A 72,089-nucleotide genomic window follows, 5' to 3' on the forward strand; every position below is an offset into this window, starting at 1 on the left:
TTGTATGAAGAAAAGTCAAAATTGTTTCTGTTTCTGGGAAGAAGATAATTTTTTCTACTTCTCAAAAATTACTTCTGCTTCTTTTCAAAAATACTTTTATCCTAAAATAAAAGCTTTGCTAAACACCTCAAGTTAGAAAAAAAAAATATTTTTGTCCTCTTGAGGAGCTAAACATGCTATTAGGTAGTGATCATCAAGATACTTCTACTTGACTCGTGTGTCTTGTAATCCCCTCATGCAGACACCCCAAAATGTTTGATTTTCACACAATTTTGGACGTGTGAAAGTCATTAAAATTTTATCTTATTTATTTAATGTGAACCCCACTTTCTTCATCCGTAGTCAAGTCATAGCCACCATCACTCTTCCGCCACCCTCACAACCAAGTCACAACCTCATTATCATCCTCATGCCACCACCCCAACAAGGACAAGACCAAATACACTATTCAGCAAATCACAATTCTAAAACCATACAAAAACTCCATCAATTATAAATAATCAAAATAAAAAATCTTGTGGCAAACAAGAAAAGGAATTGAATCCATATCTAATAATTGAAAATTACAAAATCAATCTATATAATATTTCTAAATATTTTGCAAACTCTAACGCAAGAATAGTATTCTACTATAAATTTATTATAGTTAAGTAAAATTAAAAAATTAAATCATATTATTATGAAGCCGCAACAAGAGTGGTGGAAGAGAGGAGCATCGGTTGTGGTGGTGGAGGAGAAACAACAATAGAGAAGAAGATGTATAAAAGAGAGGACGAGGACAAGTAGAAGAAGGTGAGGCAGATTTAGGGGGACAAAAGGGGAATTTGGGGGGGGGGGGGGGGGGGGGGGGAGGTTAGAGAGAAAAAAAGAGGGAAACTGTGAGGGAATTTTGTGCGACTAAGAAAAGGAAGGGAGGGGGGGGAGGGCGGAGTGTGCCATGTTAGTGAATTTCTTATGTATCCGCCTTAAAAGCCAGAGCTCGAAGCTGAAGAATCAATAATATATGATGCAATTTTACAGAAAACTTATAATTCTTTTTGGGTATAACTATATTCTAAATATATACAGGCTGAGACGAGAAGAAAGTTCGCGATGCTTTTTCGGCTAAGCAAAACATTATATACACTATATTTATAGCCAAAGTAGAGCTGAAAAAAAATCTGGCCAAATCCGAGAATACACTATAATTATCATTTGAAAATCCGGCGATTTTAGAATGAGGCTTCTATGCTTCGCGTTACTAGAGACGAACTAAAATCCACCCAGATCTAAGTATATAATGTATTTACTCTGTATACTTAGGGAAAACTCTGTCCGATTTTCTGTAAAATGTTTACGAGACTTACTTGGGGAATTTGCTCATAAATGTTGGTCGCGATCCGAAATTGAGCCGTGACACATGCTTGTCGTCACTAGAAACAAACAAAAATCATGTCAGATCTAAGAATACATTGTACTTACTTTATATTTACATTCGAAAATTCAGCAAGATATGAAAGATCCTTCCATGTAGCCAAACATTGGATAGTGATGCAGTGGCAGAGCCACCTTACTGGAAGGGCTTTTCGCGAAAAAAATATATTGTATAGGTAGGTAAAAAGATAAATTATATATGTATATATACTATCTATTGATTCCACTTAATTTTTTGATAGATTTATTTTTATATATTTTGACACCTCTTAACCAAAATTCTGGCTTCGCCACTATAGTGATGGTCGTTCGCCGGTGAGGATGAAGCTTTGCAGGATTAAGGGAGCAGGATCACGGCAGTATTTTAGACCTCCAATGCTGGTCGACGGAGCAGCGGACAGTGGACAGCCGAGATTGAAGCTTTTTGGACGCACGTAATGAAAAATGGCGCTTGTAATTTGGGTTTGGGTCAGAGAGACGTTATAGTTGAGATGGGCTTTGAAAGTGGGTATTAGCTATAAATTTAAAATGTAGCTATGTATTATAATTATTTTAAATTGTATTTATTTATTTTAAATATAGCGTATAAATTATTTAGGGGCGTAAATTTTCCTTGATATTAATGGATGACAATGTTCGTGTGCTTTCCATTTCCGAAGTCACTCCTTGTCCTTTAGAAGATCTACGACATTTGTACAGTTTGATATTGCGCTATGTTATTTTTACTAACACATCTTTCAACATAAAATTGCCTAAGTTTTCTTCTTCTTCTTCTTCTTTTTTTTTTTTTTTTTCAAATTTGAAAATCTAATGACAAATATTCTTCAATGTCATATATTACTAGATCATATATTCCAGGGGAGAAAAATAGAAAATATTGGGATTCAATCAATTGCATTCCTACCCCCACTAGCTTTAATTAGCTAAATAATTGCGTTTCTAAAGCTTTCGACTAGACCAGTGAAAGTCTTCTCTAATGAAAGAGGAAAAGTGAACTAAGAAAAATGTTAAAATGAGTGCATCAAAACTGTAATGGTCGGATCGATTATTTTGCTTTTTATATACCCGTTTTCCTAATTAAGACCTTTTTTTTTAACTATTTTAAGACTTGCGAGAATGGTTGGTTTAGGTTTGGAAATTCAGGTTGAAATCGGAACACTTAGTTCCTTAATAGTGCATATGATGGTCAAGTTTTACTTGAGTCAACGTTTTGAGTAAACGATGTCGGAACCAAGATTTGATGATTCCAATAGGTTCGTATGATGATTTTGGACTTGGACGTGTGTTCGGATCGAGTTTCGAGTGATCCGGAAGTATTTCGACGCTTAATGTTTAAAGTTAGTTAATTGAAGGTTTTCTAGTTCTTTAAATTTGGTTTAGAGTAGACTTTGATGTTATCGAGGTCCCTTTGAAATTCCGAATTTGGGAATAGTTTTGTATGGTGATTTATGATTTGTATGCAAAATTTGGTGTCATTCTGAGTAGTCTAAGTATGGTTCGGCGCGTTCAGAGCTAGTTGAGAAGTTTGAAGTTCATAAGTTGATTCAATGTGGTTTTGGGGTGCGATTCTTAGTTTCGATGTTGTTTTATGTGTTTCGAGGTTTCGAGCAGGTTCGTATTATGGTTATGGACTTGTTAGTGCATTTGGACGGGATCTAGGGGCTCGGGTACATTTCGGACCGCATAGAGCTAAGTCCAAATTTGTTGGTGTGCTGGTTCTGGTTTCTTTCTTAGCGAACGCGGAAGGATCCTCGCTTTCACGACGAAGGATTTGGGGACTGGGTGCTTTTTCTCTTCGCGTTCGCGAAGCTTCAGGACCTGTGGCATTCGCGTTCGCGGTGTAGTCGCGTTCGCGTAGAAGGGGTTATAAGGCCACGGATATGTGGGTCATTGCTCTTCACATTCGCGAAGGGCGGGGCGCGTTCGTGATGCTTGGGCTGGTCTAGCATTCGCGATCACAAGGACCTGACGAGCACAAAACATAACACGAAATTGATCCTCGCTAGCCAAAGATAGTATAGTTTAATTATCGTCTATACAAGGATTGGATTTAAACAATGCTCTAGTAATTTCTAGTTTAGCTGCTATTCAGAATGATCAAAACTTGATTTGGATTGATTACGAACTACGATTAACTACTAAAGTAAAGCAATTGACAATTGACTGCAAAGAACTAGAGATTAATAGAGTTGGTTTCTTATCAATGTGAGGAATGAGGGTTTGACAGGATATGTGCAAGTTAGCTATTTGGTATTTAACTCTAATTTAATTCACTCTAATGTTCTAATGATTCTCACGAATTCACTCGATGATTAGTTCAAATGTGTAGTCAAGAATCCTCTCTCGATTAAATCTTAACTCTAAGAGGTGAACTAATATAAGCATTGTGAAAGCATGCAAGCATGCGTTAATGGATTAGTCTTTAGGAAAACGTCTCTCGAATATTCTCCTAACTTGATTTAATCAACAATTCAACAAACTCTTTCGATTACTTAAGAGAATCACTGAATTAAACTAAACAAAATAATGCAAAGATAGTCACCAACATATTCTTCTTTCGGTTAAATAAACCGATAAATAAAGTTGCAATAATTCAAAGCTCCATAAATGAATTCAAGCAAAGAACTAGAGTTAAAATCCACAAATATCAATCAAAACTCCGTCAAACCCTAAGAAAAACTACTCCATAATCGTGGAGGAAGTCATCACAAATATAATTAAAGAATAAGAAATCATCAATCTAGCATTACAATCCAAACTACCGTATTGAATTGATAAAAATATGATGAAATCATGTGTCTTGTAGCCTCCTTCCAAGGTGTAAAAATCCTCTAAAAATCGTATTTTTGGTATATTTATACCATGTAGGAGCGGGCCTGGACAAAACTATCCTTTCCAAGCCGAAGTAGAAGAAATACTCTGTAAATTTTGCAAATGCGCGGTGCGCATGTGGAGAAGTTCAGATAGTTGATTTTTATACTCTGCAGGAATTTTGCACTAGCGTCCCGCAACGTATGGCGCGACGCGGTAGTGCAATTTTCCTAGAGTAATTTTTGTTTTTTCACTTTTTAACATCCACACTTGGTTCTCGACCCCTGAACGTGATCCCGTCTTAATTTTTTGGGCTTTTACTCAAATTTCAAAGGTCTAACTTATTCAAATTAGCTCCAGTTTATCTTAATAGATCGGAATCATTTTCTGCAAAGGCATAAAACACATAATAAGCGTAAATCACCATTATTTAAGCTCAACCACAAGTAAAATGCAGTGATTAGAGTGCAAACTATGACTAAAATACGAGTTTCTAGCCTACCATCAGGACCATGTCGCTTTCGCAAAGAAGACTTTCAGGGTCTGGGCAGGCTTTGCCTTCGCGATCGCGAGGCCTTTTTCGCGAACGCAAAGAAGGGGTAGCTGGGCAAAGACTTTATTAAAGTCGGGATTTTGGCTATTTTGCCTATTTCTCTCATTTGTTGGACGATACCCAACTATGGAAGGTAAGTAGTTTCTATACAATGTAAGTTAAATACATAGATTATGGGTAGATTTTAATATGAAAAATGTAAAAATTTTAGGAGTTTGTCGAAAAAACCTAGATTTTGATAAAAATGATTTGCGCTTACAGTCAATATTCGATATATTTCTACTTACTTTTACGATTTGTGCCAAGTTATATCACGTATTCTTAGAACTACGTATAAATTCAAATCTATCCGCTTTTCGGGTAAACACATACCCCGACACGGATTTGATGACTGATTCCATAACTTGAACACACGACTTATAGATCACACGAAGATAACATTACTATTATTTCAAGATTCCCTTTGACATGTGCATTCAGATTGATACACCTCGCAACCCTCGTCCCATATTAACAGTCACTTTAGCTCAAAAAGAATATCTCAAAATAATTGTCAACTTAGAAAATCAAGACTAAATTTAGTAATTGTTTCCAACTATATCCTTAATATTAAAGAAGCAATAATTATTTTTTAATATTGCTTAATTCTACAAAAAAGTATTTAATAAGAGTAACCTATTAAAGTATACCTTATATTTAATATTTTTAAAATAAATATAAAAAGAGTTAAAGTGACAATTAAAATAGAATGGCGAGAGCACATTTAATTTTAAAGGGGCGGCTATTTCAGTATAATTAAAGGGACAGAAAAGGTCCAAAAATACCCTCGAACTATCGGAAATAGCTCAATTATACCCTATGTTTACTTTTGGTACCAAAAATACCCTCGTCGTCACTCTTTGGGACCATAAATGCCTCACAACTAACAGATGGTCACATGTATATCCTACGTGTAATAAAATACGTGACAACTCACTAACCCATATAATTTACCCATTAACCTAGATGGTAACCCGCGACCCAGTCGTCTAATTAAAGGGGCAAAACGATTTTACGCTTCATTTCTCACTTACCCTTCTAAAGGTGTCTTAGAGAGGTGATTTCAGAGGTTTCAGAGGAGGATTTCAAAGGAATAACAAGACAAATTGAAGATTATTTACTATTATCTGAAGCTATTTAGGTAAGGCTTCATCTTAGTTAAGCTTTTCAACAATTATTAGCTGGTTTAGGTCATGGGTTATTTGTGACTAGGGTTTATGATTTTGGGGTAATCTCAAATTTTTATTTTACGTAATAGTGACGTACTGTTATTTGGATGAAAAATACTACTATGTTTTTGTTTAAGGTGTCATTTTCGAGCATAGTGATAAGTTATGATTTTGTGAAAATTTTTAAGTGACAACAATTTTAGTCATTGAAAGTGACAACAATTTCTTATTTTTAAGACTACATGTGTCCCTTTCTTCTATAGTTTATGCCGTAATTTATTATATGGTCCTTTTATCTTTTTGTTTACCTTTAGAGTAGATCTCCTGAATATTTAAGTTTTAATTATAGATAATTTATTGAATGAGCCCTCTTTGTCTATTTCTGTTTTTTCCCAGAGATTCAATATGAACGATTTGGTTGTTGAAGTAGGTACTGATTGTGAATCAGAAAGTGATAAAAGTTCAGGTTATCAATTAGATTCTAGTGAATATGTCTTTGAGGAGTTAGAGTTAATTAGGATGCGAAAGGAAAAAGAAGTCAATGATAAGCTTACTCGCTACAAGGAGCTTGATAACTCTATGACATTTAAGGACTTGGAAGAAGTTAAGAAAGTCATAAACTTGTATGCTATTGCCAATCAAAAATCTCTTAAGGTGAAAAATAGTGATAAAACAAGAGTTAAGTATAGATGTATATTAGCCTGCCCGTTTGTGTGTCTCATATCAGAAGATAAGGGAGGTCCAGGATTTAAGATAAAAATATTAAAGTGAAAACATACATGTGGTGAAATATTTGATAACCCTAGAGCTACCACAAAAACTCTAGCTCATTATTTCAAGATTAAGGTACAGAATAACCCCAAGTACAAGATAAAGGATATGACACAAAATTTAAAAGATCAAGTTCTATTGAATGCAAATAAGTCAAATCTAAAAAGGGCCAAGAGAATGGCCCTTCAAATAATGCAAGGCAACTTTTTAGATGACTATAATAGACTAGAAGCATATGCAAATGAGATTAGGGAGAGCAATCTTGGTAGTGATGTAGTTATCAATTTATCAAAGGACGGGATGACTAAAGGTAAAAGAAGGTTTTTGAGAATGTATATTTATTTTAATGCATTAAAGTTGGGGTGGAAAGGAGGGTTGAGACCCTTCATTGGATTGGATGGGACTTTCTTGAAGGGTTAATGCAAAGGACAACTATTGGTGGCTATGGCACAAGATTGTATGAATCATTTTTATCCATTGGCTTGGGTTATAGTTGATAGGGAAACTAGTAGGACATGGACATGGTTTCTGGATCTGTTTCAACATTCATTGAATCTGAAGAATTGTGAGAGTATTACCTTTATGTCTGACATGAAAAAGGTAAAAGTTATCTTAGTGTTTGTTTGAATTTTTATAGTTAAATTTATAATTATTATATAGTTGATCCTTACTAAATGTACATGTGCATGGACTTTTAGATGCTGTGAGAAATGTCCTCCCTTTAGCAAACTACATGTGTTATTTTATTTATATATTCAGAGACTTCTATTTGACTGGTAACTAACCCTTCAAACTTTTACAGATTTTGTGTTAGGCATATTGAATCCAATCGGAGTAAGAGATTCAGGGTAGGAGAGATGAAGAAATTTCTCTGGCGGGCTATTTGGAGCAGTTATGAGGAAGAGTTTATGGACCAGTTAAAATAACTTGGCCCTTTGTGTGCTGATGCTGCTAAGAATTTGCTTAGGTATCTACCACAAAATTAGTGCAGAGCATATTTTGATACAGTATGCAAAAATCAGATGGTGGACAATAATTTTACTGAATCCTTCAACTCTTGGATCTTAGAAGCAAGAGGCAAGCCTATCCTGAAGAGGCTTGAGAATATTAGAATCAAGATCATGAAGAGGTTGAGAGAGAAAGAAGAAGAGGTTAGAACATGGACTACTGAGTTTAGTCCTTATTGCATGAAGTTGTTTACCGCTTATCTGAAGATACCTAATAATTCATGTACTGTGAATTTCAGTGGTGACATTGGGTATGAAGTTTCTGAGGATGATGATAAACATTCAGTGAATCTAGTAATGAAGAAATGCACCTGTAGGACTTGGCAGTTAAGTGGCATCCCATGTCCCCATGCTATCAAGGCAACGGAATACAAAAAATTGGATCCAATAACTGAAATTAATTGACGGTACAGCAAAGAAGCTTACCTTATGACATATAAGGCCAAGTTGATGCTTGTTAGAGGTGAAAAGTTCTGGAAAGTGTTACCAGAACATGCTATGGAACCACATGCACTTGTGAAAACAGTTGAAAGGCCAAAGGTTAAAAGAAATAGAGAGAAAGATGAAGCTTGTAAGAGGCAAGGAGAATGGGCTCAATCAAGGAAGGGAACTAGAATGACATGCAGCAGTTGCAGATCATTGGACCATAATTCAAGGACATGCAAGGTAACTACTATATCATATAGTTTCACTTATATGATTTTAGCTGTGTAACTAATATTTTTGCATGTTAATTATAGGTTGATGATAGTGGAAAAGGCAAGAAACAAACTAAGAGGAAAAAGGCCAATATTGAAGAAGTCATTGAATTTGAAGTTGAAGAACCTAAAGTAGCTGAAGATGTTGGTTGTTCAGCTCCTCAACCAACACAAGATGGTGAATTTGTGTTCATTCGCACGCCTAGAGTTCAGAGACAACAATCAGAACCCTTTGGACCTGTTAGAGAGCCTTAAAGTGACCCATGTTTTATGCCTAAAATTATTTTTGAGGCCCAAACAAGACTGCACATAAGGCAATCTCCACAAAATCCATCTGGGACAAGGGTGATCTATTTTAGAGGAGAGGTCTTTGTGAACCCACAGATCTTCCATACTCACCCCCTAGGCTGAGTTGAAAAGGTAAAGAAGCAGTCACTAGCAATCAATTGGAAGTGGCAAGGCAGAAGAGAGGGAAGTTGAAGTCTAAGAAATCAAATGGAAACTCTCAAATCTAAGACATATTTAATGCGTGCAGTTTTGGTCCACTGTTACTTTGAAATTAGTCTACTCTTAATGCAGTTTTGCTGTATTTTTTGGTTCAATTTTGTTGTTGTTTTGGCTCTTTATTAGTCCAGTTTTGTTGCAGATTTTGGGCTAATTTTGCTGCTATTTTGATCATTTCTTGACAAGTTCCTGTATTATTTTGATATGGTTTTACTGCTAGTTTCGTCCACCTTTTTCTTCATTATTAATATTCTTTAGTCTATTTTTGCGGCTACATTTTTATCCAACAGTAACAACAAATAATGGAGAACTATATAATTATTACATTTATAAATGGACAACTTGCAATAACAATAAATTATGGGAATTACACCGCTTTTAACTTGTCATAATTGTCATAATAATACAACAGACAACTACGAATAGTTAAAATAATTCTTGCAAAAGTGAGTAGGAATCTTAGGACTATAATTATAAATGCAACTAAAGAAGGTGTTTTGCCATGTTGGACTTTTATATCAGCTTATTTTATATTATTAAACAAGTCCAAAAGGCTCATGTGGCCATCTGTTATTTGTGAGGTATTTATGGTCCCAAAAGTGACGGCAAGGGTAATTTTGATACAAAAAGCAAAGGGAGGGTATAATTGAGCTATTTCCCATAATTCGAAGGCATTTTTGGACTTTTTCCGTTAAAGGGACGGCTATTTCAGTATAATTCACAAAAAAGACAAAGGTGCTTTGGTGGGGTCTTAAGTGGGATCTCTTGTCTTTAACAAAACCACGGGCCTTAGTGGGAAGTATTAGTAGTATCTCTCATTTTATAAAAACCAGCCACACAGAGGTACACAACTAGAGAAAGCAATCCGCGGATAACGCACCAATGGATAAATTGAACGTAGAAAGCATAAGAAAAGCTACAATGGAGAAGTTGAAGGAGATAAAACCAGAAAATATGGTGGAAAATGTAAAGGAGATTGTCAAAAAATCAAAACCAATTCTTGCAAATTTTGTAATGACATCGTTTGACTGGTTATTGGAAAGAATTCCTCAGCATCCAGTGATATCCACTACAAAGGAGAAGACGAGTAATTGGGTGCAAAAATCCCCACCATCTTTTACCAATATTTCTTGCTCATTTGGTTGTTCTATTGGTGTTGTAAAGGAAAAGGGAAGACGATGAAAGAGGGGCGGCTGCTTTGGGCAGTGAGGCCATTGACTTAGGCCCCTAAATTTTGAAGGCCCCAAATTTATTTTAAATTCTTATTATTATTGTTACGATTATATATTATATAATTTATATAAATAATTAGAATAAAAAAAGTGTGAAAGTATATTTTTTGTTACTTGATTAAGGTTATTTTATATAATAAATTTATAAATTATGATAATTTTCTTCCCTCATTAATTAGTATATTTGACAAGAGTCGGTTGCTCTAGTGGTGAGCACCCTCTACTTCCAACCAAGAGGTTGTGAGTTCGAATCACCCAAGAGCAAGGTGGGAAGTTCTTGGAGGGAGGAAGCCGAGGGTCTATCGAAAACAGTCTCTCTACTCCAGTGTAGGGGTAAGGTCTGCGTATAAACTACTCTCCCGAGATCTCACTAGTGGGATTATACTGGAATTAAGAGCCTCCGAATATGATTTCGTTTTAGGCCCCGAGATCCGTTGAGCCGCCCCTGAATGAAAGCTCCTGGCAAGAAAAATGCAAGGATATCAAGGAGTTCTTTTGAGAGCAACCATAAAATTTTATTTCCACGATCTTCGTTCTAAGAAATCTTAATAATCCAGTTGGTTGACTTCCTTAATTTTTATTTTGTTGGTGAGAGTTTGATTTCGTAATCTTAAATCTTATATGTATTCTCAGTCTCCGTTGGGGTAGTCTTAAGAATTTATATGGTTGGTTATCAGGATTTTCACCTTGTTGGTGAAGGTTGATGGAATCAACCTAAATCTTATTTTCATAATCTCTATTTTGGATAATCTTAGTAATATAGCTGGTTCGTTGCTTGAATTTTCACTTTTAGTTGTTGATGAGAGTTTGATTTTTCATCTTGCAATCCCCTCTATAATTTCCCTTACCGTCCGATGTTTAATTTTAAAAAAAAGAAATTGCATTCCAAAAAAGCTTAATTATGATATCTTTATTCAGTATATGTTTTGTCAAGTAAATTTGATTTTTTTATCGCAGTAGGCTTCAATATTTTCTGAATTATTGGGATATGGTTCATGTGTTATGGTTTCTTATAATGTTATGTAAATTGCGAAAAAATTAGTGATTTTGCCATTTTAAAAAAAGGTATTTGTTGACTCTCGTGGTATTTTATACATTCATTCTTCATTATTAAGTCACCCTGAAAGTCTTATATTATGACCGAAGAAAAAACAAAGATGTCGCCGGAGAAATCAGAGAATATTTTTTAAAAAAAATTCTTTTGAAAAAAGTACTTTCACAGAGAATTAAACCGTTTATGTTTGGATTATCACTCCGAAAATATTTAATTTTTTTAATATAAGTTAAATATATTAAAAATTATTTAAACAAATATAAAATTATTCATTCCTAAAATCACTATATATTAGAAAGTTATCCTAAAAATAATAAGAAATATTTATATATTAATATTTTAAGTATTATATTTAACGATTATTTTAGTATATATTATTTTTTGTAGTTATTTTTGGTAAGAAAAAAAAATAAAGCTGCTTATGCTTTTTGTTATGCTTTTGAAAAAAAATTACTTTTTTTCTCGAAAACTGATTCGGTTTCTTTTCAAATAACGTTTGTTTTACTCATTAAAATTTGGCCAAACAACTTAGAAAAAAAAATTACTTTTAAAAACAAATAAATTTGAAAGCTATCGAACATGTTATTAGTGGTTCAAGGTTGTTTCATTAAAGTTGGGTGGAAGATGGGCCCATTAACAAGTCATGAGAAAGAAAATCATGTTACGGACCCGATAGATTTGATTCATTTTCGGTATTTATCTCAAAAATTTAATTAAATATGTACGAAATATAATTTAAAATTCAGTAATTAAAAAAAATTAGATTTTCTCTTGGAAAACTAATTCTTGTAATAGGAAACCTAAATTGTTTAAAATTTAATATTTGTTAATTTATTTAATTCATGTCTAAATAAGATTTGTAGTAAGAATTATATAAGAATAAGTTTTCATATTTCTAGTTGAAATAGATTTCTTAATTTTATAAATAAAGGTATTAGTAGCTTATTTTATGCGTGAAAAAATACAAAATTGTGAAGATTATTCGGAATTTATAATAAAATATTTTTTCAGATTTTTTTTTTTATAAATCTCTCATATTTGACTAGTCATTTTTTTCTTTGAAGTATAAAAGTGTGGACTTGTATGAATGAAGATCATTTCTTCTCCTTTATTAAAATACAAGATGTAGCCATATGTGTTTGAGAGTTTTTTTAGGAAAATTTTTTGGGACAAGTAATAACGTGCCACTTGTATTCGTCTTTGTTTTAGGTTATTTTCTAGATATATTATATTCTCTTTTACTAGTACATACTTTTATTATTGTGAAAATCTAGCTGTCAATTCCTTAACTGGGGTCATTCACTCCATTCAAATTTACTTGAGTTGGACAACTTGCAAAATAACAGATTGGTTTTTGCCATCTCTTGCTGAGTGTTAACGAATTTGTTTTGGAATTTTAAGAATAAATGGATGAGGCTTGGCTTTATTGACACATAGGTTGCAAGATAACATTATTGTTTAATAAAAAGCAGTCAAAAGAATAAACAGACAGTACTACTCCAAGGGACAAATTTGGAATTCATGCAATTGCATTCCTGATTCCTCCACCCACCAGCTAAAAAGCTAAATAAAAATTGTGTCTTTAGAGCTTTCGACCTGACCAAGAAAGTCTTTGAGATGAGTACATGACATGGAGTAATAAGAAAGAAAGAAAAAGTGAAAACAATTATTGTACTCTTAACACTTTAGACAATTTTAAATATTCAGAGCCATACGTGTGTAGGTCACAGCTTGAAACCAAAGCAACATAAAAATTTATTGCACTGTTACACTTTAGAAAATTTTAATGGTAACAATCACATAGTAAAATCACATTATTCGTTAATTAAAGAGTGATGGAAAAAGAAAAGTAAAGAAAAAGAGAAAACAACTTTCGCTTTTATATAAAATTGCCATAACTCAAAATTCAACTAGTCGTGATAACACCTAACACAACCTGCTAGATAAGCCAATTAACAACTATCCAATTCCAATAATATTAATAAGACAATTAAATGAAAGAAAACATCTGAATCTTATACATTTCTCAAGGACTCGTAGTACAAATCATGAGCTTCCAATATTAGAATTTACAAAGCTGATATGAAATAAATACATAATCTGTTCGAAATGTACATAAACAGATTTTTATAAATCTAAGGCTACCATGAACAAGAGGCAGCTACAACCAGAACGCAGGTACGTCTTCAATTCCAGCTCTCGTCGATCACAGCAACATCAATATCTAACATCTGCACGCAAGGTGCAGAAGGGTAGTATGAGTACAACCGACCACATGTACTCAATAAGTAATAAACCTAACATTTGGTTGAAAGTAGTGACGAGCTGGAATAAAGGTCGGGTCCAACACCAATAGCCAACAACAGTTCATAACAACGTAAAGTAAGTAATAAAAAAGTAATTTAGAGATAAAATGCTCCACTTATTCATAGTTTCTCAAAAAATAGTTCCACTTTTCAAGTATATCAGTGAAAACCCAAATCCTTTACCGAAATCGTTGAAAACATGAGTAAGATTGAGAATAGTATTTTTTCTCAAATATCCTTTCAACAATAAATAAAATATTTCATTTTCCTTCCAAATAGCAAGTGTAAAATACATCACTTTGCTCATATGTCAATATGTGTGAGAAATCATGAATGACGTGATACCGTATAACATGAGCAAAAAATGCATCCTTATGCATGTATGTCATGTGTGCATGTCAATGCAATGTATCTAAGAGATGAACTCATGTACTCACACTCTTAGAGTACTCAATTTCTCTATCTCATACTCTCCACTCATCATGCTCAGTCACTCAGTACTGTATATGGCCAATCCAGCTCAGGAAAGATCCATCCCGAATATATACATAGCAACTGCCAGTCAGTCACTCAGTACTGTATAAAGCCAATCCAGCCCGGGGAAGATCCATCCCCAAATATAAATGCTTCGGATAAGATCCATGTCTAAGGAAGATCCATCCCTCAATATAAATTAATCGCGCTAACTAGGGGTGTGTACAGACTCCGGAGGGGCTCCTTCAACCCAAGCGCTATAATTCGCACGGATAACTCACGTGCTGCACAAACAACTCACGTGCTATAGTATCAATATCAGAATCCGCACGGACAACTCACGTCCTATAGTATCAATATCAGAATTTGCACGGACAACTCACGTACTATAATATCAATATCAGAATCCACACGGACAACTAACGTGTTGCACAAACAACTCACGTGCTATAGTATCAATGTCCTCACAATCAGGCCCTCAGTCTCACTTAGTCATCAATCTCTCCAGTCTCTCGGGCTCACAATACCATGGAACTAGCCCAAAATAATGATATGATATGTCAATAAATAGCAACAGAGACTGAGATATGTTATGAAATGAATGAACATGACTGAGTATGAAATTTACAGATTAAACAAGTAATTCAACAACAATATAACCTCAGGGGGTCCCAACAGAATAAGCATGAAGCCTAGACATGGTTTCTAGTATGGATCACAGCTCAATATCTCTAGTACGAAAGATTTCATGGTTACAAATAAGATAAGGTAGCTACACAGTACCATAGGAATGATAGAGTCACAATTCACACGGTGCACGCCCAGACGCCCGTTACCTAGCATGTGCGTCACCTCAACACCAAACACATAGCACGAAATTCGGGGTTTTATACCTCAACACCAAGTTTAGAAGTGTTACTTACCTTGAACAAGTCAAATCCAATGCCGAGCAAGCCAAGCGATGTTCCAAAATGCCATCTCACGCCTACCGACCTCCGAGCGACTCGAAACTAGCCAAAAATACTCAAATACATCAAATAAAGTCCAAGGAAACAATTTCAAATAATAAAGCTCGAATCCTTAATCAAAAGCCCCAAATCATCCCAAAAGTCCAACCCGAGCCCGCACCTTGGAACCCGACAAAACTCATAAAATCCGATAACCCATTCAATTACGAGTCCAACCATACCAGTTTCACTCAAATCCGACTCTGAATCGATGTTCAAAACTAAAATATTCACTCTATGAAACTTTAGACTAAAACCCCCATTTTCTCTTTAAAATTCATCAACCAATTGCCAAAAATAAAGATAGATTCATGAAATAAAATCAAAACCAAGTGTAGAATACTTACCCCAATCCTTGTGATGAAATTTGCTCCAAATATCGCCTCAATCCGAGCTCCATAGCTCTAAAGATGCAAAAATGGCCGAAACCCCCGAAATAGAGTACTTTATACTTATGTCTAGCCATCGTCGCATATGCGACACACTTAGCCGCTTCTGCGGCGTCGCTTTTGTGACAAATGTTCCACTTCCTCAGAGAGGCACTGGAGAAATGGACCTCACACCTACGGAAAAACATCCGCTCCTGCGACATTGCATGTGCAACACAAGGACTCGCATCTGTGCCAACGCCCGCTCCTGCGCTCAAATCTGGCTTCTGCGCGCACGCAGATGTGCTATAAAAATCTGCTTCTGCAGTCTTCTTCACCAACTCTCACCTTGCATCTACGATGACACTGTCTCTTTTACGACTCCGTACATGCGCCCATGGCTTCGCATGTGCGGTTACACCAGAATCTCTGCCAAACTAGCCTTAGCCAAAATTTCGAAAATGCTTCGAACTTCATCTCAAACTCCCTCGAGCCCCCGTCCAAATATACCAACAAGTCTCATAATATAATACAGATGTGATGACCCAAAATGTCATCTTTAAATTTAATAATTAATTATGTGTTCTAAAACCTCGAAAAGCATTATTTATCATTACTCGACTTGAATGCGCAGTTCGTAAAATTTTCCGAAAAGTTTTTATGTGACAAATGGATTAAAATATGAATTAGAGCTTTAAAACTCAACTGAGTTAACTTTGGTCAATATTTTGAGCAAACAGTCTCGAATCAGTATTTTAACTATTCTGGTAGGTCCGTATCATGATTTGGGACTTTGGCGTATGTTCGGAATCAAATTTTGAGGTTTCTAGGTTGAGATATGGAATTTTGATGAAAAATAAAAAAAAGTTTAAGTTCAAATAGTGACCAAATATCGAATTATGTACAAACGACCCCGAAATAGAATTTTGATGATTCCAACAGCTCCGTATGGTTATTTTGGACTTAGGAGCGCGATTGAAATTTTATTTGAAAGTTCGTAGTAAAATTAGGTTTGAAATGGCTAAAATAGGAATTTAAGTTTGGAAGTTTGACCGGGGAGTTGACTTTTTAATATCGGGGTCGGAATCCATTTCTGAAAATTTTCATAGCTCTATCATGTCATTTATGACTTGCGTATAAAATTTGAGGCCAATCAGACTTGAATTGATAGGTTCCGATGTTGTTTGTAGAAATTGAAAGTTTCAAAGTTCATTAGGCTTGAATCTATGTGTGATTCATGTTTTTAATGTTGTTGGATGTGATTTGAAGACTCGACTAAGTCCGTATGATGTTTTAGGACTGGTTGGTATATTTGGTTGATCTCCCGAGGAGCTCGGGCATATTTCGAATGGTATTCAGAGTATTTTCCTTCATTTTTGCACTGCTGGTAGCTACTGATTTCTGGTATTTTAAACTTTCTTCGCGATTGCGAAGATTGGGACGCGATCGCATAGGCTTAGTTGAGGCAGTGTTAATTTTGTTCTTCGCGATCGCGTGAGGTCAACCGCGATCACGTAGGTTTGGCAAGTTGTGCATCGTGATCGCATGGCATTGTTTGCGATCGCGTAAGGTTAATTGAGGGCTGCTAAGTTTTGTGCTTCGCGATCACGTGAAGCGGGATGCGATCGCATAGCTTTGAGACCTTGTGACTCGCGAACGCGTGAAGAGGACTGCGATCGCGTAGAGCGGGGAATTTTGTTCTATGCGATCGCGTGAGGATATATGCGATCGCGTAGAGTTAATTTGGACAGTGGTAATTTGTGCTTCTCGATCGCGTGTGGATGTTCACGATCGTGATGAGTAAAAGCCTGGGCATAATGTTTATGTTCTGCCCATTTTCTATTTTTAACGAATTGGAGCTCGGATTGAGTCGATTTTTGAGAGATTTTCAGAGAAAATATTGGGGTATGTATTTTTGACTCAATCTTGGTTAGATTACCCGAATCCATCACGGTTTTTAATATTTAATTGGTGATTTAAGTTGGAAAATTTTGAAAACCTTCTTGGATAGATTTGAGGATTTGAGAGTCGAATTGTTATTGTTATTTAGTCATTTTGGTATGGTTAGACTTGTGGTTGAATGAGCGTTCATATTTCGTAACTTTCGCCAGATTCCGAGACGTGCCATTTTTGAGTTAATTTCGGATTTTATTAAAAAATATAGTATTTTCTTATAGAATTAATTCCATAATTTTTTTTACTGTATCGAATTAATTATGACTAGATACAAGTCGACCGAAATCGAAAAATCGAGGAAAAAGCATACTACTTGGTTAAATTGGAACCAGTCGAGGTAAGTGACTTGTCTAACCTTGTGTGGGAAAAATTTCTCCTAGAATTGATATTAATGTAATTATTGAAATGTATTGAAAGTCGTGTACATGAGGTGACGAGTGTGTACATGGGCTAAATGTGAAGGATTATATTTTTAAATTATGTAGATCATTGTTGCGCATTTATTAAACTATTTTATCTTGTTATATTCTTCATCATTGATCTAAGATATATACTTTAAATTTGTTTGACCTTTTTCTGCTAATTGTTATACATGTTTAGTTGAAACTTGGTTTCCTTTATTCTGTGCATTATTTGAAGGGTGATTTTCTTTAAATTAAACATTATTAATATGAAGTATTTGACATTTTAAATTTGATATCGAAGCAACGTATTAATGATTTTGAAATATTATTTTCATGAATTATTTATTCTTGCATATTTTGAAAGAATTTTGTACTCATTGTGATGGAGCCGTGAGCTCTTTATTATGAAAAAATATTATTGATTATTTATTTTGGCATGAGCCGTGAGCTCTTTATTGTGAAAAATTATTGTTGTTGAATTATTTTGGCAAGTTGCATTATTTGAGCACTGGAGGTGCAAATTGTGATATTGATACGCATGCGATGGTATAATGTCTGGGTATTAAAATGCATGCGGTGAAATAAGGGTGGCTTGATACGCGTAGCTAGTAGGGGGAACTACTAGAAGTCATGAAGTGTGATAAGGATGGCTAAAACGCGGGATGCTATTTCGAAAAAAATATTTTCTTTCAAATAAATTGTGAAGGCTCCCGCGGTGAGATAAGGAAATGAGATATTGTGAATTTATTTATGATTTGGGACTACGAGGCGGTACCTCGGGAGTGCCGTTGTTGATATTGATTTATGGCCGTAGTTGCCTTGATTATTTATTGTGATTTTCTTAAAGTTGAAAGGAAATTCTGTTTTGTTTCCACGAGATATTATTTGCCATTATTTTGTTTAATTAAATAGTGACACACTACTTGATTCATTTTCAATGTCATTTTATTTTACTATATTGTTAAACATTTTACCATACCATTATTATATTCCAGTAGGGCCTCACCTGACCTCGTCACTAGTCTTCCGAGGTTAGGCTTGGCACTTACTGGGTACTGTTGTGGTGTACTCATACTACGCTTCTGCACATCTTTTTGTGCAGATCTAAGTACATCTTACCAGCCTAGACGTCAGTGAGTTACCTATGCACGGAGACTTCGAGGTATATCTGTCAGTGTCCGCAGACTCCGGAGTCCCCTTCTATCATTTTTATGATGCTTCCTTATTTTTCTTTAGACCTTGATATATAGAGACTTTGAGAATAAATTCTTAGAAGCTTGTAATTTATTTCTACCGGGTTTTGGGAGTTGAAATTGTTTGAATTGTAGTTTAATTATTTCAGATATTTATTATTATTTCGCATTGATAGGCTTACCTAATCTTAGAGACTAGGTGCCATTACGACATCCTACATAGTAGATTTAGGGTCGTGACAAGTTGGTATCAAAGTACTAGGTTCATAGGTGTTATGAGTCACAAGTAGGTTTAGTAGAGTCTTGCGGATCGGTATGGAGACGTCTGTACTTATCTTCGAAAGGCTATGGAACTGTTAGGAAATATTCACTTCTTTGATTCCTTATTGTGCGCCTTTGTTGATTTCAAAGTTCTAAACAATTGTCTTTCTATTCTCTCACAGATGGTGAGGACACGCACAAATGGATCTGATGATCAGACACCCGCACCCCCCCGTTGGAGCCACAAGAGGCCGAGGACGGGGTAGAGGCCGAGGAAGACCACGTGGTGCAGCTAGAGCACCTGCACGAGCTGCTGCACCAGAGCCACCAGTAGCTCCAGTTGGAGATCATGCACTTGAGACGCCTGTTACTACTCCTGCACTTCAGGAGACTCTTACCCAGTTTTTGAGCATGTTTGGCACTTTAGCTCAGGCAGGATTAATTCCACTTGCTCCTGCCACATCTCAGGCTGGGGGAGGAGCGCAGACTCCCGCCGCCCGTACTCTAGAGCCACGGGCCCAAGTTGACCATGCCCCGGAGGTTATACCAGTGCATCTAGTTGTCCCAGTTTGATCTGAGATTAGGACAACAGTTTCAGAGGGGGAGCAACTCAGGCTCGATAGGTATAAGAAGTACCACCCTCCCACTTTCAGCTATTTAGCTTTAGAGGATGCTCAGGGTTTTCTGGAGGAATGTCACCATATCCTTTGTACTATGGGTATTGTGGATTCCAGTGGGGTTTCTTTCAAGGCATTCCAGTTTAGAGGAGCACCCTACCAGTGGTGGCGGGCATATGAGTTGGATAGTCCGGCTGAGACAACTTCACTTACTTGGACTCAATTTTCAGATATGTTCTTAAGGGAGTATGTTCCTCGGGGCCTTAGAGATGCATGGCGCAGAGTTTGAGCAGCTGCGCTAGGGTTCTATAACTGTGTCAGAATATGCGGTTCGGTTAAGTGATTTATCTAGGCATGCACCAGCCTTAGTTGCTACTGTTCGAGAGTGGGTTCGCAGATTTATTGAGGGTCTCCACCCTAGTATCAGATACGGTATGGCCCGAGAGCTAGAGATGGATATCACATACCAACATGTGGTGTCAATTACTAGGAGATTGGAAGGTATGCAGACTCGGGAGAGGGAAGAGAGAGAAGCTAAGAGACCCCGAAATTATGGCACATATAATAATTCCCGTGCCCCAGTTGCAGATCATCATGGTAGAGGTTATGTGAGTCGTCCTATTCATTCAGCACTTCTAGCTTCCAGTGGTATTCTGGCTACTCCCAGACCTCAGGCTCCATATTATGCACCGCCAGTGTATTATGTACCTCATGTACGGGGTGCTTTCAGTGGACGGTCTAGTCGATCAGGCCCAAGCCAGTCCCAGCATCCACGTCCTCCGAGGGCTTGTTTTGAGTGTGGTGACACTCATCATATCATGAGGGATTTCCCAATACTTAGGAGGGGTGCACCTCCACGAATTTCTCAGGCCTCACCTATTCCACAAGGTCCTCAAGCTTCTCAGGCCATGATTACTGCACCAGTTGCACTCCACCTGCACAGCCAGCTAGAGGTGGAGGTTAGGCAGATAGAGGTCGCCCTAGAGGGGGAGGCTAGGCCAGATATTATTCCCTTCCTGCTAGGACAGATGCCATTGCATCCGATTCTGTTATTACAGGTATTATTCTGGTTTGTCATAGAGATGCATCAGTCTTATTTGATCTAGGCTCCACTTATTCTTACGTATCATCTTATTTTGCCCCATATTTGGGCGTATCACGTGATTACTTGAGTTATTCTGTTTATGTATCTACATTCATGGGTGAATCTATTATTGTGGACCACGTGTATCGGTCGTGTTTAATTGTTATCAGCGGTTTTGAGACCAGAGTTGATTTATTATTGCTTAGTATGATGGATTTCGATATTATTTTGGGCATGGACTAGTTGTCGCCCTATCATGCTATTCTTGATTGTTACGACAAGATGGTGACGTTGGCTATGACAGGCCTACCGTGGCTAGAGTGGAGAGGTACCTCAGATCATGTTCCTAGCAGGGTTGTTTCATTTCTTAAAGCTCAACGAATGGTTGAGAAGGGGTGTGATGCGTATTTGGCCTATGTGAGAGATGTTAGTATTGATAATCCTACTATGGAGTCAGTTCCTATAGTAATGGATTTTCCTGATGTATTTCCAACAGATCTTCCGGGTATACTACCCGACATGGATATTGATTTTAGCATTGATTTGTTACCGGGCACTCAGTCCATTTATATTCCACCATACCGTATGGCCCCAATAGAGTTGAAAGCATTAAAAAATAATTACAGGAATTGCTTGATAAGGGTTTCATTCGGCCTAGTGTATCGCCTTGGGGTGCTCCTGTCTTATTTGTGAAGAATAAGGATGGTTCTATACGGATATGTATTGATTACCGCCAGCTGAACAAGGTTACCGTGAAGAACAAGTATCCATTATCACGTATTGCTGACCTATTTGATCAACTTCAGGGTGCCAGAGTATTCTCTAAGATCGACTTACATTCAGGCTATCATCAATTGAAGATTTGGGAGCCAGATATCCCAAAGACTGCTTTCAGGACTCGGTTGGATATTTCCGAGCCGAGCCGAGCCGAATTTTGCCTTGTGTGGTTTCTCAGTCTTCTCTTTATGATCATATTAGGGAGCGTCAATATGATGACCCTCATTTTCTTGTCCTTAAGGATACAGTTCAGCACAGTGATGCCCAGGAAGTCACTATTAGAGATGACGGTGTATTACGGATGCAGGGTAGGCTATGTGTACCCAATATAGATGGCTTGCGTGAGTTGATTATCTAGGAGGCCTACAGTTCGCGGTACTCCATTCATCCAAGTGCTGTAAAGATGTATCAGGACTTGAGACAACACTATTGGTGGAGGCGGATAAAGAAAGACATAGTGGAGTATGTATCTTAGTGTATAAATTGTCAACAAGTGAAATATGAGCATCAATGACCGGGTGGATTACTTTAGAAGTTAGAGATTCCAGAATGGAAATGGGAGCGGATCACTATGGATTTCGTTGTTGGGCTCCCACTGACTCAGTGGAAGTTTGATGCAGTTTGGGTGATTGTGGATAGGCTGACCAAATTAGCTCATTTCATTCCTGTGATTACTACTTACTCTTCAGAGCAGCTGGCTCAGGTATTTATTCGCGTGATTGTCAGATTTCATGGTGTACTGGTATCTATCATCTCTGATCGGGGTACACAGTTTACCTCACGGTTTAGGAGGGTAGTACAGCGTACGTTGGGTACTCGGGTAGAGCTGAGTATAATATTTCACCCTCAGACGGACGGGCAGTCCGAATGCACTATTCAGATACTGGAGGATATGCTTCATGCGTGTGTGACAGATTTTTGGGGTGCTTGGGATCAGTTCTTACCACTTGTGGAGTTTGCTTACAACAACAGTTACCAGTCAAGCATTCAGATGGCTCCGTATGAGGCCTTGTATGGTATACGATGCCGGTCTCCAGTGGGTTGGTTCGAACAGGGCGAGGCTAGATTATTGAGTACAGACTTGGTTCAGGATGCCTTGGAAAAGGTTAAGTTGATTCAGGATCGACTTCGTACAGCCCAATCTAGACAGAAGAGTTATGCGGATCGGAAGGTTCGTGATGTTGCATTCATGGTTGGCGAGTGGGTAATGCTCTGGGTTTCGCCTATGAAGGGTGTGATGAGGTTCGGGAAGAAGGTCAAGTTAAGCCCTAGGTATATTGGGCCTTTTGAGATTCTTGAGAGAGTTGGAGAGGTGGCTTACAAACTTGCACTGCCACCTAGTCTCTCTGCGGTTCATCCGGTATTCCATGTTTTCATGCTTCGAAAATATCACGGCGATCCGACTAATGTGTTAGACTTCAATTCGGTTCAGTTGGACAAGGATCTATCTTATGTTGAGGAACCAATGGCTATTTTGGATAGGCAGGTTCGAAAGCTGAGGTCAAAGAACATTGCTTCCGTGAAGGTTCAGTGGAGGGGTCATACGGTCGAAGAGGCGACTTGGGAGACCGAGCATGATATGCGCAACTGTTATCCACACTTATTCACGAGCTCAGGTATTTTTTCTAACTCCGTTCGAGGACGAACGTTTATTTTAGAGGTGGAAAATGTGATGACCAAAAATATTATATTTAAATTTAATAATTAATTCTATGTTCTAAGACCTCAAAAAGTACTATTTATCATTACTCGACTTGCGTGTGCAGTCCGTAAAAATTTTCGGAAAGTTTTTATGTGAAAAATGGATTAAAATGTGAACTAGAGCTTTAAAACTCAACTGAGTTGACTTTAATCAACATTTTGAGTAAATGGACTCCGATCAGTATTTTAACAGTTCTGGTAGGTCCTTATCGTGATTTAGGACTTGGGCGTATACCCAGAATCAAATTCCGAGATTCCTAGCCCAAATTTTGATGAACAATAAAAAAGTTTAAGTTCAAATAGTGACCGGATGTCGAATTATGTACAAATGACCCGGAATAGAATTTTAGTGATTCCAACAGCTCCGTATGGTTATTTTGGACTTAGGAGCGTGATCGGAATTTTATTTGAAAATCCGTAGTGAAATTTGGCTTGAAATGGCTAAAATAGGAATTTAAGTTTGGAAGTTTGACCGGAGAGTTGACTTTTTGATATCGGGGTCGGAATCCATTTCTGAAAATTTTCATAGCTCCGTCATGGCATTTATGACTTGCGTACACAATTTGAGGTCAATCGGAGTTGAATTGATAGGTTCCGGTGTTGTTTGTAGAAATTGAAAGTTTCAAAGTTCATTAGGCTTGAATCTATGCGTGATTGGTGTTTTTAGTATTGTTGGATGTGATTTGAAGACTCGACTAAGTCCGTATGATGTTTTAGGACTGGTTGGTATATTTGGTTGAGGTCCCGAGGGGCTCGGGCGTGTTTCAAATGGTATTCAGAGTATTTTCCTTCATTTTGGCACTGATGGTAGCTGCTGATTTCTTGTATTTTAAACCTTCTTCGCGATCGCGAAGGTTGGGACGCGATCGCGTAGGCTTATTTTAGGCAGTGTTAATTTTGTTCTTAGCGTTCGCGTGAGGTCAACCGCGATCACGTAGGTTTGGCAAGCTGTGCATCGCGATCGCGTGGCATTGTTTGCGATCGCGTAAGGTTAATTCAAGGCTGCTAAGTTTTGTGCTTCGCGATCGCGTGAAGTGGGATGCGATCATGTAACTTTGAGCCCTTGTGACTCGCGAACGCGTGAAGAGGACTACGACCGCGTAGAGCGGGGAATTTTGTTCTCTGCAATCGCGTGAGGATATACGCGATCACGTAGAGTTAATTTGGACAGTGGTAATTTGTGCTTCGCGATCGCGTGTGGATGTTCGCGATCGCGATGAGTAAAAGCATGGTCAGAATGTTTAAGTTCTGAAAATAGGACTAGGTGCTTCTTATCAGCTCCGCTATTAGTTGAGAGTGCTTGCTGTTGTATGGAGATTTCAAGGTATATCTGCCGCGTCCGCAGACCTCGGAGTCCCCCTCTATTCTCTCCTATCTCATTTACCTTCTGTATTTCTTTTATTAGACTCTGCTGTATAGAGATTCTAGTTTCCTTCTGTAGCTTGTGACTTATGATGTTTCTGGTTTTGGGAGTACTGTGTATTACTAGAGTGTTGGTTATGGTACAAACCGAGTGGCATTGTTACCAGTTATTTTGTTATCTGTTGCAGTTAGTTGTTAAGTTTTACTCCCATTTTTGTTATTCCTACATTTTGTTAGGCTTACCTAGTCGTGGAGACTAGGTGCTGTCACGACGTATTACAGAGGGAGAATTGGGTCATGACATAACTAATACATGTGTAACTCTAACCGGCAGCCAAACAACCCCTAAGAGAGGAAAAACAGATTTGTTCCCTTTTCATTTTAAGGCTCTATGATTATTACCTTTATCTATCTATCTATATTATTATAAAAATATGAATACAATATCATTTTACAAAAATAACCTTATAATTTTAAGCATAATAACTCATAATAAAAGGATATAACCGGAATTCTAAATATTAGTCTTATAATCCTATTTGTTTTAGGACATAATAGTATACGTTAAGAATCTTATATGATTATCTTTAGGAATCATATTAGTATAATTACTTTTGGGCTGTCAAATTTATATAAAATTGAACAAGTACATATCTTTAGTCATGTAATTCTATTACTTTCAGGATATACTTCTTAAAAATTCTTAGTTAATATGAATATGCAATATTTTAAAATTACATGGTTATGAATATAGAGTACAAGCGCAAAGCGTGTACCCTAGATTAGTTGTCTACAAAAGAATGAGGATACATTAATTGTTTTTATGTGGCTTTGCTTTCAAGCTATGATGAGGAATTTGCAGTCGTACCCTATATTTGTGCCACTTTTTAACCTGTACCCTATTTTTAAAAATTATTGATTTGGTAGCCAGTTGACAAAAAATATGTAATAGTATGACACTTACACCCCTGATAGTATTAGCATTAACATGCTACTTTGGAGATGACCTCATTCGTAACAAGCACTGATAAACGTAGCAACATGCTAACGTTTGGAGATGACGTTTTACAGTACAAGGGGTTATTCATTAGCATGCGAGATGGTGTAAAACTTCAGCCAATTACAGTAGCAGCTGAAGTTGTTTTACATTGAAGCTAAAACTTCATGCTAATGCATGCTGAAGTTATTTATCCTGCAGTCAATAATTTTGTCATCAGTTTTATCCAAAACTTTAGTTTAAACATGCTGAAGTTATTTAGTTCATTTGCTAAAATTTCAGACTAACACATGCTGAAGTTATTTAGTTCATTTGCTAAAACTTTAGTTTAAACATGCTGAAATTATTTAGTTCATTTGCGAAAATTTCAGACTAAATATGCTTAGGTTTTTTTCTTGCAATATGTAATTTTCTAATGAGTTTTTGCTAATGCATGCTGAAGTTATTTAGTTCATTTGCTAAAATTTCAGACTAAACATGCTTAAGTTATTTAGTTTATTTGCTAAAACTTCAGTCTAAACATGCTGGAATTATTTAATTCATTTGCTAAAACTTCAGACTAAACATGCTAAAGTTATTTAGTTCATTTGCTAAAACTTTAGTTTAAACATGCTGAAGTTATTTAGTTCATTTGCGAAAATTTCATACTAAACATGCTTAAGTTTTTGTCTTGCAATATGTAATTTTCTAATGAGTTTTTGCTAATGCATGCTGAAGTTATTTAGTTCATTTGCTAAAACGTCAGACTAAACATGCTTAAGTTATTTAGTTCATTTGCTAAAACTTCAGACTAAACATGCTTAAGTTATTTAGTTCATTTGCTAAAATTTCACACTAAACATGCTGAAGTTATTTAGTTCATTTGCAAAAACTTCAGACTAAACATGCTTAAGTTTTTGTCTTGCAATATGTAATTTTCTAATGAGATTTTGCTAATGAATGCTAAAGTTATTTAGTTCATTTGCTAAAATTTCAGACTAAACATGCTGAAGTTATTTAGTTCATTTGCTAAAACTTCAGACATACATGCTTAAGTTATTTAGTTCATTTGCTAAAACTCCAGACTTATCATGCTTAAGTTATATAGTTCATTTGCTAAAACTTTAGACTAAATATACTTAAGTTATTTAGTTTATTTACTAAAATTTCATGCCAAAATATGCTGAAGCGTTGTCCTGTAGTATGTAGTTTAAGCCTTTTCGGATGGGATGACCTTTTAACTACCTTTATCTTTGCCCCTATGCAAGAAAGGAATTTATCCGCACCCCAAGGCCGACTGAAAGGCCAAGCAGCTAATGGCCTACGGCCATGGCTTTAGACACCCAAATTCTCTGGGACCATTTTCTAAATTTTATTTTCTATGATTAATTTATTTTAAAAAATATTGAATAATATAAAGCAAAATGTATAAAATACTTATAGAAGATGAATAGATAACAATTTACACAAGGATTGAAAATGAATGTTGGTCAATTTACAGTATGACATTAATATTGTCTCTCCTTTTTTCATAATAAAACTTGTATTGTTTTTTCTCTCCTACAAAGCTATTTATTCTCTCAAATACAAGGACATTGAATAAATTAAATTGTACATTCATTATCATTACTATTTCTCAAGTTTTCAAGCACACACAATAACAATCAAAATTAACTAAAGCAGTGAAACTTTGCTTTGCATTTTTTGTGTCTTTTCACTTCATAGATGTAATTTTTTTCATTAAAAATTAGAATTCAAATATGTCAGTATGAATAAGGTTACTCAATTAAAAAAAGATTATTATTGAAACTTTAATACTTTTATGGGTGGTCAGAAAAGATTAAATATGTTATTTATATCATTAATAATTTTATATCTTAAAAAATAAACAAAATAGAATTAAAATAAAAATATGTTAACTTTTTTTTTAAAAGCTTAAGGCCTCTTAATAAAGCTTTAGGCCACAACTTTTCTTGAGCCACCGTGCGGCACCCACTAACTGCACTAAATAAGTAATACATGAGTATGTAATTTAACTTCAATTTGTGACTCATAGAGCTAAATTATTTTATTGGTGTAAACATTATTCCTTGGTTTTCATTTATTTGTACAATATTGACTTAACACTCTTTTAAGAAATTATTATTATTAAGAGTTTATTTTATTAAATTACCCCTATTAATGACACTGAAATCCTATCAACAAAGGAATGATCGAAAGTTAGTATTGGACCGAACTTCTTGATGATAAGAGATTCTAGGTTCGAATAGTAAGAATAGAATCGCCAACGTAAGGTGTGTTTTAGCCAAAATGGAATTTTTCGTTGTACATTTGAATTAATCGAGCCTCCAAACACCGGATGAAAAGTCCAAAACACTGGAAAAAAATAATCTGGCAAAAATTTTCAAACAATTATTCCATGTCTTACTTTAGTCCCTTAAATGTATATACTAAAATTAATATTTTAAAAGGCGTGGGCGTAAGGCGAGACGTTTTATATATGCCTCAGCGAGACGTAAAGCCTCGAGACATGGGGCGTAAACCCCATGAGTATTTAATTTTTAATATTTTATAAAATAATATAATTACAGTAAATATTTATAAATAGATAAAATTGTATAAAAATTGAAGAAAAAAATAATATATATATATATATATATATATATATATATATATATATACACACACACACACACGTGCTCCATCCCCCTAAAATATTAATCAAAATAATATATTATACACTATTTACAAGCACAAATAACTTGAGTCTGAAAAGAATAAAATTTACTATATGAATGAACAAAAATGATGACTAATCTACAATTTGAACTTTGAACTTGTTGTCTCTCTTTGTATTTGTTAAAAAAAATTAAATATTCGTTGCTTTTGGGAGATATTAATAGACTAGCAGACAAGATAAAGAATTGAGAAATACTATAAATTAAGCCTTCAATCAATAAAAAAAGGTTTTGACTTTTAAATTTAATACATTTTAGTTCCTTTATAAATCTTTTATGTAATTACAAGTTAACTTTTGAAAATTTGAGTATTATATGAAAGATTATTTTAACAATTTTTTTTAATTTGAAAATATTTCTAGGACTTACGTCTCACAATAAAAACGCACCGCAAATATCCTAAATTGCTGGACATACGCCTCTTGAGATTTTCGCCTCAGACAATCGTCTTAGAACATTTTGGGTGCGCCTCATCTCGGGGCTCGTACCTCCGAAAGTGCGTTTTAAAACACATACTAAAACACACAACATGCAACAGCAATTAATAAAATTAGCAGGACCGGACAATTTGACTTGATGTGGCTTTATAGAAAAGCTCCACATAACTATTGTTATGATTGTCTTTTCCAAAGACTATAAATGAGTTGACGCATGCGTATTCTTTTCAAAAGAATATTTAATGAGTTCTCTTTTCCAAGTTAAGCCTTTTCTACTTGCTATCGTGAATTAAATCTCTTTTGGTTAATCAAATAAATATCAACCGCTAGATTTTTCAAAAGACACCTGTTAAACTTATAAGGTTGGTGATATGAAGAGATTGTGAATTGACTACTTTAGTTGAAATAAATTTAGTAATATTTTAAAAATAGTAATAAAAAATTATAAACACCACTTGGTCTTTCAAGTAAGATCAGTTTAAACTAAGTTACTAGTTTGGCCTCTCATTCACACACAGACAGACAGACGTAATATGGAGAGAGACATGGAATTCGTACTAGACGAATTGATGATCAATTCAGGGAACGTGGTAGAAAATGTAACGGAGACACTTAACTCAATACCAAGTGAGTTAAAAAGATTGTTGCAGATGCTAAAGGATTTTGCTGCCAAAGTGTTAGTGACGCTAAAGAATGTTGGTGGCGAAGTGTTATTGACGCTAAAGAATGTTGGTGGCGAAGTGTTACTGACGCTGAAGAATATCGGAGGACAAATGGTGGTGACATTAAAGAATATTGGTGGTGGATTTGCTAGTTGGTTTAATAGGATGTTTCCGCCGGGAACTAGAATCGAAAAGATCAAAGAATGGTGTAAGTTTGCTTTATGCTTCATAGGGATGCTAGTTATTGTTTATGCAAGCTTTTATGCTGGAAAAGTAGGGGCGGCAATAATGAAGAATATTTTTGGCGATGGATTTCCTAGTTGGTGTACTATGGTGTTTCCGCCGGGAACTAGGGTCGAAACGATCAAAGAATGGTGTCAGGTTGCTTTATGCATCATAAAGTTTCTGCTGTGTTCGACTGAACAAGATGATGAAAGCTTTCGTGCTGGAAAAATGGTGGCGACAGTAAAGAATTTTGGTGATGGATTTGCTGACGTGTTTCCGCCGCCGGGAACTAAAATCCATAAGATCAAAGAATGGTGTCAGGCTGCTTCACCTTTCATAGGGTTGCTGCTGCGGTGGCTTCAACAAGATGCTGAAACCTATTATCAGGGAGTGAAATCGCAGCTAGAGCTGACTAATTTAGAGGATGAAAGCTCTATGTATGCGGCGGTACTGGGACTGATACTGCTACTGCCCAATTATGTGAAGGAAAGATGTGATAAAATTAAGCCAGGCAAGAATTTGTAGTGGCAATTAATTCCAAGAATTTATAGTATAATAACAACCCTTTATAGTGGCAGGAAAAGGACAAGGACCGATAATCGGAATCGATCTCGGCACTACATACTCATCCGTCGGCGTGTGGCAACACGACCGTGTTGAAATCATTGCCAATGATCAAGGTAACAGAATGACGCCATCCTACGTTAGTTTCACTGATTTGGAGCGTCTCATTGGTGATGCCGCCGAAAAAGAAGTCGCTAGGAACCCTACCAACACTGTCTTTGGTAAGATCTCGTCTTTTTGCGGTTTTAATATCAGCCTTTTCATATGTAATATGCGATGAGCTTTATATTTCACTTATTTTTATTCTACTTGATAGATCGGAAATGTTAATGTATGATTGCATATGATTGCATATAAGTGTTTATAACATTCAACGGAATCCTAGGCATACCTTTGGTGTTTAAAATTAATTCACATGTTAAAGGTCAGATCTAAGACGTACTTGGTGAATAGAGTTTTGTTTAAAAAATTTCTTCGATAATGCGAACACTTTATACTTATCCATACCAAGATCGATCTTTGCTATCAACTCTTCGATCAATGGAACCTGCGAACAAAAGTATTATGCTGAAATTGTTCTCCAAAACTTTCAGCATGACAAGGAAAATAGTGGATCTTATCTGATGAGCAGATAAAGCTCGGCTATTGTCTGATGATAGTGATATGAAGAACATACAAATTTTTGGTTTGATCATAAGCATGTTAATGTGTTACTATTATGTGAAAATTCTTGAAAGTTTGTTTATGGCTGTTTTGGAGCGTAAGCACACTAGCTATTAAAATTATTTAGTTTGTTTAGTTCGGTTTCTTGAAAACCACATGCTGATGTTAACCCGAACCTTTGCACCATGCAGCTGCTAAAAGGTTGATAGGTAGGAGATTTAGTGATGCCTCTGTGCAGAGTGACATGAAGTTGTGGCCATTCCAGATTGGTGCTGTTGCTGGTGATAAGCCACCGAGGATTGGAGTCTACTACAAGGGTGAGAAGAAACAGTTTACTGCTGAGGAGATCTCATCTATGGTGCTCATGAAGATGAAAGAGATTGCTGAAGCCTTCCTTGGCACAAGTGTTAGGAATGCTGTGGTTACTGTTCCAGCCTATTTCAATGACTCTCAGCGTCAGGCCACCAAGGATGCTGGTGTTATTGCAGGCCTGAATGTGATGCGTATTATCAATGAACCTACTGCAGCTGCCATTGCTTATTATGGTCTTGATAACAAGGCTACAAGTGTTGCTGAGAAGAATGTGCTAATCTTTGATCTTGGTGGCGGCACATTTGATGTCTCTATTCTAACAATTGTGGAAGGTAGTACCTTTGAGGTGAAAGCTACTGCTGGAGACACCAGCCTTGGAGGTGAGGACTTCACCAATAGGTTGGTTAACCATTTTGTTCAGGAATTCAAGATAAAGAGCACAAAGGATATCACTGGTAATCCTATGGCGCTCCAAAGGTTGAGAACTGCATGTGAGAGTGCAAAAAGGACTCTTTCATCCGCTGCTCAGACCACCATTGAAATTGTCTCTCTGTACGAGGGTATTGACCTTTCTTCCACCATCACACGTGCTAAATTTGAAGAGCTTAACATGGATCTGTTTGCAAAGTGTATGACATCAGTTGAGGACTGTTTGAGGGACGCTCTGATGATCCAGAGCTCAGTTCATGATGTCGTCCTGATTGGTGGCTCCACTAAAATCCCAAAGGTCCAACAACTTTTGCAGGACCTTTTCAATGGGAAGAAGCTATGCAAGAGCATCAACCCTGATGAGGCTGTTGCTTATGGTGCTGTAGTGCATGCTGCAATTTTAAGTGGGGAGCGTAAGGTGCAGGATCTTTTGGTGTTGGATGTTACCCCTCTTTCCCTTAGTGTGAGATCTGATACTTCTCATGACATGTCTGTAACATTGATTCCCAAAAACACCACTATCCCAACAAGGAAACACTTTACAACCCCCCACACGATTCAGGTCTTTGAAGGTGAGAAAGTAGCGAAGATCACGGACAATAACTTGCTTGGCGAATTCGAGCTCTCTGGCGTCCCTCCTAAAAGTCCTCAAATCACAGCGTGCTTTCACATTGATGCTGATGGTATCTTGAATGTCTCTACTGAGGACACGACAGATGGCCAGAATAACAATCTTTTTCCTGTTTCGAAGAAGAAGAAGAAGAACGCGATTACAGTCACCAATAACAAGGGCAGACTCTCGAAGGAGGAGATCGAGAAGATGGTTCAGGAAGCAGAGAAGTACAAATCTCAGGATGAGGAACACAAGAGGAAGGTCAAGGCAAAGAATGCTTTGGAGAACTACTCAAACAGTATGAGGAAAGCTGTGAAAGATTACAAGGAGAAGATTGAAGATGCCACCGAGCAAAGCAACCAATGGCTCAACGGCAACCACCTTGTTGGGCCTGATCAAATTGAGGGCAAACTGAAGGAGCTACAGAGCCTCTGCAACTCAATGACTGCAAAAATGTACCCTGAGGCAGGAGGCAATACGTAAGTGGGTGTGCATTATTCGGATTAAATCGAAAAACCAAATCGAATTTTAATTTGGATTGGTTTTTTGGTTTGGTTTCCGATTGAGATATTAAAAATTTCAGATTTTTGGTTTGGTTTCCGATTTAGAAAATTAAAAACCGATAAATAGAAAATTTATGTAATATTATAGTTTTAAACTACTCAGAATGTATCATTTTGATATCCCTAATAATGTGTTACCTTCGTTCCGGAGGACTCTCACCATAATCAGCGTAGCACCGAGAAAGGGCAAAAAAACAGGTGATAATCGCTTTATGAGTTGAAATTTGAGTTTGATCTTGAGTCTTATTGCTCGATTATTGCTCTATTCCAGCTTTTCTCCTTAATATCTTCTTCACTCTGGCCATTAACTTTTACTTGATTTCTAAATTTTTTCATTTGCTTTTTGGTTGAGTTTCTTGGTGATTTGTGTTGGTTTTTGCAGTTTCGCTCTTTGTGTTTTTGGCCTCTGTTCTCCTTTTCCGTTATTTGACTTGCTCGTGTCTTGGTGATGAGATTTTGATAGATATCTTTCGTTTCCTTCTTATTTAGGACTATTTTGATGGTTGTGTAAAATTGATGAAAGCTTGCTGTGATTACTTTGCCCTAATTGTTTTGGAATGGCTAATTCATATTGCACTTTCATAATTTGCATGTCATGTGTTCGACCAATTGGATGAATGACATTGGAGCCTTAGAATTAACCATTAAATACACTCAAAATTATTTTATTTCTATTCGAAAGTACCTTTTTTTTTTTTTTCTAAAAGTTTATCAAACACCTTAAAGGGAAAAAAAACACCTTTGTCAAAAACAAAAACACTTTTAAACCAAAAATATCTTGGCCAAACATGTCGCACACCTATTTTGATAGGTGGTGCACGTAGAACGCCTAATGTGTTTGTGCAATGACAAAAAGAGCCTTTCTTTCTTTCTTTCTTTCTTTCTTCACACCTTCAACTAATGCATCTTCAATTTATCTTCTTCGGTATTTGATTCTAAGGTATGCTCTTCTTTCAATATTTTTCCAAATCTTCTTCTACTCTTTCCTATATCTTTTTTTCTTTCCGTGTCTTTGTTGGGTTCAATAAAAAAAATGGGGAATGGTTTAGGGTTTGTTATGTGTAAAATGTGGGAGTTGCGATTGGGAGTAGTTGATAAAGAAACACATCGTGATTGTAATTTCATTTGCTTAAGGATTCTTTTTAAGGATTTGAATTCAACAACAAGAGAAGAGTTTTGTCTTCAGATTTGGTTTGCCTTTTTGGGGCAAACTTGCATATCTTCAATGGTGGTATTTTTGCTATGAGTCTGAAGTATGATTTTCTCAAATCCTGAAAATTAAGGCCAAATAAAAATTGATATCAACAGTAAGATATTAAGATCTTAAACATGTCTATTTATAATGCATGCTCTAAAAATGGTTGCGGAAAAGATTGAATTCATGAACAATTAAACTTCCGACTTAGCTCTGAAAATTGAGTGATGAGAATTTGTTAAATATACCTAAAAAGGGAAGATCCCAACCATGATGGAGCAGGGTGCTGGCCAGCAGGGCCGGCCGGAGAGTCAAGCCTCTGAAGCAAAGGCTTTAGGCCCCGGGCCCCATTTTTTATTAATAGTGTAGTTTTTATTTCTTTCTTAACAAAATACCATTGAATATTGTATAGTAAAAAGGTACAATATAAGATTTTTGTTTTTGTTAAAAGAACGAAAGAGAACCATTTAGCCATTAATTTTAATATCAATACATTTTTTCTTTTCTTTTCTTTCTCATAATAAAACTTGTACCATGTACTTTTTTCCCATCCTATTAAGCTATCTATTCTCTCAAAAATAAGGCAAGGACATTGAATAAGTTAATTGAGCTTTCCTTTTCATTTTTTTAAGTTTTCAAATATTGCAACAAGTGAATTAAAGCAGTGAAATTTTAGAGTGATATCAAATTATCAACTTCTAAAATCAGGTTATATTATTCTAGCTTTTTATTATCTTGTAATTAAATTTTACCATTGTAAATTTTACTTATAGATGTATATTGCTTTTCATTGAATATTAGAATTGAAATATGTAAACTAAAAATATAAATCAGATTATCTAAAACACACGAAAAAAGAGAGGAGATCAAGAACTGAACCTCTATATAATCTTAAAAAAGGAGCTATTTAAACATGGTCTTAAAGATGAATCGGATAAATTGTCAATTGAAAAATTAATATAAATAGCATAGATTATAAGAACTTATTAATAACTTTGCATCTTAAATAACTAGAAAAATTACATTAAATAAAAGTATATATGTGAAGTTTTTTTTCCAAATAAAAACTAAAGGCATGTTAATAAATTTTGCTTTAGGCCACCAATTTGGTTGAATCGCACTTGCTAGCCAGTATGGCGTCTCCACGGCAGCTGCCTGTGCTAAACTCTCATTGGAGTGTACTGTATTCGTGGGAAGCTTAGATATGGAGAGATAACCTTCCAACGTACTCTTGATGAAGCATCTTGGTGCAAAGGAGCGTCTTTAGTAATGTCACAAATTTAACTTTTTTTGTCACAGTGACGTAACTACTACTATTTACAGCTTGTTTGGATGGTTGTTATTTTTTGTATTATATCGTATTTTTATTTTAAATATAATATTTGTTTTGATTGTTACTTAAATTTTATTGTATCGTATCGTTTAAATCTGTCGTTACGTAACGACGAAAAATATCACTTTATGAACGACCGATTTGGTATGATCGCGTCGTGTCCTTATTTTTTTCTCCCATCTTGTACTTTTTATTATTAAATAATCTTATTTTATCCTTTACCCTACCTTTTTTATATTACTAGTTTTAGTGTACGTGTGTTACACGTGTGCCTAGCGTCAATCAATAAAATATGTGTACAAGAAAAGCATATAAATTAGGTTATCAAATGCTAAATTTTAAAATGACTACATTAAGTTAATATGATACAATAAGCAACTTAAAGCTTGTTTGGATGGTTGTTACTTGTTTGTTTTGATTGTTACTTAAATTTTATTGTATTGTATCACTAAATCCATTGTTACGTAACGACGAAAAGTGTCACTTTATGGAATGACTGATTTGGTGTGGTGGCGTCGTACGCCGATTTTGGACTCAGGTGTGCGTCCAAATTTGGATTTGGAAGTCCGTAGGATAATTCAGCGCATTTTGGCGGAAATTGGAAAGTTAAAATTTTGGAAGGTTAAGAGGTTTGACCTGGAGTTGACTTTGTAGATATCGGGTTTAAATTTCGATTCCGGAAATTTGAAATAGGTCTGTTATGTCATTTATGATTTGTGTAAAAAATTTGAGGTCAATCAGAATTGATTCAATATGTTTCGGCATGAGTTTTGGAAGTTGGAAGATTGAAAATTCATAAGTTCGATTCGGAGTGTGATTCGTAGTTTCTACGTTGTTTGATGTGAATTGAGGCCTCGAATAGGTCCGATTTATATTATGGGACTTGTTGGTAATGTATGTATAGTTCAAGTTAAGGAGGTTAGGAGTGTCAAAATATCAAAAGGGAGTAAAACATTAAGTTTTAAAAGCTGGTTGAAATTGGCAAAAACAATGCATTTAGGCCCTAATGCACGCTCAACGCACGAAGGAAAACAGAGCTTCCAAGGAATAAACCAGCGCATTTAGTCTTTAATGCACGCTCGGTGCGCTCTAGGAAATGTTGTCTGAGCAGTGATAGCTCACGTTGCGCGCGCGCCGCACGCCTGCCGCGAGGTCCCCTGCAATATAAAAGTACATGAGCGGGGAAAGAGAAAAATAAAAGGATTTCAAGGTTAGGATTTTTCTCTCCATCACCCATCCGACCAGGGCTTCCAATACACACTTAAGGTGAGTTTTTAAGAGCGATGATTCCACTTCTCAATTACTAGTTACAACAAGGTTTTGTATTTGATTCCATAGGATTTCTTCAAAATTTCAAGAATACCCCAAAAGTTGCCTTTCAAGATTTGGTCTTCAAGAGGTAATCTTTCACTCTTAAACCAATATGCATGGATTGTTAGTGAATATATAAGCAAGAAATAAGTATTCGCACTTATTGGATGGTGCTTGGAAGCCATGAATACTTAAACTAAATTTTTGGGTGTTGTAGATATTTTTGTAATGAGTTAATTAGTAAAATTGGGTAGATGTAGTTCATTGATGATTGCTGTGGTGATAAAGAAGGCAGTTAGTATACCAAGGATATTATAGTATCTGTTGTTGGTGGGAATGAGAGATTGTTAGAGGAAGAAACACCATTACTAGAGGTAGTAGAGTGTTATGCATTCTAGGTATTTGATAAAATGCCTAAATGACCTAAAAATCTAGAATTTTTTACTAATATTGGTCCAATTGATTTATGTAGATGTAGATTGAAGTTGTAAGAGTAGTGAAAGGTTTTAATATCACTAAAGAGCCGAATCAAGAAAGTTCGATTTGTGGCGATCTTTGCCGAGGGATTTTTAAGGAAATATTCATCATGATTCGAGCCATTTAGAGTTGGATAATCGCGGAAAAGGCTTACCAGTGGATTGAATTAACGTGTTTTGAGGTAAGTATCTTGCCTAACTTGTGTGGGAGAATTATCCCTTAAGCATTGAGTCGTTTATGCAAATTTTAAAATGTAAAAGCCGTGTACGTGAGGTGACAAGTACGTACTCAACTTATATGTGAAAAATTCTATAGGTTTAAAATCTAAGGCTTCTTTTATATATTTAATGGGAAATTGTTAGCACATTTTTATATCCTTTATTCGCCATACCCACTACTACATGCTTTGTTTGAAGTTGTGGTTGCTTGTTACATTCTTTATTTGTCGAGTTGCTCTTATATACTTATTTGGAATTGTTACCACTTTGACCATTTCGTGAATTCTTTTATTGTTAAGTTGCCATTACATGGAGACACTTTCATCATTAATTGTTATCTTTAAATATTTAAATGGGAATTTAAGTTATCAAGATGTATTGATTTAGTTTACTAGAAGTTATGTTTAAAAGAGATGTTGTTCCTTGCTGAGTTACTTTTCAATTCATGTTGTATTTATTGAGACTTTGTGTACATTGTGGTTGAGTAGTGGGCCCCTTATTGTGAAGAATATTGTTATTATTGATTTCTTTGGCAAGTTGTAATATTTGGTCACTTGAGGTTCGATTTGTGATATGTTGTGATATTGATACGCATGTGGTGTGATAAGGTAGGCTTGATATGCGCGACTAGTAGAGAAACTACTAGAAGCCATGCGATGTGATAAAGTGGGTTAAAACGCGGGATGCTATTTCGGAAAAAATAATTTTTAAAGCCAAATGTGAAGGCTCCCACAGTGATATAAGGAAAGATTGTGAATTTATTTATGATTTGGGACTACAAGGCGGTACCTCGGGAGTACCCTTGTTGATATTTTTCTATTGGTGCATTTGTGTTTGGTTGTTTTGTTCCGTGTTATAATATCCATTGTTTTCTTCTGTGATACATTAATTGCCTTAGTTTTGTGTATTTATTTAATCGTCTCCTTCCTATTGTTGTCATTTTTGTTGTTGTTGTTGTTGTTTGTTGTTGTTGTTGTTGTTGTTGTTATTGTTGTTGTTGTATTTAGTGTTGTTGAGCCGAAGGCTTGGTGTGATTGTGGTATAGAAATTATTTTTAAGAAATGTAGGTTCATTGTGTTTGTTATACATTTTGAGTAACTCTACTTGTTGTTTCGATGAACTATTTGATGTACTTGACTTTTCTTGTTGATTTGGGCTGCAGTAATAGACCTGCACATGCATACACTATAACATACTACTTATACTAGATCATGAGAACGAAACTTGACATTTATTGACTATGTCCATGTACTCTGGTATTACCCGTTTCATGTTGAGATTGTGAGCCTGTGAATATGCCGGACGAATTATTTTATTAGCACGTGAGTTGTCTATGCAGATCCACATATTGATATTATTGGCACGTGAGTTGTACGTGCAATACGTGAGTTGTCCGTGCAGATCCGCATATTGATATTATTGGAACGTGAGTTATCCGTGCAACACATGAGTTGTCCGTGCAGATCCACATATTGATATTATTAGCACGTGAGTTATCCGTGTAGATCCATATATTGATATTTTGGGCATGTGAGTTATCTGTGCGGTTGTGATAGAGATATGGGCACGAGGTGCCGTGAGAATATGATAGTGGGTTGAGACCCGTATTTTATGACTATGAGATGAGGTATCACGAAGTGACTTTGTTGTGAAAAACTTATCTTTGAAAGACTTAATTAATTGGTTGTCCTTGTATTCTTTATATGGTTCAACAATATTCATGGTGTTCTTATTGCTTTGCAGTTTATATCATTGGTTGATTCTTGTTGCCATTACTGCTTTCTGTTTTCCATTATTGTCGTCATACTGTTATACTGCACAAGTTATTTTGATTAGTGAGTGTCTTGACTTTACCTCATCACTACTCCACCAAGGTTAGTCTTGATACTTACTGGGTACCGACCGTGGTGTACTCATACTACATTTCTGCATATTTTGTGCAGAGCCAGGTATTGGAGATATCGGACTCTGGCAGAGTTAGCTTGTTGATCGCAAGAATTCAAGGTATAGCTGCTTGGTCGTCGCAGTCCCTTTGAGTCTTTTTCTTATATTGTACTGTCAGTTATTATTCGAACATTATTATATTTCGATCCTTGAGATCATTTCATGTATTCAGTTAGAGTTCGTAACTCTGTATTATCAGTCTTGGGAGGTTATAATTGTTTCCGCTTTTGGTTTCGTCACTTGTGTTAAACTACTGATAAAACAAATGGCTTAAAACATGTTATAGTAATCGACTTACCTAGTCTTAGAGACTAAGGTGCCATCACGATGCCTGTGGTGGGATTTCGGGTCGTGACAATAAACTTTTGAGATTACTATGTTTGTGATTTCTAGATATTTATTTTTACTCTCAAGCATGATTTAATAACAGAAAGTTTAGTTAATATCAAAATTTTTAAATATAAGAAACATAATTGAATGAATATTTTGTTATTTAAAAGAAATACTTATTAGCCTTGAAAAAAGACTCCTAAACCTGGATAAAGAAAAGGACTCCCAAACCATGAAAAGGAAAGTAAGGACTACTAAATTTTTTATAACAAGATACCCGTGAGCCTAATATTAAAATTATATACTTCTGAAGTGATTGAAATTCAATACCCTAAATTTAAATATAGTTTATATGAAGGACCCCATTAAATAACATAATTTTTCAGATCAAAGTCCTAAGTATTAAGAAAATAATTAAGTGACTATTCTTAAATATTATGAAAATAATTAAATTATTATTCCTACAATTTAGAAAAATAACTTAAATTACTATTTGCTAAATGTGAAAGTTAGTGTCATGACCCGAAATTTCCATCTTCGGAACCGTGATGGCGCCTAACATTTCACTTGCTAGGCAAGCCAACATTAGAATAATTTTAGCCATTTTTTTCAATTCAATTTAATTAATAATAAAGAAGTCAAATAATTGGAAAAAAATCTGAACTAAAGTGAATAAATCAAAATATTAGCGATGTCTAAATACCATCCCAGAATTGGTGTCATAAGTACACGAGCTATTTGTCACGACCCAAAATCCCTCCGAAGGAGTTGTGATGGTACCTAGTGTCTAGAACTAGGTAAGCCTAGCATTGACTGAAATAACAACAATATTTATCTAACATCGAACAATTTCAAAATAGAAATCTTTATACAAATTTACAATCCCAAAACCGGTAGTACAAGTCATAAGCCTTTCTAGGAGTAATTATACATAATGAATACATCACTGTTCCGGAATAAAAGAAAACAATGGAAATAAATATAATAAAAGGTGACTTCGGTGCCTGCGAATGCCCAGCAGGTGTACCTTGAAGTCTCCAGCCACACTAAGCATAAGTCTCAAAACCAACTCGATCTGAAGTACCTGGTTCTGCACAAAACAAATGTGCAAAAGCGTAGCATGAGTACACCACGGTGGTACCCAATAAGTATCAAGCCTTACCTCGGTAGAGTAGTGACGAGGCCAGGTTAAGACACCTACCGAAAATATAGACCTGTGCAGGACATAACATAAAGCTAACAAGGAAGGAATATCAGAGTAATGCCAATAGCAGAAAGAAATCAAATTACAATCAATAATAATGATAAGGGGAACTCGAATGGCAATGAGAAATAACCAAGTAATTAAACAACAACATAAGTGGGATACAGATGAAGTATAAATGTGCTCATGTAGGGAAAACAATGTTAACTCAACCAATCAAATCATTTATAATACGCAATTCCAACAATTCCAATGTTCGTAATCTCATATCATAAATCACAACTTCTAAACCTTTAACACACATGGTACCTTGTGCCCACATTTTTCCATCTCGCTTTGCACGGCAAAACCCACGTTCTACTCGGTACATAATATCCGTGTGAAAGATGATTTTATTTTAGAAATAATTTGAGTGAAGAAAAATAACATTTTTCAAATAAGATTACAACATCGAACAAGCTATTGATTTTTATATAGAATTTATTAAATTAAATCATAATAACAATTCCTTTTGAAGTAAGATATAAACCTCAGACAAGTTAAGGAGATTAAGCTGAGAAATCAATTGAAATAAAATATAACAACTATTAGAAATAGTAAATACCGAAATATAAGGCGAGTTTTAACTTAGAAGTCATGCAAGGTAGCATGATATTAATTCTTTTATTTTAAATCACCATATAACTAACAACTCAGCAGGGCAGGCGGTAATGACTCAACGTAGTAAATTCACCTTGAAAATCAATTTACTAAAATAATAGTACTAGGAAAAAGAGTTCAGGAAATGGCGACAAGGCAGTAAGTCAATGACAATAACTCAATCCTCAGAAGACAGTGAAAACCGAAAATACAAATTCTCAGAATCTCGTACGAAGGAACTGAAGCCAATACAATAAAACAGGGGATACAAAATACACAAATATGTTGCGGCGTGCAATCCTTCCCACCATATAATATCAATATCATAATTCACCCTTATTCCACCATATCAATTCACCCTTATTTCACCTATTGCGTCATGCAACCCGATCCTACCGTACAACATCAATATCATAGCAATAAACATAAAGTATTGCACCGCGCAACCCGATCCCACCATGAAATATCAATATCATAATTCACCCTTAATTCACCATAACAATTCACCCTTATTTCACCTGTTGCGGCGTGCAACCCGATCCCACCGTACAATCACAATGTCACAATATAAATATCCTCCCTTATTTCACCTGTTGGGGCGTGCAACCGGATCCCCCATACAATAATTTAAATCAACAACAACAATTCAATAACTAAATTTTCAAGAATTTTCTGCAACCGAGGGTATTAGTACTCGGCAATAAAGGAACCACGTAAAATCAAAGGAATACAACAACCTTTACAAAAATGACAAGACATGTAAGGCACGTGATAATTAAGCATGCAATTATAACAATTTGGACATGTAGCAGATATGCACAGATTCATAGAGGAACTTAACAATTAAGAGGTAACAAGACAATAAGGAAGGCAATAACTTCAACCAAGGCATATAAGGGCCAAATAACGAGCAAGAGATAAATAAGTGCTAACAACATCATATAGAGCATGTAAGAGTAGCCCAACAACGAGATACCACATGTTATGACAATTTAATCAAAGGAATGGGAAGAGACTAGACAATCTAAACCGGTAAATGCCACATATAGATTGTGTACCCACTCGTAACCTTGCGTACACGACTTTCACATAACAAGATAGCACAATCGACTCAATTCCTAAGGGGTAGGTTCCCCCATACAAAGTTAGACAAGACACTTACCTCAATTCGGCCAACTCAATACTCAATTTAGCTTTTCCTTTACCAATTCACCACCGCTCGGCTCAATCTAGCCAAAGACGACTTAAATACATCAAACAATGCAAGAGAAAACAATTTCAATTAACAAAGCTATGATCTTTATACAATTTGCAAAAAGTCAACAAAAGTCAACCCCCATGCACGTACCTCGAAACTCGATAACATTTACAAAACCCGAACACCCATTCCGATACGAGTTCAACCATACTAAAATTATCAAGTTCCGATACCAATTCGTCTTTCAAATCATCATTTTTCATTTTTGAAAGATTTTATAATTTTCCCCAAATGTTCCTTTAGATTCTCATGAATTTGATGTTAAATCTGAGGTATAATCACAAATATAATTGAAAATTGATTAGAGGTACTTACCCAATGATTGTAGGTGAAATTCCTCTTTCAAAGTCGCCCACTCTCGGACCTAGGGTTCAAAATGTGATAAAATGAAGTTAAGTCCCGAAATGGGAATCTTAATACCAGCCTTAGATGTCACATTTGCGACATCAGGATCGCAAATGCGAAAAAAGTATCGCAATTGCGAAGGCTGGCTAGCTCTGTCAAAGTCGCAAATGCCACATAAGACTCTCAAATGCGAGCTCAGTGTTTTTGCAAAAGCGACTAATTGTGTCGCAAATGCGGAGCTGCCTAATCGCAAATGCGATGAAATAGTTCGTAATTGCGAACTCCCTTTCCCCAGTCCATCGTCGCAAAAGCGAGAATATTCTCGCAAATGTGGACATCGCAAATGCGATGAAAACCTCGCAAATGCGAGAACAGAGACACCAGCACAACTAAACCTTTTTCCAACACATACGAAACTCATCCCAGCCCTCGGGGCTCTATACCAAACATCCACACAAGTCTAAAGACAAAACACGAACTCTCTCGCGCGATCGGAACACCAAAATAACCTCTAAAACTACGAATCGAATGCCAAAATACATGAAAATTACCATGAACTTCAAGAACTTCTTGAATCGCAACCAAGCGTCCGAACCATATCAAATCAACTCCAAATGACACCAAATTTTGCAGGCAAGTCCCAAATGACATAACAGAGCTGTTCCAACTCTCGGAATCGTATTCCGGCCCCGATATCACCAAAGTCAACTCTCGGTCGAATTTCTTAATCTTCGAAAACTTCAACTTTCCAATTTTTGCCAAAATACTTCAAATTACCCTACGGACCTCCAAATCCAAATACGGACACACGCTTAAGTCCAAAATCACCACCCAAGTCTATCGGAACCATCAAAACTCCAATCCTTGGCTGAATACTCAAAAGTCGAACCTTGGTCAATTCTTTAAACTTTGAGCTTCTCAAATGAGAGTCACTCCTAAAAATCCTTTCCGAACTTCTCAAAATCCCGAACTGATGATGCACGCAAGTCATAATACACTGTGTGAAGCTACTCGTGACCTCAAACTGCCAAACCGGATGCAATTGCTCAAAACGACCAGTCGGGTCGTTACATCCTCCCTCACTTAAACATACATTCGTCCTCGAATATGCCAGAAGTCGTTCTAAAGCACCGCATGAGTTCACCATACATACACTCGGGGGTGATTCCTCATCACCCAACCTACGTAGGCCTAACATCTCAACTTAACTGAAGACCTCACTCCATCCTTAGTCCATAACTTAAGACAGAACCCAACCCTCAACATCTGAAACTCGTCATAGTATCCAAATCTCACATCATCACGCTGTACAAACCTGAACAAGCAGAATCAAGCCAAAATTTCAATCCAGGGCACAATCACATGATGTTTCACACTACTCAAGTACATATAGTAATATCTTTTGACCACCATAGCTGCCGAATAAAAATCTGGATGCCGGCAATATGCTTCACATTAAATAAAACCTCATTCTGGACCTCCACGACGCTGTCCAAGATACAAGAAACATGCAGAAACTCACAACCACCCTTGAAATCAACAAGCAAGAAGCTCTCCCTTCCCTCAAGAGCCATTGCCCAAATCTGAGCGGAAATAACATCATCCTTCCAACCACTCCTCACCTCCAATACGATAGTGCAAATATCAGGTCTAAGAACCTCTTCTCAGCCAATACCAGCGGCCCGGCTAACAACTCATCTTGGAACTACAAAGATTCTCACATAACAAGGTCCGTACACCAAACAGGCAATAACCCAGGCATTTAGCAAAATAGAAAAAAAGCAAGGTACGAGGATTATCTAACAAGTGCAATAGATATAATGACAAAGTACAGTTTCATCAACTTATCCCATAAAGGGGAAATGGAACACAAAATAAGCACAAGAAAGAGTATTTCACATAACATCCGATGCGCCGTGTAGCCCGGCCCCAAATATATCATTCCACATAGGGATACTTATCGAGCCAAAGTGCTCGAGTTTACTGATCACATGAATGCTGATATCAAGCACAATAGAGTGCACAAATATAAATGTGGGAAATGAATAGAAATAGAACAACATGGAGGAAAAAAATCACAACTAAGGTGCACTGAGCAAATCAATATCACGAGGGCCATCTTGCCCACATCGCCATAAGGCCTGAACTGTCACGACCCAAATACCTAACCAGCCGTGATGGCGCCTATCGTGGAACTAGGCAAGCCGACATTCTCAATATGCTTTCAATATATAACAGAAGAGAGCTAAAACAATTAAACTAAATGAAGGTTTACATAATAACGGGGTAAAAACCCAAAATATCAGTGCAGAATGATAGCCCAACATTGGGGTGTCACTAAGTCATGCGCATCTAACAACCAATCTAGAAACATAGTCTACTACAGTCTGTGCCAAATGTCAATACAAGAGAGAAAACATAATAAGAAAGGAGAAACAAGGACTGCGGATGCCGACAACTACCTCATAAGTCTTCGATAATCATCTCTCGCACGGACTCAGCAAGTAAAATAATTAAAAAAGGAACTGAGAAGCAGTGATGAGCTATAAAAAAAATACAGATCATTTCAAAAGTTTTCCGTGAAGGGTGAACATGCTTTCAAATCCGATGGTATAAGTTAAATCAGTTCGAATTCAAGTAAAATAGATATGAATCTTCCAGAAATTTCACAACAATAACTAAGTGCAACAATAAATAAATGCAAGTACAGCCTCTCAAGGCAGCAGTCACTCAACTCATCTCAACAACTTAAACTCTCGGCTTTCTGCCCTCAATACACACTCTCAAGAGGTACTTGTGCTCACTGGGGGTGTGCAGACTCCGTAGGGGCTCCTTTCAGCCCAAGCGCTATATCACTGCGGCGTGCAGCCTGACCCAATCATATAAGTAGCCATCAGGCTCGTTGCAGCATGCAACCCGATCCACAATCCATAAATATCCATAAGGCTCATTGCGACATGCAACCCGATCCATATATCCTCACAAAGCTCACAACTTGGCACTCAGGCCGTATCTCAGTCACTGACCTCTTCAGCCCCTCGAGCTCATAGAATATCATAATAATCAGCCCAAAGAGAGAATACAACAAGTATCAACAAGAAATGAGAGGGAACAGAGATATAATACACAAGTAAGACTGTGACTGAGTAAAAGACAACAATTAGCAGTCAATCCAACAAGTATACGGCCGTTACGGCTCTCAATAGTGATATCATATGGCCTAAGCATGGTTTCTAATATGAAAGGCAGTCAATTGCTCAAAGACAAGGAAACAAAATTAATAATAATGGCTATTCGACTTTACAGTCTCACGGGACGAACCAAGTCACAATACCTCGCGGTGCACGCTCACACGCCCGTCACCTAGAATGTGTGTCACCTCCAAAGACTCACATCATACCAATTCTCGGGGTTTCATACCCTCAAAACCAGATTTAAGACTGCTACTTACCTCAACTGCGTAGAAATCCTACTCCGCAATGCCCTTGCCCCTCGAATCAATCTCCAAATGCCCCGAATCTAGCCACAAACAGTACGATATCATCAATGTAGGCTAAAAGAATCAATTCCACAAGAGAAACACATCAAAATCCGAAATAGGCTCAAAATTTTAGCCTATGAAGTTTCTACCATTTTCCCCCAAATTTACAACTCAAATCCCCAATTAGATGATGAAAATAGTAATAGATTCATGAAATATCGTCCAATCCGAGTTAGAATCACTTACCCCAAAAATCTTCTTGAAGAGACCTCGAAGAATCGCCTCACACCGAGCTCTCAAAGTCCCAAAATCGAAATGGGAATCAAACCCTCGGATTTTCATTTTCTGCCCAGTTCTTCCACACCTGCGGACACTCTGTCGCATCTGCGATGCCGCACCTGCGGAAATTCCATCACAGCTACGGATCCCACTTAAGCTCCCAGAACTACGCATCTGCATTCAATCATTCGCACCTGCGGGTGCCCATCTACGGGCCCTGCCCGCTTCTGCGATCCTTCCCACTCAGGCCTTCTTTCGCATCTGCGCCCCCCTCCCGCATCTACGGTTTTAAAGATGCGCTCCTAACCTCGCACCTGCGCTTCCAGTCCAACCCAACCTTGCCCGCATCTGTGTCCTCCTCTTCACTTCTGCGGGGCCGCACCTGCGAGCTCCCAACGCAGGTGCGAAACACCAGAACACAAGAAAAAACCAACAATGCCTAAGTCTAAATTTCCTTTCGATGGGCATCAAACACCCCTGAAGCCCCCGAGACCTCAACTAAACATACCAACAAGTCAGATAACCCCATGCTAACTTTGCCGAACCTTCGAATCACTCAAAACACACATTACACCCGGATTCAAGCCTAAAGAACTTCTAAACTTTCAAATTCCGCAAACGACACCGAAACCTACCAAAACTCGTCCGATTAGCCTCAAATTTTGCACACAAGTCATATTCAATATTAAGGACCTATTTCAACTTCCGGAATTGGAATCCGACCCTGATATCAAAAAGTCAACCCCTTGGTTAAACTTCCAAAAATTTGACTTTTGCCATTTCAAGCTTAAATTAGCTACAGACCTCAAATTCACAGTTCGAACATGCTCATAAGTCCAAAATCACCCAACAGAGCTAACGGAACTAACGAAACTCCATTCCGGAGTCGGCTTCACACAATTCCGACTACTATCAAAAATCTTGAGACTTAGCTTCCGTTTTAGGGACTAAGTGTCCCAAAATACTCCGAAACCAAAAACAAGACCTCCCAACAAGTCACATAAGAAGAAACAGATACGGAGAAAACAGTAAATAGGGGATCGAGGCTAATACACTCAAAACGATCGGCCGGGTCGTTACATCCTCCCTCTCTTAAAACAATCATTCGTCCTCGAATGAGCATTAAGACATACCTGAAGTGGTGAAAAGATGAGGATAACGGTTGTGCAGATGCCTTCACAGATGCAATATTCTTTGACTTTAGTTTTCGAACCTGCCTATCTAAGATCGCCACTGGCTCCTCAACATAAAATAAATCCTTGTCCAACTAGACTGAGCTGAAATCCATCACGTGAGACGGATCGCCGTGATACTTTCGGAGCATAGAATCATGGAATACTGGATGAACTCCTAATAGACTAGGAGGCAAGGCAAGCTTATAAGCAACCTCCCCAATACGTCGCGATACCTCAAATGGACCGATAAACCTCGGGATTAGCTTGCCCTTCTTCCCAAACCTCATAACACCCTTCATGGGTGACACCCGGAGCAAGACTTGCTCTCCAACCATGAATGCAACATCGCAAACCTTCCGATCTGCATAACTCTTCTATCTTGACTGGGCTGTGCGTAATCTATCCTGAATCACCCTAACCTTCTCCAAAGTATCCTGAACCAAGTTTGTACCCAATAATCTATCCTTTCCCGGCTCAAACCAACCCACTGGAGACCTACACCGCCTACCATATAGAGCCTCATACGGTGTCATATGGATGCTCGACTGATAATTGTTATTGTAGGCAAACTCTGCTAGTGGCAAGAAATGATCCCACGAACCCCCAAACTCCATCACACATGCACGAAGCATATCCTCTAATATCTGAATAGTGCGCTTGGACTATCCGTCCGTTTGAGTTGTAAAATGTTGTGCTCAACTCCACTCGAGTGCCCAACTCATGTTGTACGGACCTCCAGAACCGTGATGTAAACTGCATACCCTGGTCAGAAATGATAGATACCGGTACGCCATGAAGCCTGACGATCTTGCGGATTTACACTCGAGCAAGCTGCTCGGAAGAATAGGTAGTCATCACAGGAATGAAATGAGCTGACTTGGTCAGCCGGTCCACAATCACCCAAACTGCATCAAACTTCCGCTGAGTCCGTGGAAGCCCAAAAATGAAATCCATAGTGATCCACTCCCATTTCCACTCCGGAATCTCTAACTTCTGAAGCAACCCACCTGGTCGCTGATGCTCATACTTCACCTGCTGGCAATTTAGGCACTGAGCTACATACTCTACTATGTCCGTCTTCATTCTTCTCTACCAGTAATGTTGTCTCAAGTCCTGATACATCTTCGCGATAACTGGATGAATAGAATACCGCGAACTGTGAGCCTCTTGGAGAATCAACTCATGCAAACCATCTACATTTGGCACACATAGCCTGCCCTGTATCCTCAATGCACCATCATCCCCAATAATGACATTCTTAGCATCACCATGCCGGACCATGTCCTTAAGGACAAGCAGATAAGAGTCATCATACTGACTCTCCCTGATGCGATCATAAAAAGAAGACCGAGAGACCACACAGGCCAATACTCGACTCGGCTCAGAAATATCCAATCTAACAAACTGGATGGCTAAGTCCAGAATATCCAATGCCAGTGGCCTCTCTGCTGGAAGATATGCTAAGCTCCCCAAACTCTCCGCCTGACGACTCAAGGCATCGGCCACCATATTGGCCTTCCCGGATAGTACAAAATGGTGATATCATAGTCCTTAAGAAGCTCCAACCACCTTCGCTGATGCAAGTTAAGATCCTTCTATTTGTACAGATGCAAACTCCGATGATCAGTGTAAATCTCACAATGGACACCGTACAAATAGTGCCGCCAAATCTTGAAGGCGTGAACAATAACTTCTAACTCAAGGTCGTGGATAAGATTGTTCTTCTCATGGGGCTTCAACTGGTGCGAAGCATAATCAATCACTCCACCCTCCTACAACAGAACACACCCTATACCAATCTGCGAGGCATCACAATACACTATGTAAGAACCAGAAGCTGATGGAAGAACTAGAACTGGAGCTGTGGTCAAAGTAGTTTTGAGCTTATGAAAGCTCTCCTTGCACTCATCCGACCACCTGTAATAGCTCCACAAAACAACGGTAATAGCTCGCCAAACCAAGAAAGTTCCTAATATCTGTGGTTGAGGATGGTCTGGGCCAACTCTACGCCGCCTCTATCTTCTTCGGCTCCACCTGAATACCCTCACTAGACACCACGTTCCCCAAGTACGCCACTGAACTAAGCCAAAACTCACACTTGGAGAACTTTACATAAAGCTTCCTCTCCCTCAATCTCTGTAACACAATCCTCAGATGCTGGGCATGTGCCTTCTGTCTATGAGAGTAAACCAGGATATTATCAATGAATACCATGACAAACGAGTCCAAATAAGGTTGAAACACACTGTTCGTCAGATGCATGAACACGGATGGGGCGTTGGTCAGCCTAAAAGACATCACAAGGAAGTCATAATGGCCATATCGAGTCCTGCAAGTTGTCTTAAGAATATCTGAGTCTTGAATCTTCAAATGGTGATACCCTGGCCTCAAATCAATCTTGGAGAACACCATCGCTCCCTAAAGCTGGTCAAACAAATCATTAATACGCGGCAAAGGATACTTGTTCTTGATTGTGACCTTGTTCAACTGTCTGTAATCAATGCACATTCGCATAGTACCATCCTTTTTCTTCACAAATAGAACTGGTGCACCCTAAGGTGACACACTAGGCCGAATAAACCCTTTATCAAGGTGTTTCTAAAGCTGCTCCTTCAACTCAGTCGGTGCCATACGGTACAGTGGAATAGAAATTATCTGCGTGTCCGGCACCAAATCAATACCGAAATTAATATCCCTGTCGGGCGGCATGCCCGGCAGGTCTGCAGGAAAGACATCTGGGAATCTCGCACCACCGGATGAGAATTAATAGCAGGGTCCTCTGCACTAACATCCCTCAAAAAGGCCAGATAAGATAGATAACCTTTCTCAACCATCCGCTGAGTTTTCAAGTATGAAATCACTCTACTGTGAACATAGTCTATGAAACCGCTCCACTCAACCCTCGCCAACCCCGACATCGCCAACATCACAGTCTTAGCGTGACAACGTAGACCATCATGACATGGAGACAACCAATCCATACCCAATATCATATCAAAATCGACCATAATGAGAAACAAAAGATCCACTATGGTCTCCAGACCCCCAATAGTCACCACACATGACCGATATATACGGTCCACAATAATAGTATCGCCCACAGGAGTAGATACATGAATAGATAAAACTAAAGACTCACGGGGCATATCCATAAAATGAGCGAAATATGAGGAAACATATGAATAAGTGGAACCATGGTCAAATAATACAGACGCATCTCTGTGTTAAACTGAGACAATACCTGTAATCATAACATCCGAAGCAATGGCTTCTGGTATGGAAGGAAGAGCATTGAAACGGGCCTAGCCACCCCCTGATCGGCCTCCCCCTCTCGGGCGACCCCTAGCTGACTGGGCTCCACCCCGAGCTGGCTGAGCAGGTGGTGATGAAACTGGTGCTGATGTCGTAGACTGGCTCCTCTGCTGAGCCGGACCTCCCGTAAGGCGGGGACAATGTCTCCTGATGTGGCATAACTCTCCACACTCATAGCAACTCCCCGGTGCTAGTGCTGGGGACTAAAGGGATCCTGGAGCACCAGGATAATTGACAAAAGGACCTAGCATAGACGAACCCTGACCCGATGGAGCACGGGACAAACTCTAAGCTGGGAGAGCAGTGAGAGATGAATGGCCCTACTGATAACTATGTGAACCATGGCCAGATGATGCACTACGGTAAACTGGGCGAGCCGTCTGAGCATGTCTGAAAGGACGACCCCTACCATGGTGGAACTGCCCCCAGAAGGAACACCACTAAATCCACCCTGTCCAAGAGGCCTTTTGGCCTCTCTCTCAACTAGCCCCTGGCTGTGAAACATCTCAATATGATGAGCAATGTCGACAACCTCATCAAAAGTAGCACCAGACACACACACACACTCTCTCTCTCTCGTCATAAGCAATCGCAGCTGAAAAGTGGGGCCATCTATAAACCTCCTGATCCTCTCCTATTCGTGGGAACCAACCAAAAAGCATGATGGGCCAACTCTGAAAATCTCATCTCATACTGCGTCATAGACATATCACCCTGACAATGCTGCTCAAACTGCCTGTGCAGCTCCTCTCTGCGGGACTGTGGCACGAACTTCTCTAGGAATAGACCGGAGAAATGCTGCCATGTAAGGGGTGCTGCGTCGACCGGCCTACACCTCTTGTAAGCCCCCTACCAACTGAAGGCAACCCTAGAGAACTGAAAAGTAGTGAACGAGACCCCACTGGCCTATAGAATACCTGTTGTATAGAGTATCCTCTGACACCTGTCCAAGAAGCCCTGTGCATCCTCTCTCTCGGTACCATTGAAAGGTAGAGGCTGGAGTCTCCCAAACCTCTCCAATCGATGCTGCTCATCATCAGGCATGACAGAAACCACATAGCCCTAAGCAGCTGCAACCGGTTGGGCTAGTGGTGCCCCCGGTGTTTGGAATCCCTGTACCACCCGCTCTGGTGTACGGGCGGCAGGAGTCTGAGCACCTCTTTCGGCTGCGGCCGGAACAGAGACCGCCTGAGCAAGACTGGTAGACGTGGTGAGAATCTGAGCTAAGGCCTCCTGAAGGCTTGGAATTAGAATAGGCACATGTGGTACTTAAGCTGGTCCCACCGACTCATCCACAACTGGAGCATGCTCCTGAATTGGGGCAACTGGTGGATTTGGAAGTGCTGCCCTAGCTGCGGTGCGAGTTGCACCTCTGCCCCTACCACGGCCACTACCGTGACCTCGGTCTCTTGCAACCCTGACTTGTGGTACTGGTGGCTGTCCATCCTACCCCATAGTACGCGTCCTCACCATTTGTGAGAGAATTAGAACAACAAAAATTTAGTTACCAGAATCAAAAGATTCGCACGATGAGAATTCAAGAATGTGAAGTTTCCTAAGGGTTTAGCAGCCTCTCGAAGATCAGTACAGACGTCTCCGTACCGATCCACAAGACTCTACTAAACCTGCTCGTGACTCATGAGACCTATGTAACCTAGGCTCTGATACCAACTTGTCACAACCCAAATACCTAATCAGTCGTGATAGAGCCTATCGTGGAACTAGGTAAGCCGACATTCTCAATATACTTTCAATATATAACGGAAGAGTGCTAAAGCAATTAAACTAACTGATGTGGCCAAACTCTCCACACTCATATAGCAACTCCCGGTGCTAGTGCTGGGGACTGAAGGGAGCCCCGAGCACTGGAATAACTGGCAGAAGGAACTGGCATAGATGAACCCTGACCCGATGGAGCACGGGACAAACACTGAGCTGGGAGAACACTACGAGATGAATGGCCCTAATGAAAACCATGTGAACCATGACCAGATGATGCACCACGGTGAACTGGGTGAGCCATCTGAGTATGTCTCAAAGGACGACCCCTACCATGGTGGAACTGCCCCTAGAGGGAACACCGCTAAATCCACACTGTCCACAAGGCCTCTTGGCCTCTCTCTTAACTTGCTCCTGGCTGCGAACCATCTCAGTCTGATGAGCAATGTCGACAACCTCATCAAAAGTAGCACCAGACACTCTCTCTAGTCATACGCAATCGCAGCTGAAAAGTGAGGCCATTTATAAACCTCCTGGTCCTCTCCCTGTCTATGGGAACCAACCAGATAGCATGATGGGCCAGCTCTGAAAATCTCATCTCACCCTGACAAAGCTGCTCGAACTGCCTGTGCAGCACCTCTCTGCGGTATTGTGGCACAAACTTCTCTAGGAATAGACCGGAGAACTGCTGCCATGTAAGGGGTGCTGCGCCGACCGGCCTATGCCTCTCGTAAGCCTCCCACCATCTGAAGGCAACCCCAAAGAACTGAAAAATAGTGAACTAGACCCTACTGGCCTCTAGAATACCTGTTGTACGGGGCATCCTCTGACACCTGTCCAACAAATCCTGTGAATCCTCTCTCTCGGTACCACTGAAAGATGGAGGCTGAAGTCTCCCAAACGTCTCCAATCGATGCTGCTCATCATCAAGCATGAAAGGAACTATATAGTCCTGACCAGCTGCAACTGGCTGGGTTGGTGGTGCCCCAGTGTCTGGAATAGCCGTACCACCTACTCTGGTGTGCAGGCGGCGGGAGTCTGAGCACCTCCCCCGACCTGAGAAGTGGATGCTGTGGTCGGAATAGAGACCGCATGAGCAAAACTGGTAGACGCAATAAAAATCTGCGCTAAGGCCTCCTAAAGGCCTGGAATCACAATAGGCACTGGTGGTGTTTGAGATGGTTACACCAGCTCATCCACAATTGGAGCCTGCTCCTAAACTAGGGCAACTGGTGGATCTGCAGGTGCTGCCCTAGTTGTTGTGCGAGCTGTACCTCTTCCCCTACCATGGCCTCTACCGCGACCTCGACTTCTCGCGACCCTGACTGGTGGCTGTCCATCCTACCCCGTAGTACGTGTCCTCACTATCTGTGAAAGAATTAGAACAACAGAAATATAGTTACCAGAATTAAAAGATTCGCACGACAAGAATTCAAGAATGTCAAGTTTCCTTAGGGTTCGGTAGCCTCTTGAAGATAGGTACAGACGTCTCCGTACCGATCCGCAAGACTCTAATAAACCTGCTCATGATTCGTGAGACCTATGTTACCTAGGGTCTGATACCAACTTGTCACGACCCAAATATCTAACCAGTCGTGATGGCGCCTATCGTGGAACTAGGCAAGCCAACATTCTCAATATGCGTTTAATATATAACAGAAGAGAGCTAAAGCAATTAAACTAACTGAAGGTTTACATAATAATGGGGTAAAAACCCAAAATAACAGTGCAGAATGATAGCTCGACATCGGGGTGTCACTAAGTCATGAGCATCTAACAACCAATCTAGAACAAAGTCTACTACAGTCTGTTCCAAATGCCAATACAAGAGAGAAAATATAATAAGAAAGGAGAAACAAGGACTGCGGATGCTAGCAACTACCTCGTATGTCTCCGATAATCATCTCTCGCACGGACTCGGCGACCGTCAGAATCATACACACCTGGATATGCACATGAAGTGCAGGGTGTACCATGAGTACAAACCAACTCAACAAGTAACATAATTAAATAAGAAACTGAGAAGCAGTGACGAGCTATGAAAAAAATGCAGATCATTTCAAAAGTTTTCAGTGAAGGGTGCACATGCTTTCAAATCCGGTGGTATAAGTCAAATCAGTTCGAACTCAAGTAAAATAGATATGAATCTTCCAGAAATTTCACAACAATAATAGATAACAACTAAGTGCAACAATAAATAAAAGAAAGTACAGCCTCTCAAATCAGCAGTCACTCAACTCATCTCAACAGCTCATACCTTCGGCTCTCAGCCCTCAATACACACTCTCAATAGGTACCTGCGCTTACTGGGGATGTGCAGATTCTGGAGGGGCTCCTTTTAGCCCAAGCGCTATATCGCTGCGGCGTGCAGCCCGACCCAATCATATAAGTATCCATCAGGCTCGTTGCGGCATGCAACCCGATCCACAACCCATAAATAGCCATAAGGCTCATTGCGACATGCAACCCAATCCATAGGCCCTCAGATAGCTCATAACTCGGCACTCAGGCCCTATCTCAGCCACTGACCTCTCCAGCCCCTCGAGCTCTTAGAATATCATAATAATTAGCCCAAACAGAGAACTGAACAAGTATCAACAAGAAATGAGAGGAAATATAGATATAAGACATAAGTAAGACTGTGACTGAGTACAAGACAACAATTAGTAGTAAATTCAACAAGTATACGACCGCTGCGGGTCCCAACAGTGATATCATATGGCTTAAGCATGGTTTCTAAACAGTGAAAGGTAGTCAATTGCTCAAAGACAAGGAAAAACAAGTAATAACAATGGCTATTCGACTTTACAGTCTCACGGGACAGACCAAGTCACAATCCCTCGCGGTGCACGCTCACATGCCCATCACCTAGCATGTGCGTTACCTCCAAACACTCATATCATACCAATTCTCGGGGTTTCATACCCTCAAAACCAGATTTAAGACCGCTACTTACCTCAACCGCGCAGAAATTCTACTTCGCAATGCCCTTGCCCCTCAAATCAATCTCCAAACGCCCCGAATGAAGCCACAAGCAGTATGATATAATTAATGTAGGATAAAAGAATCAATTCCACAAGAGAAACTCGAAATTATAAGTCAAAATCCAAAATAGGCTCAAACCGGCCCCTCGGGCCCACGTCTCGAAATCCGACAAAAGTCACAAAAAATGAATACCCATCTACTCACGAGTCCAACCATATAAGAATTACTCAAATCCAATCTCAAATGACCTTCCAAAACTCGAAATTTTAGCCTATGAAGTTTCTACCATTTCCCCCCAAATTTACAACTCAAATCCCTAATTATATGATGAAAATAGCAACAGATTCATGAAATATAGTCCAATCCGAGTAGAATCACTTACTCCAACAATCTTCTTGGAGAAACCTCGAAAACCCCCCTCACACCGAGCTCTCAAAGTCCCAAAATCGAAATGGGAATCAAACCCTCGAAGTTCCAATTTCTGCCAAGTTCTTCCGCACCTGCATGCATTCTGTCGTATCTGTGATGCCGCACCTACGGAAATTCCATCGCAGGTGCGGATCCCACTTAAGCTCCCAGACTCCGCATCTTCGGTCACTCATTCGCACCTGTGGGCCCTGCCCACTTCTGCGATCCTTTCCATTTGGGCCTTCGTCCGCATCTGCTCCTCTCCTTCCGCTTCTGCGATTTCGTAGATGCGCTCCTAACCTCGCACCTGTGCTTCCAGTCCAACCCAGCCTTGCCCGCATCTGTGTCCTCCTCTTCTCTTCTGCGGGACCGCATCTGTGGGCTCCCACCACAGGTACGAAACACCATAATACCAGAAAAAAACCAGCAATGCCTAAGTCCAAATTTGCTTCCGATAGGCATGCGAAACACCACTGAGGCCCCCGAGACCTCAACCAAACATACCAAAAAGTCATATAACCCCAAGGGAACTTAGCCGAACCTTCAAATCACTCAAAAAAATCACAAAATACCAATTACACCCGGATTCAAGTCTAAAAAACTTCTAAACTTTCAAATTCCATGAACGACACCTAAACCTACCAAACCATGTCCGATTGGCCTCAAATTTTGCACACAAGTCATATCCAATATTACGGACCTATTACAACTTCCGAAATCGGAATCCGACCTCGATATCAAAAAGTCAACCCCCCGGTCAAACTTTCTAAAATTCGACTTTCGCCATTTCAAGCCTAAATTAGCTATATACCTCAAATTCATAGTCCGGACACGCTCCTAAGTCCAAAATCACCCAACGGAACTAAGGTAACCGATGAAACTCCATTCCGAATTCATCTTCACACAATTTCGACTACGGTAAAAAATCTTGACACTTAGCTTCCGTTTTAGGAACTAAGTGTCCCAAAACACTCCGAAACCAAACAATAAGACCTCACGGTAAGTCACATAAGCATAAACAGATACAGGGAAAAAAATAAATAGGGGATCGGGGATAATACACTCAAAAAGACCGGTCGGGTCATTACATGAACGGAATTACAACATGCGTGGAGAATAATCATACAACCTCACAGCTCATCACAACATAAGAGAGTAGCACATAACATAGGCCAGGGGCACACATAACATCCATTCTGCCTGGTAACATAACCATGATATCAACTTCGCAAGAGTATCAAAACCTGATCCGATATAAAGTACACATTCTCGTTGAACTTTCAAATATCCCTCGAACCAAATCCCGATCCTTCCCAAATAGGTAAATATCCCTCCAAAAGTCCATAGCAACCTACTGACAAATTTATGCCATTAGTTATCCCATTCTCAACACTTCTTCACAATCCGCAAACAAGAAATAGTCCGCATATGAGGACATCCAGCCCCAAAACCTTCGGAATTCTGAAATTTCCATGCCCGAACTCAACTACGCTACCCGAACACTCCTCGCACTCATCCGACCACCTGAATGTGGCACCCTTTTGGGTTAATTTGGTCAAGGGCGATGCAATAAATGAGAAACCCTCCACGAAACAACGGTAATAGCCCACCAAACCAAGAAAGCTCTTAATATATGTGGTTGAGGATGGTCTGGGCCAACTCTGCACCGCCTCTATCTTCTTCGGATCCACTTGAATATCCTCACTAGACACTACATGCCCCAAGAACGCCATTGAACTGAGCCAAAACTCACACTTGGAGAACTTTGCATAAAGCTTCTCCTCTCTCAATCTCTGTAACACAATCCTCAGATAATATGCATGCTCCTCCTGGCTACGAGTGTATACCAGAATATCATCAATGGATACAATGACGAATGAGTCCAAATAAGGCTAAAACACACTATTCATCAGATGCATGAACGCTGCTGGGGTGTTGGTCAGCCCAAAAGACATCATAAGGAACTCATAATGGCCATATCGGGTCCTCAAAGCTGTCTTAAAAATATCTGAGTCTCGAATCTTCAGTCGGTGATACCTTGACCTCAAATCAATATTGGAGAATAGCATCGCTCCCTGAAGTTGGTCAAACAAATCATCAATACGCGGCAAAGGATACTTGTTCTTGATTATGACCTTGTTCAACTGTCTGTAATCAATGCACATTCTCATAGTACCAACCTTCTTCTTCCCAAATAGAACTGGTGCACCCCAAGGTGACATGCTAGGCCGAATAAACCCCTTATCAAGGAGTTCCTGAAGCTGCTCCTTCAACTCAGCTGGTGCCATACGGTACAATGGAATAGAAACGGGATGAGTTCCCGACACCAAATCAATACCGAAATCAATATCCATGTCGCGCGACATGCCTGGTAGGTCTGCAGGAAACACATCCGGGAAATATCGAACCACCGGAATAGAAACAATAGCAGGGGCCTCTGCACTAACATCCCTCACAAAGGCTAAATAAGATAGACAACCTTTCTCCACCATCCGATGAGCTTTCAAGTATGAAATTACTCTACTAGTAACATAGTCTATGAAACCGCTCCACTCAACCCTAGGCAACCCCGGTATTGCCAACGTCACAGTCTTAGCGTGACAATGTAGAACATCATGACGTAGAGACAACCAATCCATACCCAATATCACATCAAAATTGACCATACTGAGCAACAAAAGATCCACTATAGTCTCCAGACCCCCAATAGTCACCATACATGACCGATATACGCGGTCCACAATAATAGTATCACACACATGAGTAGATACGTGAACATATGAAACTAAGACTCATGGGGAAAATACAGAAAATGAGTGAAATACAAGGAAACATATGAATAAGTGGAACTAGGGTCAAATAATATAGAGGCGTCTCTATGGAAAACTGAGACAATACCTGTAATCACAACATCCGAAGCAATGGCATCTGGTATGGCAAGAAGAGCATAGAAATAGGACTGGCCACCCCCTGATCGGCCTTCCCTGCTCGGGCGAGCCCTAGCTGACTGGGCTCCACCCCGAGCTAGTTGAGCGAGTGGTGAAGAAACTTGTGCTGATGTCATAGACTGGCTCCTCTACTGAGCCGAACCTCCCGTAAGGTGGGGACAATGTCTCCTGATGTGGCCAAACTCTCCACACTCATATAGCAACTCCCGGTGCTAGTGCTAGGGACTGAAGGGAGCCCCGAGCACCGGGATAACTGGAAGAAGGACCTGGCATAGACGAACCCTGACCCGATGGAGCACGAGACAAACACTGAGCTGGGAGAGTACGGCGAGATGAATGGCCCTACTGATAACCATATGAACCATGGCCAGATGATGCACCACGGTGAACTGGGTGAGCCTTTTGAGCATGTCTGAAAGGACGACCCCTACCGTGGTGGAACTGCCCCCAGAAGGAACACCGCTAAATCCACCATGTCCACGAGGCCTCTTGGCCTCTCTCTCAACCTTCTCCTGGTTGCGAACCATCTCAATCTGAGGAGCAATGTCGACAACCTCATCAAAAGTAGCACAAGACACTCTCTCTCTAGTCATAAGCAATCGCAGCTGAAAAGTGAGGCCATCTATAAACCTCCTGATCCTCTCCCTGTCTATGGGAATCAACCAGATAGCATGATGGGCCAGCTCTAAAAATCTCATCTCACCATGACGAAGCTGCTCGAACTGCTTGTGCAGCTCCTCTCTACGAGACTGTGGCACGAACTTCTCTAGGAATAGACCCGAGAACTACTGCCATGTAAGGGGTGCTACGCCGACCAGGCTATGCCTCTCGTAAGGCTCCCACCAACTGAAGGCAACCCCAAAGAACTGAAAAATAGTGAACAAGACCCCACTGGCCTCTAGAATACCTATTGTACGGAATATCCTCTGACACCTGTCCAAGAAACCCTGTGCATTATCTCTCTCGGTACCACTAAAAGATGGAGGCTGGAGTCTGCCAAACCTCTCCAATCGACGCTGCTCATCATCAGGCATGAAAGGAACCATATAGTCCTGAGCAGCTGCAACTGGTTGGGTTGGTGGTGCCCCTAGTGTCTGGAATAACTGTACCACCTACTCTGGTGTGCGAGCAGCAGGAGTCTAAGCACCTCCCCCGACCTGAGAAGTGGCTGCTACGGTCGGAACAGAGACCACATGAGCAAAACTGGTAGACGCAATCAAAATCTGAGCTAAGGCCTCCTGAAGGCCTGGAATCACAATAGGCACAGGTAGTACTTGAGATGGTCCCACCGGCTGACCCACAACTAGAGCCTACTCCTACTGGGGCAACTGGTGGATCTGCAGGTGCTGCCCTAGCGTTGGTGCGAGCTGCGCCTCTTCCCCTACCATGGCCTTTACCGTGACCTCGGCTTCTCGCGACCCTGACTGGTGGCTATCCATCCTGCCCCGTAGTACGCATCCTCACCATCTGTGAAAGAATTAGAACAACAAAATTTTAGTTACCAGAATCAAAAGATTCACACGACAAGAATTCAAGAATGTCAAGTTTCCTAAGGGTTCGGCAGCCTCTTGAAGATAAGTACAGATGTCTCCGTACTGATCCGCAAGACTCTAATAAACCTACTCATGACACGTGAGACCTATGTTACCTAGGGTGTTATACCAACTTGTCACGACCCAAATACCTAACCAGTCGTGATGGCGCCTATCGTGGAACTAGGCAAGCCGACATTCTCAATATGCGTTCAATATATAACAGAAGAGAGCTAAAGCAATTAAACTAACTGAAGGTTTACATAATAACGGGGTAAAAACCCAAAATACCATTGCAGAATGATAGCCCGACATCGGGGTGTCACTAAGTTATGAGCATCTGACAACCAATCTAGAAACAGAGTCTACTACAGTTCGTGCCAAATGCCAATAAAAGAGAGAAAAGATAATAAGAAAGGAGAAACAAGGACTGCGGATGCCGGCAGCTACCTCGTAAGTCGCCGATAATCAGCTCTCGCACGGACTCAGCGACCGTCAGAACCATACACACCTGGATCTACACATGAAGTACAGAGTGTAGCATGAGTACAACCAACTTATCAAGTAATATAATTAAATAAGCAACTGAGAAGCAGTGACGAGCTATAAAAAAAATACAGATCATTTCAAAAGTTTTTAGTGAAGGGTGAACATTCTTTCAAATCCGGTGGTATAAGTCAAATCAGTTCAAACTCAACTAATACAGATATGAATCTTCCAGAAATTTCACAATAATAAAAGATAACAACTAAGTGCAACAATAAATAAAAGCAAGTATAGCCGCTCAAGGCAGAAGTCACTCAACGCATCTCAACAGCTCATACTCTCTGCTCTTAGCCCTCAATACACACTCTCAATAGGTACCTGTGCTCACTAGGGGTGTGCAGATTCCGGAGGGGTTCCTTTCAGCCCAAGCACTATATCGCTGCGGCATGCAGCCCGACCCAATCATATAAGTAGCCATCAGGCTCGCTGCGGTGTGCAACCCGATCCACAATCCATAAATAGCCATAAGGCTCGTTGCGGCGTGTAACCCAATCCATATACCATCACATAGGTCATAACTCGGCACTCAGGCCCTATCTCAGTCACTAACCTCTCCAGCTCCCCGAGCCCACAGAATATCATAATAATCATCCCAAACAGAGTATACAACAAGTATCAACAAGAAATGAGTGGGAGCAGAGATATAACACATTAATAATACTGTGACTGAGTACAACACAACAATTAGCAGTCAATTCAACAAGTATATGACCGCTGCGGGTCCCAACAGTGATATCATATGGCCTAAGCATGGTTTCTAACATGAAAGGCAGTAAATTGCTCAAAGACAAGGAAACACACGTAATAACAATGGCTATTCGACTTTACAGTCTTACGGGATGGACCAAGTCACAATCCCTCGCGGTGCACGCTCACACGCCCGTCACCTAACATCTGTGTCACCTCCAAACACTCACATCATACCCATTCTCGGGGTTTCATACCCTCAAAACCATATTTAAGACTGTTACTTACCTGCGCATAAATCCTACTTCGCAATGCCCTTGCCCCTCGAATCAATCTCCAAACGCCCCGAATCTAGCCACAAGCAATACAATATAATTAATGTAGGCTAAAATAATCAATTCCACAAGAGAAACACGAAATTATAAGTCAAAATTCGAAATAGGCTCAAACCTGCCCCTCGGGCCCACGTCTCGAAATCCGACAAAAGTCACAAAATATGAACACCCATCTACTCACGAGTCCAACCATGCAAGAATTACTCAAATCCAACCATAAATCACCTTCCAAAACTCAAACCTTTAGCCTATGAAGTTTCTACCATTTCCCCCCAAATTTACAACTCAAATCCCTAATTAGATGATGAAAATAGCAATAGATTCATGAAATATAGTCCAATCCGAGTTAGAATCACTTACCCCAACAATCTTCTTGAAGAAACCTCAAACAATCACCTCACACTCAGCTCTCAAAGTCCCAAAATCGAAATGGGAATCAAACCCCTGAAGTTCCATTTTCTACCCATTTCTTCCGCACCTGCGGACATTCTATCGCATCTGCGATGCCGCACCTACGAAAATTCCATCACAGGTGCGGATCCCACTTAAGCTCCCAGACTCCGCATCTGCGGTCACTCATTCGCACCTGCGGGCCCTGCCCGCTTCTGCGATCCTTCCCATTCAGGCCTTCTTCCGCATCTGCGCCTCCCCTTCCGCATCTGCGGTTTCATAGATGCGCTCCTAACCTTGCATCTGCTCTTCCAGTCCAACCCAGCCTTGCCCGCATCTGCGTCCTCTTCTTGGCTTCTGCGGGACTGCACCTGCGGGCTCCCACCGCAGCTGTCAACACCAGAACACCAGAAAAAAACCAGCAATGCCTAAGTCTATATTTCCTTCCAATGGGCATTCGAAACACCCCCGAGACCTCAACCGAACATACCTTTAAGTCATATAACCCAATGCGAACTTAGCCGAACCTTCGAATCACTCAAAATAACATCAAAATACCAATTACACCCGGATTCAAGCCTCAAAAACTTCTAAACTTTCAAATTCCACAAACGACGCCGAAACCTACAAAACCATGTCCGATTGGCCTCAAATTTTGCATACAAGTCATATCCAACATTACGGACCTATTCCGACTTCTGGAATCGGAATCCAACCCCGATATCAAAAAGTCAACCCCCGGCCAAACTTCCCAAAATTTGGCTTTCGCCATTTCAAGCCTAAATTAGCTACAAACCTCAAATTTACAGTCTGGACACGCTCTTAAGTCCAAAATCACCCAATGGAAATAACAAAACCAACATAACTCCATTTCGGAGTTGTCTTCACACAATTTCGACTACGGTCAAAAATCCTGAGACTTAGCTTCTGTTTTAGGGTCTAATTGTCCCAAAATACTCCGAAACCAAAAATAAGACCTCTCGACAGGTCACATAAGCAGAAACAGATACGGGGAAAACAGTAAATAGGGGATCGGGGCTAATACACTCAAAACGACCGGCCGGGTCGTTACATGAATAGAATTACAACATGCGTGGAGAATAATCATACAACCTCACAACCCATCACAACATAAGAGAGTAGCACCTAACATAGGCCAGGTGCACACATAACATCCATTCTTCCTGGTAACATAACCATGATATCAACTTCGCAAGAGTACCCAAACCTGATCCGATATAAAGTACACATTCTCGTTGAGCTTTCAAATAGCCCCCAAATCAAATCCTAATCCTTCCCAAATAGGTAAATATCCCTCCAAAATCCCATAGCAACCTACCGATAATTTATGCCATTTGTTATCCCATTCTCAACACTTCTTCACAATATGCAAACAAGAAATAATCCGCATATGAGGACATCCAGCCCCAAAACCTCCGGAATACCAAAATTTCCATACCCGAACTCAACTACGCTACTCGAATGGCTGATACATCACTCACACCCCATTATCTTACTAAAGCACATATATAGATTTACCGGCCACGTAACAAAACCTGAACCTCAAAAACCTCAAAACCAAGTAATCACCATGCCAATAATGCCAACATATGATATCCAATAATGCCAACATTCTATTAACTTCTGATATCCATCCAGGAGAAAACCATAATGTACTACATATTTCTTATGCCCATAGCAGATAGCCGACTCAAGCCGTGGCCGAAACTAACAAGAACTCTCCGAGACCCGCCCGCACGCAACTAAGCCATCAGGACCGCAACTTCCCAACTCAATTGAGTCACACAAACTGTCCAACCCAAGAGTACTCCTATAAATGCCGGTAGAGAATTCCCATTCAAAAAGAACCAATTACTTCCATTGCTATGCTGAACCAACACCATAGAGCTGACCCATTTCTTCGAATACTTTTCGTCTTTCCTCTGGGGTAACACTTCTCCCTGTTGATACACAATGATCCCAACCAAAACCCAATGCAAAAAATCCTAACATGAACCATGTAGCCTGGAAGCTGATAAACCACAGTATTTCCTCTGAAGCACCCCATAATGCCGCAACCAAGATGCCCGCGCTGAATAGACCTCTTGTGAATCTAAAGTTGTTTCTCCGACTTCCTTTGATACTGAAATGTAGATCCATTACTGACGCAGAAACACCGCAAGCCCCCAACATCATCCCATGCAGGATCTCAGACCTTAATCGTATGCAAATTTAGGGGAACCTTCCAATATCATATATATACACATCTCAGGCCAAAACTGATGTAACACCTGACTCTGCAATCTGAATGCCGCTAGTGGACTCCCCCACTTGGCGCGAAGCTATAGAAAATAATATCTAATGATCTGCAAAACTAACCTTCATAGGTCATACAACACCAATCACAAGGTACTCCAATTCATCTACTAAGCGCACGTCCATTCCCGTGACAGTCAAACTCGCTTCCTTCAGTGCCTTGAATGATAAATTGTACCTTCCACTGAGTAGAGATCCCATATGACCCACATAGTCTCTAACACCACCAACTATCCTCAATCAACATCCACCTTGTGACCATACCACGATCGCGACCACTAGTCAACGAATTAAACATTCCCAAGCTCGTACTTATCAACCAGATGCCAGAACCCGCTGCACCCCATGTGAACAACTGAAGAGTCTCTCAATACCTCTACATTCTTAGTCTAGACGACATGTTGAGACAATGTTTGAGCATCCCTGGCTCTCTCGTAGTCCATCCGCAACATCACAAACAATTGGCGCCTAGCTAATATCGAGTGCGTAATATGATACACGAGTGGATGCAAAAGGGACATAAGATATATGCTTCGAGCTGAATCAATGTCGCACGATAAGGAATGAAAGATGTGGAATTTCTAAATAGTTTCCGTAGCCTCTCGAAGATAAGTATAGACATCTCCGTACCGATCAGCAAAACTCTACTAAACCTTGCTTATGACTCGTAGCACCTATGAATCTAGAGCTCTGATACCAACTTTTCACGACCCAAAATCCCTCCGAAGGAGTCGTGATGGCACTTAGTCTCTAGAACTAGGTAAGCCTAATGTTGACTAAAATAACAACAATATTTACCTAACATTGAACAATTTCGAAATAGAAATCTTTATACAAATTTAAAATCCCAAAACTGGTAGTACAAGTCATAAGCCTTTCTAGGAGTAATTATACATAATATATACATCACTATTCCGGAATAAAAGGAAACAATGGAAATACATACAATAGAAGGTGACTTCAGAGCCTGCAAACGCCCAACAGGTGTACCTTGAAGCCTCCAGCCACACTAAGCATAAGTCTTAAAACCAACTCGATTCGAAGTACCTAGTTCTGCACAAAACAAATGTGCAGAAGAGTAGCACGAGTACACCACGGTGGTACCTAGTAAGTATCAAGCCTAACCTCGGTAGAGTAGTGACGAGGCTAGGTCAAGACACCCACCGAAAATATAAACGTGTGTAGGATATAATATAAAGCTAACAAGAAGGAATATCAGAGTAATGCCAATAGCAGAAAGAAATCAAATTACAATCAATAATAACAATAAGGGGAACACGAATGGCAACAAGAAATAACCAAGTAATTAAACAACAACATAATTGGAGTACGGATGAAGTATAAATGTACTCATGTAGGGAAAACGATGTCAACTCAACCAATCAAATCGTTTTTAATACGCAATTCCAACAATTCCAATGCTCGTAATCTCATATCATAAATCAAAACTTCCAAACCTTTAACACACATGGCACCTTGTGTCCACATCTTTCCATATCGCCTTGCACGACAAAACCCACGTGCTACTCGGTACATAATACCCGTGTGAAAGATGATTTTATTTTAGAAATTATTTGAGTGAAGAAAAATAACATTTTTCAAATAAGATTACAACAGCGAACAAGCTATTGATTTTAATATAGAATTTATTAAATTAAATCATAATAACAATTCCTTTTGAAGTAAGATAAAAACCTCAGACAGGTTAAGGAGATTAAGTTGAGAAATCAATTGAAATAAAATATAACAACTATTAGAAATAGTAAATACCAAAATATGCATCGAGTTTTAACTTAGAAGTCACGCAAGGTAGCATGATATTAATTCTTTTATTTTAAATCACTATATTACTAACAACTCAACAGGGCAGACGGTAATGACTCAACGTAGTAAATTCACCTTGAAAATCAATTTACCAAAATAATAGTACTAGGAAATAGAGTTCAGGAAATGATGGCAAAGCAGTAAGTCAATGACAATAACTCAATCCTCAGAAGACAGTGAAAATCGGAAATACAAATTCTCAGAATCTCGTACGAAGGAACTGAAGCCAATACAATACAATACACAAATATGTTGCGGCGTGAAACTCAATCCCACCATATAATATCAATATCATAATTCACCCTTATTCCACCATATCAATTTACCCTTATTTCACCTGTTGCGGCGTGCAACCCGATCCCACCGTACAATATCAATATCGTAACAATAAAGATAATGTGTTGCGGCGCGCACCCGATCCCATCACGAAATATAAATATCATAATTCACCCTTATTTCACCATAACAATTCACCCTTATTTCATGTGTTGCGGCGTGCAACCCGATCCCGCCGTACAATCACAATGTCACATTTTAAATATCCTCCCTTATTTCACCACCTCCCTTATTTCACCTGCTGCGACGTACAACCCGATCTCCCGTACAATAATTTAAATCAACAACAATAATTCAATAACTCAATTTATAAGGGTTTTCTGGAACCGAGGGTTTGAGTACACGGCAACAAAGGAACCGCGTAAAAATCAAAGGAATACAACAACCTTTACAAAAATGACAAGACATGTAAGGCACGTGATAATTAAGCATGCAATTACAACAATTTGGACATGTAGCAGATATGTATAGATTCATAGAGGAACTCAACAATTAAGAGGTAACAAGACAATAAGGAAGGCAATAACTTCAACCAAAGCATATAAGGGCCAAATAACGAGCAAGAGGTAAATAAGTGATAACAACATCATATAGAGCATGTAAGAGTAGCCCAACAATGAGATACCACATGTTATGAAAATTTAATCAAAGGAATGGGAAGAGACTAGACAATATAAACCTGTCAATGCCACATATAGACTGTGTACCCACTCGTCACCTTGCGTACATGGCTTCCACATAAAAAGATAGCACAATCGACTCAATTCCTAAGGGGTAGGTTCCCCCCCTCCCACAAAGATAGACAAGACACTTACCTCAATTCGGCCAACTCAATACTCAATTTAGCTTTTCCATTACCAATTCACCACCGTTCGGCTCAATGTAGCCAAAAATGACTTAAATACATCAAACAATTCAAGAGGAAACAATTTCAATTAAAAAAGCTATGATCTCTATACAATTTTCAAAAAGTCAACAAAAGTCAACTCCCCCGAGCCTGCACCTCGGAACCCGATAAAATTTACAAAACCCGAATACCATTCCGATACGAGTTCAACCATACCAAAATTATCAAGTTATGATACCAATTCATCTTTCAAATCATCATTTTTCATTTTTGAAAGATTTTACAATTTTCCCCAAATGTTCCTTTAGATTCTCGTGAATTTGATGTTATATTTGAGGTATTATCACAAAATGTAATAGAAAATTGATTAGAGGTACTTACCCAATAATTGTAGATGAAATTCCTTTCTCAAAGTTGCCCACTCTTAGACCTAGGGTTCAAAATGTGATAAAATGAAGCTAAGTCACGAAATGGGAATCTTAATACCAGCCTCAGATGTCGCATTTGCGACATCAGGATCGCAAATGCGATGCTCAAAAATGCGGCTAAAGTATCACAAATATGAAGGCTGGTAAGCTCTATCAAAGTTGCAAATGCGACATAAGTCTCGCAAATGCGAGCTCCGTATTTTCGCAAAAGCGACTAATTGTGTCACAATTGCGGAGCTGCTTAATCGCAAATGCGATGAAATAGTTCGCAATTGCGAATGCCCTTGCCCCAGCCCATCGTCATAAAAGCGATAATAATCTCATAAATGCGGACATCGCAAATGCGATGAAAACCTTGCAAATGCAAGAACAGAGACACTATCTCAACTGAACCTTCTTCCAACACTCCGAAACGCGTACGAAACTCATCCGAGCCCTCGAGGCTCTATACCCAACATACACACAAGTATGAAAACATAACACGAACTCGCTCACAATATCAGAACACCAAAATAACCTCTAGAACCACAAATCGGATGCCAAAACACATGAAAATTACCATGAACTTCAAGAACTCCTAGAATCGCAACCAAGCGTCCGAACCATATCAAATCAACTCCAAATGACACCAAATTCTTCAGGGAAGACCCAAATGACATAACAGAGCTATTCCAACTCTCAAAATTGCATTCCAACCCCAATATCACCAATTTCAACTCTCGATCAAACCTCTCAATCTTCCAAAACTTTAACTTTCCAATTTTTGCTAAAATGCTTTAAATTACTCTACAGACCTCCAAATCTAAATACGGACGCACGCCTAAGTTCAAAATCACCACTCGAGTCTATCAGAACCATCAAAACTCTAATCCGAGGTCGAATACTCAAAAGTCAAAACTTGGTCAATTCTTTAATCTTCGAGCTTCTCAAATGGGAGTCACTCCTAAAAATCCTTTCCGAACTTCTCAAAATCCTGAACCGATGATGCATGCAAGTCATAATACACTGTGTGAAGCTACTCGTGACCTCAAACTGCCAAACTGGATACAATTTCTCAAAACAACCAGTCAGGTCGTGACACTTTTAGAATAATACAAATAAAGGTATGAATAAAAATAAATTTGTCTGAAAGAAAATACGCAGCTAAGATAAAGTAGAAGGTGACTTCAGAGCTATGTACACCGTGCAGCTACACCTCAAGTCTCCTATGGTAGCTGAATTCGAGCTAGTCTATAATACGCTATTGCGACCAACTACAGTATCTGCACAAGAGGTGCAGAGTATAATATGAGTACAACCGACCCCATGTACTGCAACGACCCGACCAGTCATTTTGATCTCTAGCACATCATGTAGTGGTTTGAATCCCTAAGCAGTTTCACTTCAGATATTATGACTTGTACGTGTGGTCGGAATTTAATTTCAGGAAGTTCAGAGTCGATTTGGAAAGAAAGTTCTAATTTCGGAAGCTTTAAGTTGGAAGGATTGACTAACGTATGAATTTTGAGTAAACAACTTCAGAATCAGGATTTGAAGGTTCCAATAGGTTCGTATGATGATTTTGGACTTGGGCGTATGTCCGGAGCGGGTTTTGGATGACCCGGGAGAGTTTCAGCGCCTATTATGGAAGTTGGCATTTCGAAAGAATTTCATAGATTTGAGCTGAAGTGCATTTCAATGTTATCAATGTCCGTTTTGGGATTCCGAGTCTAGAAATAGCTATGTATGGTGATTCTGGAATTGGGAGCACGCCCGGATGTGGATTTGGAGGTCCGTAGGTCATTTGGCGAATGTTGGAATTTGAAGGTTTTTGGGAAGTTTGACCGGAAGTGAACTTTTTGATATCAAGGTCAGATCCGATTCCGTCAGTTGGAGTAGGTCCGTAATGTCAATTATGACCTGTGTGCAAAATTTGAGGTCAATCGAACGTGATTTGATAGGTTTCGGCATCGATTGTAGAAGTTTAGAATTTTAAAGTTTATTAAGTTTGAATTGGAGGGTGATTCGTAGTTTCGATGTTGCTGGGCATGATTTGAGGTCTCGACTAAGTTCGTAATGTGTTTTGGGACGTGTTGGTATATTTAGTTGAGGTCCCGTGGGCCTCGGGTGGATTCCGGATGGTTGACAGAACTAATTTTGGACTAAAGGAATAATGAGGCAGCTGGTATCTAGTCTAACCGCACCTGCGAGTTTTTTGCCGCAGGTGCGGAGTCGCAGAAGCGACCACAAGGGGCGCATGTGCGATTTTAGTTGGGCAGTGTGGAGGCCACAAATGCGGTTATCTCGCCGCAGAAGTGAGATCTCACATGTGGAAGGGAAGGCATAGAAACGGAAGCAACGGCTGGGGGTAATTGCTACAGAAGCAGAATAATTGCCACACCTGCGAAATCGCAGGTGCGAAAATTCGCGCTGGGCAGTGAGGTTTCCTTTAAAACGGGATTTGGCCCATTTTTCACCCATTGTTTTCACTTGGTTGGGCGATTTTGGAGAGTTTCAAGTGGGGGGTTTTCATCATCTATGCCAAGGTAAGTTATTCCCGTCCATTGCAAGTTAAATACATGGTTTGTATAAGGATTTAAGCATGGAAATTAGTAGAAATTGTGGGGCTTTTGGTAGAAAACCTAAAAATTATATTTTTTGATTTTGACCATGATTTTGGGCATGAAATTGAAAATAAATTATATATTTGAGCTCGTAATGCTATGGGTAGTGTTTATCTTCGAAAACTTTTGGAATCCGGGCACGTGGGCCCGAGGATAATTTTTATTGACTTTTCGAGCGGAGTTGGAAATTGTTTAAATTGATTAATATGAGTATTGAGTACATTTTGATTGGGTTGAATCTTAATTGACTTGTTTTGAAGCGACGGGCATCGGTTTGAGGTGTTAGAGGGATTTGGAGCCGGTTATGGAATTTCGGAGCGAGGTAAGTCTCCTGTCCAACTCCGTGAGGGGAAAATTACCCCTAGGTGTTTATATTGATGTGTACTACTTGTTGTGGGGGGATACACACGCGCGAGGTGAGGAGAGCCCGTACGTAGCTACATTCATGTTATTGTCCGAGTAGGCTTTGGTTCACATCATGCTATAGTTGTATTATTTGAGCAGTCTCTCACCTATTAAATTCCTCTATTTTACATTACTACTTGAGTCTAGACTCATTATTGTAGAGACTTTACGATGTTCATGATTAGTCACCGAATAATTCTACTCCTCTTACGGCATTTTTCCGCGATATATATCCTTCATTGAATTGTTTTTTGTTAAAGAAATTACAACTCACACGTTTATTTGTGAGTGGGGTCAAGGATCCATCAAAGCTTCATACTCTTATGGGATCGGGCC

The 72,089-nt window shown here is 39.1% G+C and overlaps 1 protein-coding gene and 2 long non-coding RNA genes across 4 annotated transcripts; 2 read left to right on the forward strand and 1 right to left on the reverse strand.

The window, feature by feature from the left end:
* The first annotated feature begins 29,346 nt into the window (after positions 1 to 29,346).
* LOC104120207 (heat shock cognate 70 kDa protein 2-like) lies at positions 29,347 to 33,041 on the forward strand. Of its 2 annotated transcripts, none has more exons than XM_009631941.4 (3): positions 29,347 to 30,310; positions 30,372 to 30,584; positions 31,218 to 33,041. In XM_009631941.4, exons 1-3 carry the CDS (start codon positions 29,446 to 29,448, stop codon positions 32,861 to 32,863), a joined length of 2,724 nt encoding a protein of 907 aa, XP_009630236.1. In that variant the 5' UTR covers positions 29,347 to 29,445; the 3' UTR covers positions 32,864 to 33,041. The 2 variants fall into 2 exon arrangements, with proteins under 2 accessions (XP_009630236.1, XP_009630237.1); XM_009631942.4 differs by having other exon boundaries at positions 30,378 to 30,584.
* Positions 30,882 to 34,550, reverse strand: LOC138899647 (uncharacterized). The gene is made up of 2 exons (XR_011411393.1): positions 34,387 to 34,550; positions 30,882 to 34,214 (listed from the first exon to the last, which is right to left on the reverse strand). It is a non-coding gene; the product is annotated as an uncharacterized lncRNA (long non-coding RNA).
* On the forward strand, positions 33,628 to 39,636 carry LOC117273397 (uncharacterized). The gene is made up of 3 exons (XR_004503405.2): positions 33,628 to 33,883; positions 35,236 to 37,440; positions 39,421 to 39,636. It is a non-coding gene; the product is annotated as an uncharacterized lncRNA (long non-coding RNA).
* The last annotated feature ends 32,453 nt before the right edge of the window (positions 39,637 to 72,089 follow it).

This window comes from Nicotiana tomentosiformis, chromosome 10 (genome assembly GCF_000390325.3).
Source record: "Nicotiana tomentosiformis chromosome 10, ASM39032v3, whole genome shotgun sequence".
Taxonomy (NCBI): domain Eukaryota; kingdom Viridiplantae; phylum Streptophyta; class Magnoliopsida; order Solanales; family Solanaceae; genus Nicotiana; species Nicotiana tomentosiformis.

Coding starts and splice junctions, on each gene's coding strand:
- LOC104120207 (XM_009631941.4), top strand. CDS start 29,446: ATGGAGAGAGACATGGAATTCGTACTAGACGAATTGATGATCAATTCA. Junction 30,311..30,371: donor ATGTGATAAAATTAAGCCAG/GCAAGAATTTGT, acceptor AACCCTTTATAG/TGGCAGGAAAAGGACAAGGA. Junction 30,585..31,217: donor CCCTACCAACACTGTCTTTG/GTAAGATCTCGT, acceptor TGCACCATGCAG/CTGCTAAAAGGTTGATAGGT.